Here is a 72,089-nt window from a genome sequence, read left to right on the forward strand (position 1 = left end):
AGAGAGAAACGAGTTTGAATAGTTAATGCTAGGAGTCTTAGGAAAGTGTATTGTACAAAAAGTACATTTTTTGATTACTAAACAGCGAATAATGCCAATACGCTGTTTAGAAATCGCAGCATGCTATGTACTATGAGCCAGGTGTACTAATTCGCAAATGGTCCGATTTTAAAAAGCGGACAATATGCTACTGAAAAACGGCCTTTTGTATGCACCAAACCCACTTTGCGATTCAGTAACACGTTACCAAATTGAAATTTGGGTTTGCGACTACATACCGAATTTGTATTTGGAAGGGGCGTGTTTACGGTGTCCCTTCCGGATAGCGATTGGGAACGGGATGTATCACTGTTTTGCAATCGAAATCCAGTTGCAGAACGTTAATATTTTACAGACTACTAAAGGGTAGAGGTAAACTATTTGCAAACCAGAAAGGGTCCTAAAGGGACCTTTGTGAATGTTGACAAAACATTTTTTAAGAGTATGCAGTGGGCCCACAGACTACCGTGTACTCTTAAAAACATTTTTGTTAAACTTAACCTCATCCATGCTGGTGACGATCTCAGCTCGTCATTGAGTACAGTTGAGCTCCACTCATGACGAGCTGAGCTCGTCACGGCCGTTGGAACGTTCGCACGCGGGGCTAATTTCCCCACTGTGCTGAAATTTCTAAAAACAGGTGCGGCCGTGACGAGCTCAGCTCGTCATGAGGGCAGCTCCGCTGTGCCTCATGACGAGCTCAGCTCGTCACCTGCATGGGGGCGCTGCGCGCGGCCCCCCCTGCACAGCGGGAAGAAAACATCCCGCAGCGAAGGGGTTAAAGGAAAATGGGGTGTATTAAAAAAATTATGACTTTAGTTAAAAAAAATAACAGACTTGGTAGTCTGATGACACCATCCGTTTGATGACAGCGTATCGTAGTTGTTCACAATTTGCGGCCTACCTCATTAATATTCATGAAGCAGGCTGACTTCTTATTACAGAAGTCGGTTCACAAAATGCCACATTTGTAGCACATATACTGGCCACAAACTGCAACCAGTGGTTTAGTACATCTGGCCAAATGATTCCATTGTTCTTAGGGTTTGCAATTTAAGAGTACCATGCCTCAAGTGACAAAAATGCATTTGGTAAAAGGGGTCGCAATTTGCGTTCCATTTTTAAACAAATGCATTCAGGGATGGCTCAGCCTGCTCTGTAATAGCAGCCAGATACTGGAATGCCCTCCCGGTAGATCTGAGAAGCATTCCGGATATCAAAATCTTCCGTAACCACCCGAAAACCCACTTGTTCAAAGACTAAGGGGTAGATTACGATGGCGGACGGACTGAAGTCCATCCGCCATCGTGGTGGTGACCGAGACTGTCTGCAATACATGCAGCGGTTCCGCACACCAAATTAGGATGCGACCACCACCATGGCCGTCGCATCTTGCATTTTAACATTGCGGCTGGTGCTGCTGACAGAGCACCCGCCGCGCTGTTAAAAGTGAATGTTGTGCATTTCACTGCACTACGTGGCCGGCAACACACTGTGCCTGCCACTTGCTGCGGTGAAATGTAGGAGGGTACCATGGGTACACCCCCAGTGCACCCATACCTCCCCCCAACACAAGGGGGGTCGCAACGGGCCCCCAAAACCAATCTCAGCCAACTTTCAATGGCAGTTAACGCACCACGGAAAGGCTGGCTGAAGCCCGGATTGTAATTTGGCGGACGGTGCCTGTTAGGCACCGCCACCATTTTACACAATGTGGACCGTCCGCCAGGCAATCGGATCGATTGCCTGTGGCGGTTCTGGGGCGGACGGTCTTTGCGTCCGCCGTGGTCTGAAAGCGATTCCCACCACCATCGTAATGTGGCGGGGGAAAATCACGGTCGGATGGCGGAAGGACCACCACCGCATGGCAGGCGGTGGCGGTCCTTCCGCAATCGCCCCCTAAGTTGGTCCACTTGCCTTGGTTCTAGCCCCGGGACCGCCTAGTAATAGCCATGCACTCTACATGTCTACCTATTAATTAATTAATTCATTCAGTCAGTCAGTCAGGTGGCATTTGGTGCAACAATATTTTGTAGTGCTACCCCCACGACCTCTTACTCCACAGGTTCCCTCACTATCAATCTACAGCAGTGCCCCTCATCTTTCCATATCCCCTCTCTCACAAGTATTCCATTTGTTTTAAAGCGCCTCTCATACCAGTGTAGGGTGTCGGCGAACTTTACATTACACTCACATAAAAAGAGAATGAATCATACGCATGTAAATCAGTGTATAGAAAATGTTACATAAGACAGGTCACTACAATCAATAGATTTCAAATGTCATCCACACTGGTAGGTATTTTTAAGAGTGCTTGTTATGAAGAAGCACACACTCAGTATTCAAAACAAAGCAGAGTGGTTAGGGTTGACTTTACCACTAATAATTAATTTCTACCCAAACAAACCCTTTTTAGCAGCATCAGGATAATGAAAGACTGGGAAAAAAATATACATTTCTAACCTGTATCATGCAGTTTGCAAGCAGCTCTTTGATGACATTTCATAGCTCAGTGTGCTATATTACGATTGTAACTTATCAACTGCAAGTAACAAAAGGATCTCTATGACAAAAGCAGTAAGCCACTGAGCTATCCGCGTAAAATACAGTTCTGTGATATGCATGGTGAACGTTCTTTGCAGCAGCCATGTTAACCCTCTGAGCTACCTTATGTGAGTCAAAACTGTCACTAGACAAAACTCCAATCCTTCTCTGGCAGGAACATTAATCACCAGAGCTATCTTGACATTTTTATTGGTGCCAGAAAACTGCACAGCTCAGTGAATGGGGTGGCCCTTAGTAACTAAACCGGTCCCTACCCTTCCATCCTAAACACCCAATGTCCGCTACAGCCACTCCGGCCTAAAATGCATTTGTATTTTGCGAACCATGCTGTGTACTAATGGGAAATAACCTTTACAATGCAACTTTTACAACGCACTACCATTACAACAAAACTTTTACAACACAAGATCCATTACAACGCATACCATCACAACGAATGTCATTTCAATGCATACCATTGCAATGCATACCATCCCAACGCATGTCATTACAATGCAGTCATTACAACGCATACCATTACAACGCATACCATCACAACGCATAGTACCCTTACACTATCCAAAACTTACCCTACTGTTGCACCCCCTGGAGTTAGAATAGTAATTTTTACCCCTACACTATCCAACACTTACCCTAATGTTGTACCCCCTGGAGTTAGAATAGTAGTTTTTACCCCTACACTATCCAACACTTACCCTACTATTGCACCACCTGGAGTTAGAATAGTAATTTTTACCCCTATACTATCCAATACTTACCATACATGCAATGTAATGGTATGCGTTGTAATGGTATGCGTTGTAAAGGTAGTATGCGTTGTAATGGAATGCATTGTAATGGTAGTTTTTAGAAAATTGGTTGTAATGGTATGCGTTGTAATGGAATGCGTTGTAAAGGATTTTGCGTTGTAAAAAATGCGTTGTAATGGTATGCGTTCTAAAAGTATGCGTTGTAACATCATACATCCATAGTAATAGGTCGGTTCACAAAATACAGAATCATAGTGGGTCACAATTCAACCTGCCTCATTAACCCCTTCGGCGCTGAGGACAAAGCCAGCTCGTCATCAGCGTTACCTACGCTGCGCGGATGACAAGCTGGCTTTGTCACAAACAAGCCATTTTTTTTTCAGCGCACAGCGGGAAAACGCGGTAGCGCGGTAGTGGTTAATATGCATGACGTAGGTTGCAGCAAATTGCAACCCAATGAGATTGGCTATAATCGAAGGGATGGTGGCCTGCTGTGGTCAGCATGAATGCTTTTCAATAAAGCAATCTTTTTTAAATGCAGCACGTTTTTCTTAGCCAGTTAAAAAAAAAATCCAAACATCTTTTAGTTGTTAGTAGTAAGGACCACCGCCTACTCTTCAGAACAATTTTGCAAACTCACACAAAGGGGAAAGTGTCCCTCAGGGATTGTCTTGCTCCCTCCTTTGAGTTGGTGGTAAAATATTCATGCTTTGCAACCGATTCGTAATGGTTTCCAAAACCCATTTAACGATTCAGAAAACCGTTTCCAAATCGTTAAATGGGTTTAGTATATTTAAGAAGGAGTTTTAGTGTTCACAAACCCTCTGATTTACAGAATTAGAGGATTTGCAACCCTTAAAACACTTTGAACTCGAGGCCCAGTATTTTCTCCCTGGCCTCGCACTGGGTGCCCCAAATCGATCGCCAGAATTTTTATGTTCTTGCAGCAGTGAACCAAACCCAGGGAGGTTAACCCCTTTAGTGCTGCTGTCGGCCGTTGGACGTTGCGAGCACTACCTCCGTAGTGCTGCGCATGTCCAACGGCAGACGCGGCCCCACCCGTTTCTTAGAACGTTCAGCACTGGCGTTGAACGTTCGACGCACGAAAAGGGTTAAACCCCAGATCCAGGGGTTGAAAGTATCCAAAAACAAAGACTTTCCAATGATGAAAAGAATTTCAAAATAGAAGTGCAAAACATATAGGGCCTTATTTATGAAGCCCCTATCCGCCGTTGCTTCACTTTTTGTGACACTGCAGCAGTGTAAAAAATGCGCCACACTGCTCTATATTTAGAAAGTGATGCATCCAGGCAGATGCGCCACTTTGTAAACCCCTGCGCTACATTATATCTACGACAGGTATAATATATGCAGGGGGCGTTCCGGCGTAGAAAAGACTCGTAGAAGTGTCGCAGTGAAATCTCTGAGATTTCACTGCGACATTTCTACGGACTCACTACGGCAAATCCTTACATCCAGACGTAAGGGTTGACACTGGCCTTTTAACATGGGGCTTGCCCCATGTGAAATGACACAGTTCTGGAGTTGCGTCTATTTCCAGATACACTACAGCAATGTGCCATTTTTGCACCAACAGATACGTCAGGATTCCTGGCGGCATCTGTCAATCCTTGCGACATGGAGCACCGTATAGTAGATATGGTGCATCCATGGTGTCGCAAGGAGGTCGCACTGAAGAGTGTTGCATTGCTGTTTTATTGCAGCCATGCAACACATTTCATAAATGAGGCCCATTGTGAATAATATTTTCTGCACAACGCTAGTTTCAGCTGGTAGGTACTACCGCTCAATACACAGAGGGAACAGTGTTTCCTCGGATGACTAAAAGGTATTACTTTTAGATATAATAGGTGTTAACACCTTCGAACCTCGTGACGAGCTCAGCTCGTCATGAGCCACGGTGCTCGTGTGCTCATGACGAGCTGAGCTCGTCATGAGCATTAGGAGGCTCGCACGCTGAGCTAATTCCCCTGCTGTGCGAACGTTCTAAGGAAATGGGTGTGGTCATGAGCACATGACCACCGTGGCTCATGACGAGCTGACCTCGTCATGAGCACAGGGGCGCTGTGCGCGCCCCCTCTTCTCCCCCCAGCACAGCAGGGGAATTTGCCCTGCTGCGAAGGGGTTTTAAAGAATGTAGACAAACATTTTAATCAGGTATGTATGAACGGATGCGAAACACTGAGGACACACATTGCCTGGTACTGAAAATTATGGAGAGAATTTAGTATATATAAAATAATAGCGAAGCGGCAAGTGAATAAGGAAACAACATGCTCAGCGGTCTAAAACCATGGTTCGCACATATATTTCAGAAATTCAACTGTGAAATCAAAACAAAAGAATTCTCATGACGAAACAAAACAGTTTTGTTTTGTGTCAATAATTCAGTAGACAGCAAAACAGGTCAAAATTAACATTTCAGATCATGAGGTCAAAGTCAATGGCGTTTCGACCCAGGGTGATTAAAGGGTCTTATTCAGGACAAAACGATTGAGTACGGTAAGAGCAAGATAGAGCTGCAAAGAAAAGTAAACATCATTTTAGAGTTTAAGCTAAAGTTACAAGAAAATTGTGCAATGACCACGCCCACTTTGTCAGAGGACAGGCCAATAGGTTGCAGTTCCTGAAAGAGCGCAAAAAAGCAATCTTAAGAAGAACGAGAGGTGAGCACTCAAGAATTAGTCAGGCAACTAAAGAGAGTACACAAAGTTGTAGTACCAATCTGAGAAAAATAAGATGTCCTGCAAAAGGGTTGAAAAGCTGACCCAAAGGTGCCTGTTCCGGTCACTTCAAGAGTACAGTTGTGTGGGGGTACTATAGCTTGAGAGGTTAGCTTAAAGTGACCCTCTTCACTGGAGGGTAAAAGCTATCTAAATAAACTTGACTAAATTCTCACAAGGAAAGGCAATAGACCACGGGAGGCTATTCCCAATCAGGTATGTACTTAAACATACACTTTTATCTCAGCAGTCTTTCGTATAGTAACTGTCTGTTCTTCGACGAGAGTTCTACTGTTTATTTCTTCAGTCTGTTCTTGTTCTAAAGTCAGGTATCAATGTCTCTGTGTGTAAAAGACTTCTATAGTGGGTAAAAGTTTGAGTTGAATAGACAGAGAGCACGAAAGGAATGAAAATGTGAGTCAGTGTGATTAAAACTGTTTCTTTGAGTCCCAGTATGAAGTAAAGGCGTTCTCAGGTCAGAGCAATGAAACAGGATACTTTATCAGGACGGATGTATCTCACTACAACGCATGCCATTACGACGCAGGTTTTACAACGCAAGTCGTTACAACGACTTGCGTTGGGGGGCGCTGGTTTTGAATAGTTTAATTTACTATTCCAACTCCAGTCCCCGTGGATAGTAGGGAAGGTGTTGGATAGTAATTAAACTATTCCCTATCCTAGAGCGCCCCCCAGCGCAATTCGTTGTAATAACTGGCGTTGTAAAAGTTGCGTTGTAATGGTAGTGCGTTGTAAAAGTTGCGTTGTAAAGGATGTTTCCCATCAGGGCAGCAACTTGGTGGTACCCCCTGGAGGCCAGCCAGGGTCTCTAAGTACGAGTGTAAAGTTCTGCCACAGAGGAAAAAGAGAACTTGGACTCCAATGAGATTCCAGCAGCCTTAATGTTACAACTAGGGATGGGGAAAACAAGTGAATAAAAATAAAAATTTCAACGAACAAATGAACACATTTTGAAATTTAACATCTAATTTTCACAGTCTACAGAGATGGAAAGATGGATGCTTGCTTGTACAAGTAAAATGACAGATAAGATGCATGTGTTCAAACAAGCAAGTGCCCCCCCTCCACAATTCTGTTGTGTAGTTTCTACCAATCCGTAGGACCTGCACATTGTTCGGAGAACATAAACAAATGGCTTGGTATCAAGACTGATTCCAGACACTCCGCGGGATATGTTGGCCTATAAACACGCTAGCTCACAGTGCCACCGCAAGCCCCCATAACCGATCAGGGAGCAAAGAGTTTCTGGTAACTACTGAACATGTACCGGAATTTATATAGCGCAAATCACCGAGCGGTTTCTAAGCGCTTGCTTAGGGAACCCGTCCTGGTATTCCCCTGTGAGATAACCCCGGCAGGGTATCCGCAAGGTGAAAGCCAGGCATCCCGCTGCGAGGGGCCGTTGTGGAGATTAAGCAAGCTATTGCCCAGAGTCGCAGAATGTGAACCCGTGAATCGAGTAGGCACCGGAGCGAGAATTGTCGAGTCCATGGACATTTTAGGACTCAAGACCCTGCCGAGCCGGGAATTGAACCCTGGTCCCGGGCTGACCTCTGCTTCCAGGTCTGCCTCCTCTAACCAGTGAGCCACACTTCCCCACCACTGTCAACACTGATTCCTCAGGAATCGTGGAAACAGTACAGAACCTTTCACTCGGTCACTCGTGCTCACTTAGTCTCAGAGAAATATACAGAGAATACACTGTGGGATGTTTTCAATAATATTTATTGAGCCAACGTTATTCTTGCATAAAATACATGTGCTGCAACGATTAGTAGACAGAATCAGATAAACGTGATTACAAGCACCAACAACGTAAATAGTAGATATAGTTCTACCATGGGACTAAACAGTTGTATATATGCAGACATATAAACAAGGCATTAACTAGCGTATAACTACTATGCAAATCCTACTCTAAGTGTACCTGCAGTGTGTGTAGGTGTAGAGCCACAAATCCTCCCAAGGGATGATCCAACCCCATCCCCTGTTGGGTTAGATTTGAAGACCCCGTCCTGGTCACAAACTGGACACCCCTCATGAGATGTCAGGTTGCTGCATGGTTATTTCTCAGCATGCAAAGACCCTCGGTGTCAGCGGAAGTACCTCCTCTACTAATCTATTGGGATGCCTATTATTTATAATAAAAAGGCGGCTTCATGATGTGCGTGTTTGATTAGGGATGTTATGGGTACGTAGATTGCATTGTCGCCTTGTGGAGGAAGAGGGGATGACTTTTGTACTCGGTGCATAGAGAGGCCTAGTACATGATGTTCAAAACGTCATGATAATGTTGTGCAAAGCACACAGTGTAAACAAAGTAGTTTCAAAGAAACTAATCCAACATTGTCGTGCATGAAAATGTGTGCAAAAGTTCACAGCAGAAATATTATTTTCTAGGCCAATGTATGAAATAAGCTGCTTTGCAACATGGGCCTAACTCGGGAATATAACACTTCGATGAACAAATTCTCGCATTTCCTCTACTAATCTCATGATCTATCCACCACCCACTTAAGAGATAACCTATTAAAGGAGCACCAGCCTCACAACACAAAAGGAGCCGCCCCATTAGTGGAGTGGGAAATGTTGTGATAACTCCAGATTCTTTTAGCAATTGTTTATTTCACATTCAAACCAGGAGAAAGGGCTTACTGCGTAGACTCCTTACACGTGCAGTTGACTCCCTCCAACATGCTATTCCCTGGGGACTATATAGTGCTGTAGTTTTTTCCACACAAAAAATTAATTTGTGAGGATTTGAACTGAACCCCATTGCCAGTGACCAAAACAGATGGTATCTCTTTGTGATGGGAAAGATCCTTTAGAAAAGGTTTGAAATTACCAGTGTGTAGTTCACTCATGAATTTATAATGTGTCCATCCCCGACAAGTTCCTCAGGATCTGTTCATTGCTCAGTAGGGAAAGAATTGCACCCACATTCAATAAGAAAGTGCTACTTGAGAGTCAAGAACCTTGTTGGTGCGAGAGCATCCTTACCGCACCATCCGCAGGTACACATTGTCCCACAGAAATGTGCTGAATCTCTGTGAATAATCTGCGAGGCTCTTTGGGTGGAAGTGCCTTATATAACTCCACCTGCATTTTTGGAGGAAGAGGTGGAGTATCTAAGATACTGCAACGTTGCAGCAAGGATGAGGCCAAAATCAGATCTGTGAGTACCATCCCCACTGCGGCAATTTCAACTGACAAAGACCAACTCAAATCCTTTGTGGGTTTGATAGAATACTACGCAAAGTTTGTGAAAGTCTGTGTGACAATTTGGAAAACGTGTGTGTCCTACTGAGGAAGGGAATATCATTTTTCTGGGAGAAGAAAGAACAAAGGGCCCGATGTAGGACACCAAATACCGGTCGGTAACGGCCGATTTCGGCCGGTACCGACCGGTATTTGGTTTTTGATATGTAGGGGCCTTAAATTTTACAGAATCTGTAAATTTAGCGATTCGGTAAAGTTACCGATTCTGTAAAGTACCGAATCTGTAAATTTACCGATTCGGTAAATCTAGATGTAGGTGGCACTGAAAACAGTGTCACATGGCACACAAGCCAGAATCAGGGGTGCAACAGGGTGTCAAAGTGACACCCTGTCCCCCTTGACAATTCGGTAATTTTACCGAATCGGTATTTACCGATTCGTTAATTGACATTGATTCCTATGGGCCTCAAGGCCCATAGGAATCAATGGCAATTACCGAATTGGTAAATACCGATTCGGTAATTACCGAATCATACCGATTTGTTAAAAATTACCGAATTATTTCCTACATCTCATTTACCGAATCTAGAATACCGAATCGGTAGAATTCGGTATTCTAGAGTCGGTAAATGAGATTTACCTACATCGGGCCCAAAGATATTTTGATACTTTAAAAAAGGGCATAGCAGAGGCTGGTATCCTAACTTCATTTGACGTCAGCAAGAAAACAAGTTGATGCCGTGCCATAGGGGTAGATGAGGTATTCTCACAAGTATCCCACGCCTTAGTGGAAACTAAAAGGAATTATTTAGTAATCGAGAGAGAAGCACTGGTGGTAGCATGTGGCACACAAAATGTCCAAACATATACCTGGGGAGTTAACATCACCTTGAGGACAGACTATGAACCCTTGCTCAAAGTTTTGAAACTGGTGGGTGTCAGTAATGGCTCTACAAGACTTGCCAGGTTGGGATCTAGGTTAGAGGGTTTCAAATATCAGTTAGAGTAGAACCCTGGGTGGCAGAACCTAGCAGCTGATTGGCTGTCTTGATTAGCAGGTACCAGGAGGTGCAAGAGGAGTTTGAGACTCTTGAGGTGGCAGCTAGCATGAGTGATGCCATGGAAGAACTTGATAGTGATGTTTTGAAAGAAGTGACAAGGTGGCAGCCATGGCCAAGGATAAGGCCATGGACGAAGTAATGGGTAGGATAAGGAAGATATCCAGGAGAGAAAGGTATGTCCCTGCTTGTGCCAGAGCTTATGTTAATATTTTGCATGAATTCATTCTGTTTTGTGCTTATATAGTGGTGTGGGAGATAGGTTTGTATTTACTTAATATAAGAAGGACAAACTCATAAGTTGGGCCCATGAGGGCTATCTAGGACAAACCATGATGAAGAACCATGTCGAAGAGAGGTTTTAGAAGTACTAGGACAGTGCATAGAATGAAAAGTTCCACTATTGTGCTGAAACAATGTATATTTGCAAGCATATAAAACAATTTAGAAATCTGGCGTACTCCTACTATGCGTCCCCTAACCTAAGGTGTTTGTGTTCTGCCAAGAATCCCCATACCAGATGATTCAATCCCCTTTACCTGAAGGAAAAGAATGTAGACCCCCAGTGTAGTCACGATCTGGACACTCCTCGTAGAGATATAAGCAAACTGCTGGGCCGAAGCATCGCCATGTAGAGACCTCACAAATGACAGCATTGTGCTCCTCAGCCAACACACGGAAACTGATGTTTACTTATAACAAAGGTATACTTTCCTTAGGCCGAGATCTGGATCAGGCCGCCATTGTTAGTGTGTTATAGATAGCTATGTCACCATATGTACAACAACAACAGGCATATTTGTGCACAACCCTCTTGGTTGATTTCATCTCTAAGCGCACAGTATTGTAATGATAAAGTGAATTGTCCCTTTTGTGACACCATACTTCATTCCTGTTAGTCCTGGTATTGTGATATAAAGGACTGGCAGATGATTGAAAGATGTTATGAGGCGAGCATCTTGTTCAATATTCTCCCCAATAGGCAGGGGCCTGTGGTTGCATGACAGAACCCCGCATGCATTTACCCTGAATGCCCGTACAACACAGTCACAACCCCGACTGAGATGTTACCACGTGTTGCTCTACCATGCAAGTTGTTATGATGAGTTGCTTTACGGGGTGCTGGAGTTTGGAATAGTATAAATTACTATTCCAACTCCAGTCTAAGCAACAGTAGGGAAAGTGTTCGCATAAAAATCCAACACTAGTCCAACAACGCACTCCCTACAGCAAGTCGTTGTAACGACGTCTCTGGTAAAGTAACGTGTGGTAACATTGCAGGTTGTTGTTCTGACTGCGGGTAAAGGATGTTTCCCGGAGCCTGTATTGACATTAACCCCTTTGCTGCGGGGCGTATTTAGCTGCTGTGCGGGGGGAGAGGGGTCACATGCGGCTGCGCCATGCTTGTGACGAGCTCGGCTTGTCACGGTGCACGGTGGCGCTGTGCTCATGACGAGCGGAGCTCATCACGGCCGCACCCGTTTTGGAACGTTCAGCACAGCGGGGAAATTATCCCCGCGTGCGAACGTTCCAACGTCCGCGACGAGCTGAGCTCGTCATGAGCACGGAAAGTGATAAAGTACTTACATTACTTTTACTTGAGGATTCCTTTACTACACACAGGTTGGCCGCAGTGTTTGCAAAAGGAATCCAGGAAATAATTGAATCCGGCTGCATTCAGTTCACACAGAAAATAGCAGAAAAAATGGAAATATTACTCGCCCACACCACCCTGGGAGGTCTAGAGGCGACACCATTAATGTTCAGCATTAGGAGATTGAGAGAAACACCAAGGTTGTTGTGTGATCTGTGGAAGGGACGTTTGAGGGCATGCCTGAGGGGCTATCAAGTCAGGTCCTGAAGACATAACAGGATTCATTGAGTCTAGAGCCTGTTCCGGGACCAGAAACAAAGCGGATGCGGGGGGCATTAAAACTTTCAGAGCCCGTGGACCCGAGGGGGAGGATCAGTGTTTCACAATGGTGGCACATCAGAGGACCGGCCTGGATCAGAGTTCTGGGTGCACTTCCAGCACTTGATGCAGTTGCTTACAGTTGTGATGTAGACACTGGTGCCTTAACTGTTGGAGCCGGGGAACGTCCTTTACAATGGAACGTTTACAACGAAGTACCGTTACGACGCAGGTTTAACAACGAAAGTCATTACAACGACTTTCACTGGAGGGCGCTCTAGGATAGGTAATAGTTTAATTTACTATCCAACACCTTCCCTACTATCCACGGACTGAAAACAGCAAAGCTCTCGCAGCCACAAAGACAGTGTAAATTGGAAGAAAAATACAGTTGCAATACATAGGAAAGAAAGCAGCAGATCTCTGTGTTCAAGTTCTTTCAACGAAATTTAATGGGATCCAAGCTCAGCCGACACGTGTTTCATCGTGTTAAAGTGGAGTCAACACGACTCTTCAGGGCTGATAAAATAAATAAAACAGGTGTATAGTACATTCCAATATGTCACATTTAGTACATGGATTCATGACACGAACGTGCATGAGAGTGAAGGTGACGGAATGTTACGTGCTAGTGGTCGAATATGTGATAAACGGACCATGCGCAACCATAAACACATCCTGGTGACGATGGTGCTGGAATACAAGTAACGGCTACAGTGTCCTTATCTAATTGACTATTGGTGTGCTTATAGATCAGATGAATAAACTTTATAAAAATATTTTGTCTCATCTTTCGGTATTTCATGCTCACGAGGGACCTGCGTTAGTGGGGTGTCAGGGTGTGGAAGTGTTCGAAAATCAATGCAATAAGCATGCCAGTGAAAATCTCATGCTATAAAGTGGTCACACGTGTCTGAGAAAAGGTGCATGCTAATCTCAGGTCCTACAAGTAACAATTACAGGCATACCTATTAGATAGCTTCAGGCATCCACGGTTGGATGCGTGATATGACCAAAGTTGATATGGTATCTACGTTGAAAATGAAAAGAAAATATATACATAAATATGTATATATGACAATAGGGAGAAAAATAGGAGCGGGCAATAGGTGCATTACGTGGAGTGAACTCGATGTTTATATATAACAAAGGCTCACCCAGAGAAATTGGCGAGTATGCCAAAATGTTTAAGCGATCACGACCCTGGTTCCGGGTTTTACAAATGTATCTTGCACCAGTAGGGTGAAAATAAATAAACAAAATGTTGCTCGTCTGAATTCGAGGAGACTGCATGAAAAGGAAATGAAAAACGGGCTAAGTAAAAACATCCCAAAAGGGCCTTCTTATTAGTTGTCACATAGTGAGAAAAAGACACAGTCCGTCCCACAGACGAACCGCATAGTACATACCTATGCACGTGTGTGTGACAAAGCCGTACCGGGAGGGGACTCGACAGTGGACAAGTGGATTCTGAGTGTGAGAATCTTCGTAGGTCGTTTAAAGGCTAAGTCTGAGAAAATAAAATGAAAACATACACTAAATATTGTCTCCATCACATAACCGGAGACTGTATTTGGAGCGAAGGTATGTAAAAACGTTCTGTCCTCACCTGATAGCCAGAGTCCCTCCTCCGTAGGTTCCCGGTCGCCGTGTTCCATGGACGGACACGTGACCGGAACCGGAAAGGCCTGAAATAGTGTAGGCAAGTGATTGCCTAGACCGTAGCAGTAGTTTTACCACGTCGCGTAGGGACCGCCATCTTAGGAGTACCAGTGTCGGTATTCTGGTGCCTGAATAAGCGATCAAATCCGGCACTAAATTGCATAAAAACCGAAGGAGATTTAGACGTGCGGGCATAATAACGTAAGCGGGGTTTTGTCTTTTGAGACAACAGAGCCAGTGTATTATGATGTAAACGAAAAAAGAAAAAATATAAAAGAAAAAATATATATATACAGCTCACATGTGACTAATAGTCTAAGTCGGTATTTCGATGTCCGAATAAGCGAAAAAAACCCGGAACTAATAAATTACGTCGGAAGAAGTTGTAGAAGTCCGGGCATAATACCGTAAGCGGTGTAGTGTCTTTTAAAGCAACAGAGCAAGTATATTCAGCACTCTAGGCAGATGACTGATATGCATCTCCTGGAAAGTGTAGTATGTGTAATAGAGTAATGACGTAAAGAAAAAATATACAAGGGTCACATGTGACTACTTGTCTGAGTATTGAGTTATGGCAAAAAGGAAATATTACTGAGTAAGCAACTAATTCGCCGGATGATAGACTAAACTCAAAAGGAGAGGAATGAGTAGTTCCCTAAAGTGAAAAATTAATAAATAACTAAAAAACCTTATATAAATAACTGTGAACGTGGTGGTGATCAAGTGGTGATCTATGACTATAGCAACAACGAATGGATTAAAAGATTCATGCTGTGAATCGTGACATTACAATATTCATAGGTACATTCACGTCATTATGCCTATAAAATAGTCAGATTACAAATAGTTACTGATAATGAAGCAACAGATTATCATTGCTTAATGAGATACTGTAGTATTTTACCCTTCACATCATGGTAATTAAGTATAAGACAGAAAACAAAACTGCAAACATACGCTGGTCATGTGGCCATATTTACAATAGAATCAATCATGCAGGACCCATTGAGTCAGACGATTCTATATCGTAATTCTAGTCGTGACTTCATATAGCAACTATGTCAGTCCAAATGCAACATTTTGTGGGAACAGAGGGAAGATTAATTCCCTAAAAAGAACTGAAGCTCCGGGTCATAGTTAAGCCCGTGTTCCACGCATTGCAAACGCATGATCCACGTGGCCTCTCTACGCCTCAAAGTCAGTTCTCTGTTACCACCCCTAATATTGGGGGGGGATGACGTCAATCCCAAAGAAGCGTACCTTAAATTCGTCCTCCAGTGGTTGACATGCTGCAACATGCAGTGCAACCGGGTACTTCGGATCCCTTTTCTGGATGGCCCGCATGTGTTCAGCTAACCTCTCCTTAAGGGGTCTGATAGTGCTGCCCACGTATATCAAGCCACAATGGCATTCTATGATATACACTACGTATCTGGTTATGCAGGTGATGTTATGCCTGATGGAGTATATGACAGGGAAAACATTTTGTTTATTTATTTTCACCCTACTGGTGCAAGATACATTTGTAAAACCCGGAACCAGGGTCGTGATCGCTTAAACATTTTGGCATACTCGCCAATTTCTCTGGGTGAGCCTTTGTTATATATAAACATCGAGTTCACTCCACGTAATGCACCTATTGCCCGCTCCTATTTTTCTCCCTATTGTCATATATACATATTTATGTATATATTTTCTTTTCATTTTCAACGTAGATACCATATCAACTTTGGTCATATCACGCATCCAACCGTGGATGCCTGAAGCTATCTAATAGGTATGCCTGTAATTGTTACTTGTAGGACCTGAGATTAGCATGCACCTTTTCTCAGACACGTGTGACCACTTTATAGCATGAGATTTTCACTGGCATGCTTATTGCATTGATTTTCGAACACTTCCACACCCTGACACCCCACTAACGCAGGTCCCTCGTGAGCATGAAATACCGAAAGATGAGACAAAATATTTTTATAAAGTTTATTCATCTGATCTATAAGCACACCAATAGTCAATTAGATAAGGACACTGTAGCCGTTACTTGTATTCCAGCACCATCGTCACCAGGATGTGTTTATGGTTGCGCATGGTCCGTTTATCACATATTCGACCACTAGCACGTAACATTCCGTCACCTTCACTCTCATGCACGTTCGTGTCATGAATCCATGTACTAAATGTGACATATTGGAATGTACTATACACCTGTTTTATTTATTTTATCAGCCCTGAAGAGTCGTGTTGACTCCACTTTAACACGATGAAACACGTGTCGGCTGAGCTTGGATCCCATTAAATTTCGTTGAAAGAACTTGAACACAGAGATCTGCTGCTTTCTTTCCTATGTATTGCAACTGTATTTTTCTTCCAATTTACACTGTCTTTGTGGCTGCGAGAGCTTTGCTGTTTTCAGTTTGTGGTAATCTTGTGATTGTCTTGGAACGGTTTTTGGGTTAATCCGTTCGCTCTTTACGCGCCACCCATCAGAACCCATCTCCTCACGGAACTTAACGTATACCCTAGGCAGAGCGCCACTATCTGATTTTCCTCAAAACCCTTTTAGCTGTTTCACTACTATCCACGGAGACTGGAGTTGGAATCGTAAATTAAACTATTCACTATCCAGCGCCCCCCAACGCAAGTCGTTGTAACGACTTGCGTTGTTAAACCTGTGTCGTAAAGGTATGCGTTGTAACGGTACGCGTTGTACCGTTATACATCCGTTGGAGCCAGAAGGAGGTGATAATCCACTGGTGGGGTGAACTATAAACAGGCTAGAGACCAAAGAGAGACAACGCCATCTCCGGGGTAACTACCAGGGGCATTTTGAATTCTGTGGACTTCTGTCAGAGGGTACTGCAGACGACGCTGCGACAAACACATGCAGCGCTGGAGGGTAGCCACTTTCTTCTTTTTCCTCACATGTGCCCTGATACTCTTACCAAAAAAGGTTACGCCTCTAAAAACCTTTCTTTTCCAATCCTCAGTCCTCCCTCAGTCACCACACTAGCCATCTCTTGTTTCTGTCTTTGATTCACACTTGAGTACCAACCATAGACAAGAGTCCCTCCCTGGTAACACACTCCCACTCCCTGTTCACCCAGGGGACCAGTAAAACAGGAGGCGGAGGACCAGCAGCCAGACTCCTCTTCAGCAATGAAGCCATCACCTGGCCCAAATCTACATCTTAGTCCAACTTGCTGAGTCCCTGTGGCGGCCCTCCGACAGGAACCACCGCTGTTTGATCACAATGGTGACCAATGCTGGAATAAGAAGGCTCCCGGAAGCCTATGACAAAGAGGACATTTCTAAGCAACCCATATATAAGACACATTTCATATTATGGATGCTTTGTAATAATGTTCCTATAAGTTTTTGCCACAACTTATGGGAAATAAGGTGGGCCCAAAAAAACACCAGTACTCACCGAAAACACCCATCATCTGCATCAGCGATACAGGACTCAGAAAAAAACCTTATATCTCCAAGAATATGTTACAGAAAATCAAAAGGCCAAACCTTTTAATATCATCTCAGCCCATCAGCTACATACAGAAGACAGTCCCAATATATCTATGTCCATTTGAGAGCAATGTAAGTCTAACAGAACTATACTACAGAACCAAGAAACACTAATACATTCCCTAAGATCTCACCATCATACTACTTACCAATGAACCCCCAAATCTCTATTGTTATTATTATTGTAAGGTGGTTTATTAGTAGGGGTAGATGGGTGCCTGCCACTAGTAATAAGACCACAATCACAATATAAGGTCCAGTCAAGGTCTCAATAAATTATTCCCTTGCTCAACCCTTGGTAGCTGGCTGCCAGCAGGCAGGATCAACTTAGGAGACAGCTGTGTAAAGGATTTGAAAACACCAATACATTAAATAAGTAAGAGACAACACACAAAAATTAATCACCAATTTATGAAAATAGCAAATATTTTTATGATTGAAATGACAACAAAACGACAAAAATCTAATGTAGGGAACCAGTGATATGAATTTTTAAAGAATATTTTCTAGTGCTTAGAAATTAAAAGCGTCAATTTCGGACATCTGGTCGCGCTTGACTAGGACAAAGTCAAAGTTTGAGGCCAACTGTGATGGAACGGGGGTCAGATACACTGAGCGGTAGGCCCCGGACAAGTTTTTACCTTTGGATTTAGATGTTTTTCGGGCTCTTTTTCTAACGTCGTCAAGCGTGGAACCTCTTCAGGCAGGGTATAGAATTGACTATGGTGGCCTGGTTCAGTGCAAGGCCTCGGTGAAATCCTGGAAGTCTTGAGCTCAGGAGCTTTCAGCGGGACTAATCTAAAATCCAAGCTGGGTCGTAGTTCAACGTCGGCAGCTTGACTCTCACCGACTAGTCGGTCAACTTATGGACCTTTTTGGTCAAAATTCTCCAAATAGTCTCAAACTTCTGGTGATGATTCCAGAAGGTCCTTTTGGAGTTCCAGAGTGTCCGCAACACTAATACAAGGTACCAGAAGCTCTGAGTTGCACCTTTGGATGTCAGGACTACGTTTCCCACAGTGCACCTGGACCAATCCTTAAAAGTCCACTGGATGCTGTCCAACTGGGTTCTTCTTAGCGGAAATGATGGAGGTGCTCTTTTACCCTGTGGCTTCCAGGGAGTTCACTCCTCAAACTTTTAGAGTCAGGTAAAGTCCTTCTTTTGCTGAAGCCCAAAGTGTGTAGCAGGTGCAGTCCTTCAGAGTGCAGTCCGCTTGGTATGAGAAATCTTGAGATTGTGTTAATTTGTGATATGCTGTTTGGTTGCGTATAAGGCAGCCATGCGAGTGATAAGTCATGACGGGCAGAAGTGGTGATGCAGTAAATTTCTTAATGGCCCCGGTGGAAAAACGGTTCTCACCAGCTGGCATAGCATTTTATCGGAAATGCTTCAGTGGGTGTGAGAAGAATGGAGGGGAGCTTGAAAAAAGGGTGTTGGAAGGGTGGGCCAGGGTGTAGGGGAGGGGAAACAACCTTTACAAGAAAACTTTTACAACGCACTACCATTACAATGAAACTTTTACAACGCAACATCCATTACAACGCATGCCATTACAACGCAACCATTACAACGCATACCATTACAACGCATAACATTACCATCCAACACTTACCCTGCTGTTGCACCCCCTGGAGTTAGAATAGTAATTTTTACCCCTACACTATCTAACACTTACCCTACTGTTGCACCCCCTGGAGTTAGAATAGTAAATTTTACCCCTACACTATCCAACACTTACCCTACTGTTGCAACCCCTGGAGTTCGAATAGTAATTTTTACCCCTACACTATCTAACACTTACCCTACTGTTGCACCCCCTGGAGTTAGAATAGTAATTTTTACCCCTACACTATCTAACACTTACCCTACTGTTGCACCCCCTGGAGTTAGAATAGTAAATTTTACCCCTACACTATCCAATACTTACCTATACATTCAATGTAATGTTATGCGTTGTAATGGTATGCGTTGTAAAGGTATTATGCGTTGTAATGGAATGCGTTGTAAATGTAGTTTTTGAATTTTTGTTGTAATGGTATGGTTGTAGTGGAATGCGTTGTAATGGATGTTGCGTTGTAAAAAATGCGTTGTAAAGGTATGCGTTGTAAAAGTGTGCGTTGTAGTGACATACATCCGTAGGGGAGAGTGGAAGACAGTAGGAAGCCAGTCACAGTGACAGTACCGCGAGAGATTATGGTTCAGACTAGAGTTGTGGACCTGTCTGCCTGGAAGACTGTCCTATACAGAGCCATATTTATGATATGATTTTTGAGCACCCAGAGTGTCAGAGGTGGTGTGATCAATGGTATACAACCTTTACAACGCAACTTTTACAACGACCTACCATTACCACGCATTTTTTACAACGCAGGATCCATTACAACGCATACCATTACCACGCATGTATTTACAACACAGGTACTTTTACAACGCATACCATTACAACGTAAGTATTGGTAAGTATATTATTTTATTAAAAATATTATTTGGGTTTTTGGGTAAAGGGGTATTTTTAGGGTTCAGGGTCAGTTTTGGTTTTTTTGGTAAAGGAGTATTTTTAGGGTTCAGGCTCAGTTTGGGGTTTTTGGGTAAAGGGGTATTTTTAGGGTTCAGGGTCAGTTTTCAGTTTTTGGGCAAAAGGGTATTTTTAGGGTTCAGGGTCAGTTTTCAGTTTTTTGGGTAAAGGGGTATTTTTAGGGTTCAGGGTCAGTTTTCAGTTTTTGGGTAAAGGGGTATTTTTAGGGTTCAGGGTCAGTTTTCAGTTTTTGGGTAAAGGGGTATTTTAGGGTTTAGGGTCAGTTTTCAGTTTTTGGGTAAAGGGGTATTTTTAGGGTTTAGGGTCAGTTTTCAGTTTTTGGGTAAAGGGGTATTTTTAGGGTTTAGGGTCAGTTTTCAGTTTTTGGGTAAAGGGGTATTTTTAGGGTTTAGGGTCAGTTTTCAGTTTTTGGGTAAAAGGGTATTTTTAGGGTTCAGGGTCAGTTTTCAGTTTTTTGGGTAAAGGGGTATTTTTAGGGTTCAGGGTCAGTTTTCAGTTTTTGGGTAAAGGGGTATTTTTAGGGTTCAGGGTCAGTTTTCAGTTTTTGGGTAAAGGGGTATTTTTAGGGTTCAGGGTCAGTTTTCAATTTTTGGGTAAAGGGGTATTTTTAGGGTTCAGGGTCAGCTTTCAGTTTTTGGGTAAAGGGGTATTTTTAGGGTTCAGGGTCAGTTTTGGGTTTTTGGGTAAAGGGGTATTTTTAGGGTTCAGGGTCAGTTTTGAGTTTTTGGGTAAAGGGGTATTTTTAGGGTTCAGGGTCAGTTTTGGGTTTTTGGGTAAAAGGGTACAGGGTAAAAATTAAATATAATTAAATTTAAATTACATTAAATTAAATTAATTAAATTAAATTAAATTAAATTACATTAAATTAAATTAAATTAAATTAAATTAAATTAAATTAAATTACATTATATTAATTTTAATTAAATTACATTTAAAAAAATATTATATACTTACCAATACTTACGTTGTAATTGTATGCGTTGTAAAGGTATATGCGTTGTAAATACATGCGTGGTAATGGTACTTCGTTGTAATGGATTCTGCGTTGTAAAAATTGCGTGGTAATGGTAGGCGTGGTAAAAGTATGCGTTGTAACGTCATACATCCGTGATCAATTAGCTCTGAGGGGATGCGGGCTGAAGATCTCACGGAGGAAGAAGAGCAGAAGACAGACCAGAAAAAGAGAGGATGCTGGGTGACTTTGAGGGATGTATGTCATTACCACGCATGCTTTTACAACGCATGCCTTTACTACGCAACTTTCACAACGCAAGTCATTACAACGACTAGCGTTGGGGGGCGCTAGATAGTGTATAGTTTAATTTACTATTCCAACTCCAGTCCCCGTGGATAGTAGGGAAGGTTTTGGATAGTAAATTAACTATTCCCTATCCTAGAGCGCCCCCCAGCGCAAGTCGTTGTAACGCCTTGCGTTGCAAAAGTTGCATGGTAAAGGTACTGCGTTGTAAAAGTTGCGTTGCAAACGCTGTTCCCCGACTTTGAGGAGGTCTAGTAACAAGAGGATTTTTCTAGTATGCGCAGATGAAAAGTACAGAGAGGTGAGGGAAGGAGAGCAAGGTAAGCTATTTGTGCACGGGGGCAGTGTGACAGACAGGCATATGCTGGTTGTACTAAGGAAGTGTTTGCAATTAGGAAGTTAGCAGAAGAAGGAGTACGGAAAAGGGTCAGCCTCTGAGGTGTAGCATTTGGGGAGGACTGAGGAAATTAGAGAAAGGGAGGTCCATGAGGATGTGCGAGTATTTGAGGGAGGACGATGCGAGGATTTGGGAAAGGTAATTGACGGGTTTTATCACCTACTCAGGGAGATGGCAGGTTCCTGGCAGAAGGTGTGCATTTGCAGCTATTCCGTTGCGAGATGGGCCACGGATCACGCTAAAATATGGCTACGGGCAGCTGATGGGGATGGACGATGATAAGGTGTATTGAATAGTAATTTTTACCCCTACGTTATCCAACACTTTCCCTACAGTTGCACTCACTGGAGTGGGAATATTAATTTTTACCCCTACACTATCCAACGCTTTCCCTACTGTTGCGCTCTCTGGAGTGGGAATAGTAATTTTTACCCCTACGCTATCCAACGCTTTCCCTACTGTTGCACTCACTGGAGTGGGAATAGTAATTTTTACCCCTACGCTATCCAACACTTTCCCTACAGTTGCACTCACTGGAGTGGGAATATTAATTTTTACCCCTACACTATCCAACGCTTTCCCTACTGTTGCGCTCTCTGGAGTGGGAATAGTAATTTTTACTCCTACGCTATCCAACGCTTTCCCTACTGTTGCACTCTCTGGAGTTGGAATAGTAATTTTTACCCCTACGCTATCCAACCCTTTCCCTACTGTTGCACTCTCTGGAGTGGGAATAGTAATTTTTACTCATACACTATCCAACACTTACCCTACTGATGCACCCCTTGGAGTTAGAATGGTAATTTTTACCCCTACGCTATCCAACGCTTTCCCTACTGTTGCACTCTCTGGAGTGGGAATAGTAATTTTTACCCCTACGCTATCCAACACTTTCCCTACTGTTGCACTCACTGGAGCGGGAATGGTAATTTTTACCCCTACACTATCCAACGCTTTCCCTACTGTTGGGCTCTCTGGAGTGGGAATAGTAATTTTTACTCCTACGCTATCCAACGCTTTCCCTACTGTTGCACTCTCTGGAGTTGGAATAGTAATTTTTACCCCTACGCTATCCAACGCTTTCCCTACTGTTGCACTCTCTGGAGTTGGAATAGTAATTTTTACCCCTACGCTATCCAACGCTTTCCCTACTGTTGGGCTCTCTGGAGTGGGAATAGTAATTTTTACTCCTACGCTATCCAACGCTTTCCCTACTGTTGGGCTCTCTGGAGTGGGAATAGTAATTTTTACCCCTACACTATCCAACGCTTTCCCTACTGTTGGGCTCTCTGGAGTGGGAATAGTAATTTTTACTCCTACGCTATCCAACGCTTTCCCTACTGTTGCACTCTCTGGAGTTGGAATAGTAATTTTTACCCCTACGCTATCCAACGCTTTCCCTACTGTTGCACTCACTGGAGTGTGAATAGTAATTTTTACCCCTAGGCTATCCAATGCTTTCCCTACTGTTGCACTCTCTGGAGTTAGAATAGTAATTTTTACCCCTACACTATCCAACACTTACCCTACTGATGCACCCCTTGGAGTTAGAATGGTAATTTTTACCCCTACGCTATCCAACGCTTTCCCTACTGTTGCACTCTCTGGAGTGGGAATAGTAATTTTTACCCCTACGCTATCCAACACTTTCCCTACTGTTGCACTCACTGGAGTGGGAATAGTAATTTTTACCCCTACACTATCCAACGCTTTCCCTACTGTTGGGCTCTCTGGAGTGGGAATAGTAATTATTACTCCTACGCTATCCAACGCTTTCCCTACTGTTGCACTCTCTGGAGTTGGAATAGTAATTTTTACCCCTACGCTATCCAACGCTTTCCCTACTGTTGCACTCTCTGGAGTTGGAATAGTAATTTTTACCCATACGCTATCCAACGCTTTCCCTACTGTTGGGCTCTCTGGAGTGGGAATAGTAATTTTTACTCCTACGCTATCCAACGCTTTCCCTACTGTTGGGCTCTCTGGAGTGGGAATAGTAATTTTTACCCCTACACTATCCAACGCTTTCCCTACTGTTGGGCTCTCTGGAGTGGGAATAGTAATTTTTACTCCTACGCTATCCAACGCTTTCCCTACTGTTGCACTCTCTGGAGTTGGAATAGTAATTTTTACCCCTACGCTATCCAACGCTTTCCCTACTGTTGCACTCACTGGAGTGTGAATAGTAATTTTTACCCCTAGGCTATCCAATGCTTTCCCTACTGTTGCACTCTCTGGAGTTAGAATAGTAATTTTTACCCCTACGCTATCCAACGCTTTCCCTACTGTTGCACTCACTGGAGTGGGAATCGTTATTTTTACCTCTACGCTATCCAACGCTTTCCCTACTGTTGCACTCTCTGGAGTGGGAATAGTAATTTTTACCCCTACGCTATCCAACTCTTTCCCTACTGTTGCACTCACTGGAGTGGGAATAGTAAATGTTATATTTATTTTTTCATTAAATTACTTTTAAGACATTTAAAAAAAACGACATTTTGAATAAGTATATTTTTTAAAACTTATATTTTTGATTCGATATTTTTGTACTTACCTGTTAGTAGATAGGAATTCGATAGTTTTGCATTCTATATTTTTTCTTCGATATTTTGGTAATTCTATATTTGTGAATTCGATATTATGTCAGTGATCCCGTGACCAGATATAATCCTTATACACCAAGAGAAACAGCATCAAAGTGTCAACTACAAGGGCAAACTGGCCAGAACCATGAGGGATCTTGGGTTCAAATTTTGACAGACATCCTGTCCACATATGAAAATAATTTTTTCATGATGGAAGGTGGAATCAAGGAATTGATATATGACCAATTCATATGCAATTTCAATGCCCTGAAGAAGTTCACATGTTGTGAATGAAACATGTTGGTAAAGTGTGGAGTTTCTTTTGTATACAAGGAAAATAAGGAAGATAAGGAATATGTAAAGTCATGATCTGGGTTTTGAACATTGGTTGTTTGGTGCACCACTATTTGTGTTATTTGTTACCGAAGGAACCATGATTTGGTGCAGGCCTCTGGCCTGGAGTTGGTAAAAATCAACAAAGAAGATAGTATAAGAAAGGTGGGACACGGCAGAGGTTACTAGAATTTATGTGATGAGGGCGATGGAGCTGTTAGAAGAATAGTGGGGGGAGAAAGGACAATGGGGGCAGAACTAGCAGTGCTTAGGGAATATTTTTCTGGTGGTGCAAAGAGAGAGCTCAGGATAAGTGAGAGGGAGAGGTGGGAAGATCAGGGGAAAAAGGGTATAAAGAAAGACATGATTGAAGATGGCGATGAGTCAGCCTGGGCCTTGTGTGGGCAGGGGAAACATCCTTTACGACGCAACTTTTACCACGCAGTACCTTTACAACGCAGGATTTACAACGCAAGTCATTACAACGACTTACGCTGGAGGGCGCTGGAGGATAGGTAATAGTTTAATTTACTATCCAACACCTTCCCTACTATCCACGGGGACTGGAGTTGGAATAGTAAATTAAATTATTCACTATCCAGCGCCCCCCAACGCAAGTCGTTGTAACGACTTGCGTTGTAAAACCTGTGTTGTAAAGGCATGCGTGGTAAAAGCATGCGTTGTAACGACATGCATCCGTGGGCAGAAATTAAAAGGGGCCGGACAGCCAAAAGTTGAATTGTTGAAATAGGAGTTACTAGGAAAATATGTTGTAACATTAAAAAGGGTGTGGGAGCTGCAGATCCAATAGGTTGGGATCTGGTTAGGGGAGTGGGAACGGGGGTTTTAGACATTGATGTTATAAAAACTGTTAGGTTATTAGAATGTGTGGCTTTTGCTAAGCTGAAGGTTTGTTAAAATTGTGAGCTCTGCTTGCCTTCAACAAAGCAGCGTTTACAAACATGAGACTGCGTCAGGCGTGGTCCTGCTCGCAAATTCTTCGGCACAGACACCAACATGGCCGCAGAAGGCACATATTAGTGCTTAATTTGAGCATAAAAAAAGTAAATAAAATATAAAATAAGTGCAGGAGCAGAGGTTTTCCTTCAGAGCCTACCATCACTGCTGATGAATGCAGCATCTGCCAACAAGCATTTGCAATGCAATAGGTCTTGCATTTGCAAGAGTTTCAGCTATTGGCATTGTAAATGACAATGCCTTTTATTTATCTGTTTTGCTAATTAATACATAAATCAAATGCATTGTCATTTACAATGCCAATAGCTGAAACTCTTGTAAGTGCGAGATCTATTTCATTTCAAAGAAGCAGCCGCCATTGTCCCGGGCTGCTTGGAAAGTGAAAGCGAGCATGGCGCGCTGAATGTTGCATGAAAGCATGTCATGCCTGCAGTAGGAGAAACTCATTAAAGAAAATAGTGCTTACAGACCAAATATTAGTCACAAGAGTTGACAGCTCTTGCACGTTGCAGCACCCCATTTTTAATTTACGACTAAAGAAGAGCACAACAGGTGTGCACCCCTGCACATAAACATATTACAGACCAAATAAGACATTCTGTGTAACAACAAAAGTAAAAGGGCCACTCTTCGTGTGAGGTTACATATGAAGACAAGGAGTTACTAGGGAGGGACTAACAAGCCTATTAACGAATCAGAAGCCAGCATTTACGAAGGACAATGACATAAGCCAATGACAAATATGGGTGGAGAGTGGGCGGGGCTTCTATTCCATACTCCAATACAGCATGCCTGTTTTATTTCTATCTAGGACCCTAATTCGATATTCCCAATGTATGCCCTTGTATGGTTATAATAAATAATATCCTTATAAAGGCATAAGAATCATATCCATATTTAGTCGTAGCCCATGCAGTCCAAATTAAGCAAGGCTACTTCCCCAGTCTCCTAGAGAGTACAACGCGTTCGTTAAACAAACCAAACCTCCAGCATCCTGGGAATTCCCCATGCTTCTGTTTTGATTTGTCCTAGAACTCCTGCGAGCACTGAAAGAACGGCCAGTTCTTAGTGACATCTTTATTGACGTCTTATGTCCAACCTTACGTCAAACCCGGCACCTTTCAGGTATAAATATACCAACGTTGCCTTAAGCAAACACACAGTGGTTTGGAGCAGAGCGGCTATCTACTTGCCCGAGAGCCCAGCTGATGCGAGAGCCCACGGACGCCGCCCCTCCCTTTTGACGCAGTGAGAAAGACGCTGTCTTTTTCTCTAGCCGAGAAAATCCAGCTCCGGTGTTTCCAGCCGCCCTTGCGGGTTGCTGGGATATCGAGTCCTGAGAGAGAGATACCAGACCTCCTGCTTTCTATTACCCAGGTACGGAGCTGACTAAACCCTTAAAGAGAATTCTTGAATCAGATTCCTTGGCAAAAACCGACTTAACTTAAACTGCTAATTACTTACTCCTTCCCACGTATTAGGCTTAGGTCAGGTACACCGGGGTAGGCGTATTTAGAAGCACCAGTTGAGTACGTTAGTCAATGTATTTATGTATGTATATATTTTATCCATTTTAAAGTATCATATGGCTAAGAAACCATATCAATGCTTTTACAGTATTATTTCATAATACTCCTTTTACTGTACGCACTTTACTTTACTATAAGTATTGCAATTGTGGCAATTAATTTCTCTTGCATGAGGAAGAAGACTGCTCAATAAAGAAGACCTTTTATTGAAAACGCCTGTCTCTCTATTCTCTGCACTCTGGTGAAACTAAGTATGCACACTTGACTGAGTGAAATAGCTGTCTATTGTTTTCACACGACTCTAGAGATACACTCTTATTCTGAGGGAGCAAAGTTGTCATGTTTTATGGTTGTCAGAAGCTAATCCCTTCTTGTCTATCGAGGGAAGTTAAACTCATCCTTGTTTATTCGAGAAAGTTTCTAGTGACCTCTGAGCTAGGTGGCAAAACTAATTAAGTCTAATATAGTCAGTAGAGACCTAGTCGACCTCAGTCCTACGTCTACACTGCTGTTTATTTTATTCCAATGCGCAGAGCCTATTGTGAATATAGGAACTACACTACATGGCGCCCAACATTTGGTAAGGCGATAAATCTAACGCAAGACGTTAGAGTAACTCAGTCGTGCTTTTTCACACAGACCCTTTTCCCGTAAAAACTCCAATAGACGTCTGGAGTGGGTAAAAGGTTAACATCCGCCGGAACTTAGTAGGAAGAGATTCCTATGTATAGTTTTTGGTTTAGTCAACGTTGAAGTATACAGTGTTCCGAAATATTGTGCACCTAATCTTTGTTTCCCTTGAATCTTGATCTGCAACAAAAAGCTTTCTGTCAGTAAAATGGTGGAAAGTAAAGACGAAAGGGAGACAGCTAGAATAGCAGTTCAACTCCTAGCGAATGACACAAGTCTCCAAGAAAATGACCCGGATGCAATAATCATCCCGGCAAATGTAAGAAGAACTATAACTATTAAACTTATAGAAAATGGACTGACATCACGAGGTGGTACAGTCATATTCGTGGTAGAGGCCCATGAATATCGGCAGACAGAGGTATTCTATTCATGGATACACTTTCCAGCAGCAAACGCTGTAACAAAAGAATTCCACTATTACAAAATAGAGGAACATCCGGATGAATACACTCCTTTCGAGGATGTGGAAATCCCACTAAATTACCAAGAGCACCTGCTCTGGTTTAAAGGTGCCCTAAAACATCAAAATCACATCACCAGGCTAGGTCCACTAGGTAGACCAGGAGCAACGTGGCCAGCTACACACCACATCCAGACATTGATAAAATGTCAGACCGGGAACTTTTAGCTTAGCTAACAATACTAATTAAAATACATAGACAATTGGTCGAATATGTAATGCGGACTTCAACAGTCCAACCAGCGATTAACATTACACAGCTGACCCCTCATCAGGGGAACACAAACAAAATAACACCACAGAACATACAATCATTTCTTGGTAAAATACCCTCAAAACGGGAACAAATTCCATTCTGGTTAGCACAAAAAATTACTCAAATAGAGGCAGTATTTACTGATACTACACCTACTGAGTTCAAGTTCAAGTTCAGAGATTTGTATAGCGCACTACCCACCCATAGGGTCTCAAGGCGCTTGTGGGAGGGGGAGCATTATTTATCGAATAGCCAGGTTTTAAGTTCCTTTCTGAAGGAAATGTGGTTCTGTGTGAGGCGGAGGTGAGTGGGGAGAGAGTTCCAGGTCTTGGCCGCCAGGTAGGAGAAGGATCTTCCTCCCATGGTGGATCTGTGGATGCGCGGAACTGCGGCAAGCGCTTGGTTGGAGGATCTTAGTTGGCGGGTGGGTGTGTAGATGGACAGTCGTGTGTTGAGGCATTCGGGTTCTAGTTTGTAGAGGGCCTTGTGAGCGTGGGTGAGGAGACGGAACGTTATTCTCTTGTTGACGGGAAGCCAGTGGAGGTCTTTCAGGTGGCTGGTAATGTGAGCTTGGCGAGGGATGTCCAATATGAGTCTGGCCGATGCATTCTGGATCCGTTGGAGTTTTCTCTGTAATTTGGCTGTTGTTCCGGCGTAGAGGGTGTTTCCATAGTCCAGTCGGCTAGTGACCAGTGCGTGGGTGACCGTCTTTCTTGTTTCGGTGGGGATCCAACGGAAGATTTTTTTGAGCATACGGAGTACGTTGAAGCAAGAGGATGAGACGGCGTTAACTTGTCTGGTCATCGAGAGGGAGGAGTCTAGGATGAAGCCCAGGTTGCGTGCGTGGTCTGTGGGTATGGGTGCTGAGTTAAGTTTTAGGCGGCTGTTTTTCATCCATTCGGCTACTTCTTTCATGCCTTCATGAAGATTGGTTTTGGCGGTGTTAGGGTCTTTGGTGAGGGAAAGGATCAGCTGGGTGTCGTCAGCGTAGGAGATGATGTTGAGGTTGTGTTGTCGCGCGATGGATGCGAGGGGACTCATGTACACGTTGAAGAGGGTGGGACTAAGTGATGATCCTTGTGGGACTCCGCAGATGACTTCGGTGGCTTCTGATTTGAAAAGGGGGAGTCGGACTCTCTGGGTTCACCCGGCGAGGAACGAGATGATCCAATCCATTGCTTTTCCTTTTAATCCGACGTCGCTGAGGCGTTGTATGAGGGTGCTATGACAGACTGTGTCGAAGGCGGCGGAGAGGTCGAGTAGGATGAGGGCAGCTGTTTCTCCGTTGTCCAGTAGCATTCGGATGTCATCTGTCGCTGCAATGAGGGCGGTTTCGGTGTTGTGTTTGGCTCGAAAGCCGGACTCTGAGGGGTCGAGGGAGTTGTTGGATTCAAGGAAGGCGGCGAGCTGGCTATTGACGGCTTTCTCAATGACTTTGGCTGGGAAAGGGAGAAGGGAGATGGGACGGTAGTTCTTAAGTTCAGAGGGGTCAGCTGTGGGCTTCTTCAGGAGGGCAGTGAGTTCGGCGTGTTTCCAGCTTTCTGGGAAGGTAGCGGAGTTGAAGGAGCAGTTGATGACATCACGGAGATGAGGTGCGATGATGGAGTCTGCTTTGTTGAAGATGTGGTGGGGACAGGGGTCGGTTGGCGATCCTGAGTGGATGGAGTTCATCAGGCGGATGGGGTCTTCAGTGGTGATTGGGTTCCAGGCGTTAAGGTTGTTAGATATCGGTTTGGTTTTGGGGGTGGGTGGGGTGGGCTGTTCTTTCGAAGTGTTCTTAAAGCTGTTATGTATGTCGGCGATTTTGTTGTAGAAGAAAGAGGATAATGAGTCGCAGAGGTCTTGGGAGGGAGTGATGTCGTTTGAGGCTGCGGTGGGGTTGGTAAATTCTTTGACGATGTTGAATAGTTCCTTGCTGTTTTGGGCGTTGTTGTTTAGTCGATTCTTGAGTGCTGATTTCTTGGTGGCGCGGATCAATTGGTGGTGTTTGCGGGTGGCTGCCTTGAAGGTGGTCAGGTTGTCAGTGGGACAGAACTGTACTGAGAAACACAGAATTCTGACTATCTGTCTTCCAATGGGGATCGCACCACATGTGGAGGACTGTGACACTTGGGGCACAGTCTTTGCTTCCATCTACACAAAAACACATGGTATTCCGTCCATGGCGGTAATACCAGATGTGCTAAGACAGATTCAAAATGAATACGGTCCAGAACCTGCTTTAACTCTGGTATGAAATTACTGAAATACTTCAAGCAGGTCTCGGCTATATTATTAGCCAACATAAAAGGAGAAGCAGCATCTGTGGCGATCCGCCAGAAATTGAAAGAAACAGATATAGCAGAACAACCATTTGAACTTGCCAGAATCATAGAAAAATCCTATGAAGAACTAGGAAGAGATAGTTTGGGTGGGAAACCAGTAAAACCCCAACTAACTGAAAATCCTGAAAAAAAAAAAAAAAAAAAAAATCTAAATACTCCAAAAAAGAGTTGGGATGGTAATAAACAATCCACTCCCAAAGAAAAAAGATTCCAGTCCAGAGGAAGGTCTCCTCAACGGAGAGAAAGATCTCCGGACCAAGGAAACAAGTCTCCCCAGAGGGAGCCCTCTTTGAAAAGATATAATCTTAGAAATAGGGATAATTTGAAAAAACCTGATAGATATCAAGATATTAATACACGTCCCTCTCGATCTTTTCAGACTTCCTCGCAGAAATCGGAAAGAAGAGGACGGTCAGAACACAGGGAAGAGCACGTCAAGTCCAAAGACAAGGAACCTGCTCATCAAAGTAAAAAATTAAAATTTCCAAGAAAGAAGGTAGCCAGTATTAAAATAATTAAACATGCCGAGGATACTGAGGACACAACTGAAAAACGGAGAGTGGGCCCAGACAATGCTAGACAGCGCAGCAGAAGTGACCATAGCTCACAAGATCTTGATGAATCTTCTGGAGACAGTGGACATGAATGAAACTGCAGATACCAGAGTTAGAAAACCTCATAAAATATATGAAATAACAATGCGTATAGAGGGGGACACGACTAGGAAAGTAAGGGGTCTCTTTTGGGATAACCTTTCGAAAGGCTATGACATCCTTCTAGCTGAGAAAGACTGGCCACCAGAGTTTGTCAGGGAGTGCCCCCATGGCGAAGAAATGATTATGCCTGCCTTCTCAAATCATATTCCAATTCATAAAAAATATACACTTGTAAGAAAATGAGCAGTGGCCCAAGCTCCTGCATTATATAAAAATCATGTAGGATGGCATGAGGATTCTCCTCCTCACAAAATCCAGTTAAATAATAAACCAACTGCACAAAGGCAGTATCCTGTTAAGCAAGAAGCTAAAGAACAAGTCAGGGAGATCTTAGATCAACTTGAATATCAGGGGGTGATTGAAACATGCACCGTACAAATTAACAATCCTTTGTTTTCTGTCTCCAAGCCAGACGATTCATATCGTCTAGTTTTGGACTACAGACACCTAAACTCCTGTTGCAAAACATTTGCAGTACAAAACTCACACAGTGCAGCACTAATGAATAACATCGTGCGCAAAAAATATAAAACGACATTAGACATCTCTAATGGATTCTTTTGTCAAAACATTGCACCTGAAAGCAGGTATTTGACTGCTTTCTCAATAATGGGGTCGCAAAAACACTTCTGTCGACTCCCACAGGGGTTCAAGAATAGCCCAGGATTATTCTCAGCAAGGGTAACAGAGTTATTACAAATATATGATGATGAGGCATTATCTTATGTCGATGACATCTATCTCACAGACGATGACCTGGAGACACACTTGAAAAGAGTGAACACCATAATACTTGGTTTCGCAGCTGAGGGTTACAAATTCAACTTTAAAAAGTCACGAATTGCCCATCGAACTATCCTATTTTTAGGATATGAATTATCAAGTGAAGGAAAAAACCTAGCAGACAACTTCTTAGAGAAGTGTGCTGTACTCCAAGCACCGAAAACGCTGAAGAATTTACAATCAATATTAGGTTTCCTGAATTTCGGAAGAACATACATTCTAAATTATGCAGAGAGGGTTAAACCTCTCTATGAATTAATAAAACCTGAATTCAAACCAATAAATTGGACTCAGAAACACACAGAAATTTTAAGATCATTGCAAACAGACGTTAGATAAAACAAAATTGCAAACAAGCGAAAACGTACGCAACCTTGTAATCCGAGTCATCCCAGGAAGATGCGGATTCACGTACCTAACCTCTAATGAGTGAGAAACGGTACCAATAGCTTACAAATCACATTTGTACACACACGCTGAAATGAAACTCAGTTCTACTGTAAAAATTCTAACTGCGGTTCAAACTGCTGTAGCAAAAGAAAGAGCCCAAGCACAAGGCAGAAGAATAACTGTTTTAACAGCAGAATCAGCCCTTGAGGCATTAACAAGTCCACGCAATTTGACTGCTGTGGCATTAGATCCAAAATGGATACAATGGGAAAATTCTCTTGCTGCAGAAGACGTGAAATACTATTTTGACCCGAAAATGAAAAAACTAGAAAATCTAGAATATGAAGAAGAATATCCTCTGCCAATCGAAATTCTGTCTCTCGAACAGTACACATGTGTAATCTAGATGGACAGATTTGCACAACACTACGATAGAGGAAAAATCCTACAATGCAGTGTGCGCGATTGTTAAAGGTCGCTGGCGCTTAGGTAAATTCAGACCATTAATTACCAAAACTGAATCACTCAGAAACTGCTCAACTCAGCGAGCTGAAATAAGATCTTTAAAGATGGCGCTTGAAAATGTCGATCGTGAATTTCCGACACTAATAGTGTGCGATTCGCATTTCTGATTCAAAACGGTTACAAAGATGACACAGGTGCCACAATAAAGCATAAAAAGCTTTGGGAACAAGTAGTTCTTTTGCAGAAAGAACTACGAAAGACTCACGTGATACATACACTGAGTCATCAACGTGATGGCGTTCACGTTGCAGGGAATTCATTGCCTCCCAGAGCCACAGCGGAAGCGGTTAAACCGGCTTCCGTAGCCACAAAAAAGCGTTCTAAAAACTACATAGACGGAGAAACTATGCTGGCGGTAAAAGCGTCTTTAAAAGGCGACTATGCAGCATTACCTCTGAACTATCCACTCAGAAATACATACATAATTGATGCAAACTCCGTTCCTTTTGCTCAAATCCCTGGAGTGGGGGACAGAGTAATTCCAAACACGAACAGGAGAGTCTTCTTGATTGAAGCGGCACACATGGGATTGGGTTTAAGGCACGAAGAGATCGTAGAATCTCTAAAAGAATTACAATCAGAATACTGGTGGCCGGGGATGAGCCTGCAACATTACAAATTTGCAAAGGATTGTCCAGATTGCAACCGAGATCGCAGTCGTGAACCGACCGGAGTATTGCCAGGACCCTTCTATTAGAAAGCATAAGGCTATCTATACGCAAAAATCCAGCAGGAGAAATGCGTCCCATTAATATTTAAGACTAGGGCCCAGATGTAGGTAAAATAGATTTACCGATTTTAAATTACCGAATCATACCGATTCGGTAATTAAAAATCGGTAAATCTAAGGGGTTGAGATGTAGGAACATCCAGATGTTTCTGCTACCGAATCGGTAAAAATCTGTATTTACCGATTCGGTAAATACCGACCGGTAATGGCCCATTCATTCCTATGGGCTTTGAAGCCCATAGGAATGAATGGGGCATTACCGGTCGGTATTTACCGAATCGGTAAATACAGATTTTGACAAGGGTGCAGGGGGTGTCACTTTGACACCCTCTAGCACCCCCAAAAAAGATTCGGGGGCCATGTGGCAGGCATACCTGCCCTAAGGGCAGGTCTGCCTGTCATATGGCACAGGTGTGCATGCACACATGTGCATGCACACCGGAATCGGTTTTTTACCATGAAGTTGGATTTCATGGTAAAATACCGATTCTGTAAGGCTTGTGGGACTCAGAAGAGTCCCACCTACATATCAAAAATACCGAATAGGTATAAATACCGATTCGGTATTTTACAGATTCGGTAAATTTACCGATCGGTAAATTTACCGAATCTGTAAAATAATGTGTCCCTACATACCGATTACTGAATACCGGTCGGAAACGGCCGAAAATACCGATTTTCGGCCGTTACCGACCGACCTACATCAGGCCCTAGATTCACTTAAAATGTAGACACCAGCACTCGGCTGACGCCAGAACTGTTATACAAAGATTTGCGAGTCTTTATCGGAATATACGCAATTGGCATGCTACATTCTGACCAGGGTCCTGCGTTTTGCTCTCTAGCTTACAAAGAGGCTATGACCAGCATGGGCATTGCATTGCAGTACTCTTCTCCATTCCATCCTGAGGGAAATGCGGTAGTGGAAAGAAAAAACCGTGACATCAAGCAATCTATAACGGCGAGGGTATTAGGTTCGGGTGATGGGTGGGTCAAACATTTAACAAATGTCCAACGTAGTCTTAATAATCTGCCAAGAAATTCTCTAAAAGGTCTCAACCCGTACAAACTATTGTTCGGTACTAGAATGTATATTCAGGACCTTGATAGTCATACTTCAGTGGTAGAAGAAAAATGCTTTGATATCAAAGACCGTTTGGCTGTTTTACAGGACTTAAATGAAACAAGACGAAACCTGAGTAACATAAAAATAAAGCAACAGCCACTGAAGAAAAACCACCTGCCCCAGCAAGACCTGTCTGGATTCCAAAGATTGGGGATCTGGTCAGAGAGAAGATCACGGTGAATAAGGAATTTGGGCCTTCTTACAGAAAAGCAGTACCTGTCTTAGCTGTCAGCGGAACAAGATCAGTTGCACTACCGCCCCTTGCTGGTAAAAAGGAGAACCGAGTTGTATCCATCGACCTGGTAAAACCACAATCATGTGGCCAATAATAAGTAGTAGGCCCAGTGGACTCCCAAGAAATAGCAGAATACCAAAATTTGCTACAATCCAAGAGGTTCAAACTGAAAGACTAATCACATTTGACAAACTTGCAGTGAATAAAAAAGGACTATGCAACAAAGCCATGGAACTTGTGCCTCTTGAAACCCAAATTGCAACAGTTCGTCAAGAAACACCGATCTACAACGATGTAGCCTCGGACTATGCTAATGAAACAAAGAAAGATCCAAAAGCAAATGAAAATCCGGAAGCAATTCCGACAATTGACAGAACTGCATCTGGCTACTTCATCAATTTCGATGACTTTTCTGAAGATCCAAGCGAGCCTGAAGAAAGGCCAGCAACAAAAACTTTCAAAGACAAAGTAACTGAACTCTTTCATCAACTCAAAGAAACCTATCTGATTTCTCCATGGATTGAATTTTGGATTGTGTTAGGTGTACTTTTCCTCCTGCTTTGGCTCATCATAGTTCTTTGTTTGGGAAAATTCATTGAAGGAAAATACAGTACAATGGACACAGCAAGTCAGAACATCAACTTGGTCCTAAAGCCTCACAAGTCATCTCACATCGAAAAAAGAGAACTGTCATCAGTGAACATCACAGCCAATCCAATACCCAATGGGGTAGCATGGGACAAAACGGATTATGAAATTTATGGCCCGATTGAGCTCTTGAAATATCCACACCAGTTTAAAGTTTCCTTAAGTGACTTTGTAAAACCAAGTACTTTTTCTGATGATTGGGACTTTGAAAAAATTAACAATATGATGTCAGATTTAGTAATGTCAGCCAAATTCACAGAACATGATTATTTCCAGGGTTCATCAAATTATGAAGAAATGTACTGCTATAATCACTTTGGTCATCACTATTTGAATAAATCTGCACAGCCTAGAAATGTTTTTAATTATAACCAATGGGAACATTGTGCAACACCGCCTAAAAGCAGCTCAAAAACATTTTATGAGAAATTCCCATACTTCTCAGGGTTTAACACAAGTGATGCAGAAACGTTTTATTTTAAAATGTTAAATAAGACAGGAATGAAAACAATGTTGACAAATACTAAATTGATTTATTCTGAAACATTTTATGAAAAAATGACTACATTTGGTTTTGAATTTTGGAAAAACAACATTGAAACAAAAACCATCTGGGGTTCAAAAGACTGGCAGGTACAAGGTCTAGAAGCATTATTTAGAGCCTGCATGATCCCAGAACAAATAATATTCCTGAATGACACCATTCAGCAAACAACCTGTCTTGGCCTAGCCAAGATTAAAGACTTAAATAAACCGTCTATTCCGAAGCCCATACCTGATAGTAACAGCACTACAGACGTGGAGATAGACGTATCCCATATTTTATACCAAAACAGAACACATACTGACCGGAAAAAATGGTTGATCTGGCCCACAGACACAAATAACTGTCAAGATAGATTCCTGAACAAAATACAGGGGTTAAAACTGAACAGGCCAGACCCTAGATACTCCCAGAGACAACATCCATGGATAGTTACAACATACAGTGTAGGGAAACTATGCCTCGAATGGCTTCAGAAATCCACACTGGCTGAAATTAAGCAACACTTGACTTTACCTAAAGACGGTGCTGACTTGCGTGATTTCATATTGGGACCCCGCAAACAGCGTCAAAAACGGTTCATAGCGGCTGGTATATACGCTGCATACAACGAGGCTTGGAAAGAAATACAAATTGAAACAGCAGAAAAAATACGAGAAATGGATCGTATTAATTTGGAAAAATCACTTTCTGTTGTGGACAATGGGTTAACGACTCTGTCCTCCAGAATATATTCACTGGACAGTATTGTATCATCTGCTATTGATATAATAGAGCAGGACTTGCTAATGTTACAACATGGTCAGTCCCAATTACGTTCTATTGTACAGCTTGGCTGGACGTTGCAAAATCTGCGTTCAGGCCACGTGCCATGGCGTTTAATCAACGTAACGTCATTATTCTCTATCTCTAACCTTACTGATAAACAAATCAGTTTGGCACAAAAAGGAGCAGACTATACGATTCTGAGCATTGAAAATTTTGAGAGATTACCATTGAAAATGTCAGAAAGACAGGTCAATGAATGGATAATACACGGAATAATTACAATTCCGATAACAACTTTCCAGTTTAAATATTGCCAAGAGTATATACCAGCGGGCCAGTATGAAAGGTTGGGTAAAGGATACATCAAGTCAACATGGAAATTACCTTATACCTACAAATTTTATAGTGAAAAGAAAAAGGAGGTATTTCTTAGTGGTAACAATTGTAAAAAATCACTAAGCGCTACACTTCTGTGTCAAGGTATTAACTTGCATGGAGCCTGCGAAGGGTCTTCGAACAACCTTTCATGTCACCTGCACGGCACTCCTACAACTCAGATAGAGCCATTTTTCAGACAGCTTTCCAACGGCAGTTATGTTCTAATAAGTGACCACAGCTGTTGTGGCATGGTGCCAGGAAAAGCCTATCTCGTGAGCGTTAGTTCCATGGTCACTTGCTGTATGCAAGTATTGTATCCAAACAGCAATCCAGACATGGAGGCGGCAATATGGCCTTATTTGAATATCTCTTCTATACGAATTGATACTTTAAGCAGAATGAAGTCTATTCTTTTACAGACAACTGTGCCTTTGACCTCGTCCAAAGAAACGTATGATCTGCAAGTTGCAAGGACAACGGCAGAGATACATTCCTTATTATAAACACATTGCCCCGTGCATTTCGTAGAAATGTTAAGCCAAATCTTAAACATGTCAGATACCAGTGGCATCGCACATGTATTTAAGACAATTTTTTCGGGACTGTTAGCACCCTTTGAAACAGTTCTGGGCTTTGTCCCGAATTTTGTGCATTCCTTTTTTGGCAGTCTGCCTCTTCTTTTGGGACTCGTAGCAGGAATTTAATTTTTAATTCTTCTGCTCCGATATGGCAAGCCTAGCCACAGACAAGACTCCAGCAACGATGGAAGAAACGATCCTAGCAATACGCTACCGGGACCGCATAACTAAAGTCCTCGGATTAGCCCGGCTAAGAGATCTGAATATGACCTGGTTTCTTTCATTCAGACCAATCTGGCAAGATTGCATCTTACCTGTGCTTCAATGTATGCTATGCGGAGAAGAATGCGTGTTGGACACCTGTCTTACACTACCATCAGCAGTACCAATGGATATCGATACTTTGCTAGGTCCTGTAACGGCTCATGCATCGTGTTGTCCCCAGCGGCTACCTATTCTGATGATGGCATTCGTTGCGACTTCACCACTACGAGTATGTGGCGGTGGGGTACGAGATGAAAGCAGCACCACACAGGTACAACCTTCTGTGAGCATTGCTGATCCTGACATCGATGATAGCAATCATTCTCACACATGCACTGTTACAGCATTTTCAAACTTGGTCGAACTTTCACCTGATGTCGTAGACCAATTTTTTGCAAGTCTGTCTGATATGATGTTCTCCCCTGAACAGAAAGAATAACTCTTTTTAAACAACGAGCACACAGCGTACCCTGAACTCTGAATTCGGCCTTCAGTTTTTGATAAACACAGCTACTGAAAACAATTGGAACTATTTTTTCCCCTGAAAGCGAAATTATTTTTTTTTCACTTCCAAAATATTTACCCTTTCTCTGGCACAAAATACTCTACTTAAAGTAGAACTATTCTTAGAGAACAGAGCTTCTATTTTTGGAACTCTAGAGACAATATTTTACCTCAGCCTCTAGCACATGTACAGCATTTGTATAAATATGTGATGGAATGGTCTCAACCTTCTTTTCTGTATTCAGAGCCATTTCATGTGTAATTTTCGCAATTCATTCAGCTGATATATATATATATATATGCATTTAACTGAATGATGACACTGCTTAATAAGCGTACAGTACCAATACTCATTTTCGTGTATTTACCATATACCATTTCAAATGCGATTTATGTATTTTGGGGTGGATTGGAAAACACACATGCATCGTTATATGTTTACTATTGCTTAGTTTTAGTAATGATGGACATTAGATCTTGGAGTGGGTGTTGTATTTCTATCTAGGACCCTAATTCGATATTCCCAATTTATGCCCTTGTATGGCTATAATAAATAATATCCTTATAAAGGCATAAGAATCATATCCATATTTAGTCGTAGCCCATGCAGGCCAAATTAAGCAAGGTTACTTCCCCAGACTCCTAGAGAGTACAACGCGTTCTTTAAACAAACCAAACCTCCAGCAACCTGGGAATTCCCCCTGCTTCTGTTTTGATTTGTCCTAGAACTCCTGCGAGCACTGAAAGAACGGCCAGTTCTTAGTGACATCTTTATTGACGTCTTATGTCCAACCTTACGTCAAACCCGGCACCTTTCAGGTATAAATATACCAACGTTGCCTTAAGCAAACACACGGTGGTTTGGAGCAGAGCGGCTATCTACTTGCCCGAGAGCCCAGCTGATGCGAGAGCCCACGGACGACGCCCCTCCCTTTTGACGCACTGAGAAAGACACTGTCTTTTTCTCCAGCTGAGAAAATCCAGCTCCGGTGTTTCCAGCCGCCCTTGCGGGTTGCTGGGATATCGAGTCCTGAGAGAGAGATACCAGACCTCCTGCTTTCTATTACCCAGGTACGGAGCTGACTAAACCCTTAAAGAGAATTCTTGATTCAGATTCCTTGGCAAAAACCGACTTAACTTAAACTGCTACTTACTTACTCCTACCCACGTATTAGGCTTAGGTCAGGTACACTGGGGTAGGCGTATTTAGAAGCACCAGTTGAGTACGTTAGTCAATGTATTTATGTATGTATATATTTTATCCATTTTAAAGTATCATATGGCTAAGAAACCATATGAATGCTTTTACAGTATTATTTCATAATACTCCTTTTACTGTACGCACTTTACTTAACTATAAGTATTGCAATTGTAGCAATTCATTTCTCTTGCATGAGAAAGAAGACTGCTCAATAAATAACACCTTTTATTGAAAACGCCCGTCTCTCTATTTCTCTGCACTCTGATGAAACTAAGTATGCACACTTGACTGAGTGAAATAGCTGTCTATTGTTTTCACACGACTCTAGAGATACACTCTTATTCTGAGGGAGCAAAGTTGTCATGTTTTATGGTTGTCAGAAGCTAATCCCTTCTTGTCTATCGAGGGAAGTTAAACTCATCCTTGCTTATTCGAGAAAGTTTCTAGTGACCTCTGAGCTAGGTGGCAAAACTAATTAAGTCTAATATAGTCAGAAGAGACCTAATCGTCCTCAGTCCTACGTCTACACTGCTGTTTATTTTATTCCAATGCGCAGAGCCTATTGGGAATATAGGAACTACACTACATGCCGCCGAGCAAACCATGCGCTGCCCAGGCTCAACTTGAAAACCGAGGCTGCCCGCTTCTGAATCTACCTCTCGCCTCTCCCTCCACCTCTCTACACTTCCCATCTCTTTTCTCAATCTTGCATGTTCGTTTCAATCTTTTTCTTCCTCCTTCTTTCTCACTTTTCTGCCTTTCTAGCTCTTGTACAGGGTCAAAACCTAAAGGTGGAAATTGAGCCCTTGTCTCCAAAACATTTTGCCAGAACCACCTGCGCAAATAAAGAACAGACACACAGCCTGAGCAGTTACTTGCCGGAAGCAGCCTCACCTGCGACAGCACAGTCTCAGCACTGGACCAGTAAGTCAGAGCCTTACACCAGAAGTGCGGCCATCTTATTTCAGCATTCTCTTCTTTGGGTTAACACCCCACATCAGCACCTCTCCACACAGCCAAGATAGAACCCTGGAAGGCACCAACCTGGGCTTCTATGGGAATTCACCAGGTCATATTATCAAGCCCATTATCGCCGCTTTAGAGGCAGTTTCCTGCCGATAAAAGCAGAGAATATGTATCGCCCTTGCTTGATAATATGCCCCCAAGTAACCCTCAGGCAGGAAATATCATAGATTTTACAACCCTGGGGTTTTATTTGGAAGCCTGACCAAACGTACTGGACATTCTACAGTTTCTAGAACTTTCTCTGCCCAGCTAGCTCTTTTGTGATGATAGCAAATCATTGAATGGACTGAAGCTTATTTGTACAAGTATATTTCCTCCTAAATGGATACATAAGCTGCAGGGCGTGCTTTAGCTCTCTGTTAGCAGAGGTCATTGTGGTGACAGCGCCAAATGAGAAGGGCTCTGAACTGGGTGCCAGAGGCAGGCTGAGCTCATGCTGACTGCGGCGGTAATTCATTGAACCGCGTGGACGATATCCGCTCCCGCTGCTGCCTGTATGATCACTTGTTTAAATTTAGATTGCATGTGGTCAGGCCAAATTTACGCGCTTCTCTCTTCCTGGCTGGGCCCAGAAATAGCTTCAGAACCACTCCATTGCACAGTATCAGACGGAATATTTAGAATTTACAGCGCAGCTGGAGGCTAGAAAGGACCTAAACTTCTAAATATGTACTGGTATAATTATATATATATATATATATATATATATATATATATATATATATATATATATATATATATATATATATATATATATATATATATATATATATATATATAGAGAGAGAGAGAGAGAGAGAGAGAGAATGAGAGAGAGAGATAGATAGATAGATAGATAGATAGATAGATAGATAGATAGATAGATAGATAGATAGATAGATAGATAGATAGATAGATAGATAGATAGATAGATAGATAGATAGATAGATAGATAGATAGATCTCCACGTGCAGTTCACTGACACTAACATACAGCTTTAAAGCACTTTGAAACATGATTTGATTTTTATAGAGCGCGAACAAATACCCGGTGGTCTCTCAGTGCTAAAAGGTGGAAGGACTTAGGGCCATATGTATCATCAACCTGATTTGCGATTCTCAAATAGCGATTTTTTAGAAATCGCTATTTGAGAATCGCAGATAGGGATGTATGTACAAAATCGCAATTTTTTAGCGATTTCTCAGTATTCCTTAATTGCGATTAGCAAATTGCGAATCGCAATTAAGGAATACTTTCCCATTCATTTCTATGGGCCAGGAGGCCCGTAGGAATGAATGGGAAGTTATTCTCAATTTGCTATTCGCAATTTGAGAATCGCAAATTGAGAATAATTTCAAGGGTGCAGGGGTGTCCAAAGGACACCCTGTTGCACCCCTGAAAATGACATGTGTGCGCATATGGCGCACATTGCACTTTGAAAAATGCAAAAATGCATTTTTCGAGGAATTCGCAAATTACCACCAACTTGAAGTTCGTGGTAATTTGCGATTGCTTAAGGCCAATTTGTATTTTTTTTATGCTTCATACATTGCATTTAAGGAATCGCAAAATTTGTGATTCCTTAAATGCAATCGCAAAATAAGGGATCGCAATTTTTGCAATTCCTTATTTTACACGCAGATTTCTTTGATACATTTGCACTAATGCGTTCGCAAACGCCGAAATTCTGCGAATTTCGGCGTTTGCGAACGCATTAGTGCTTGACACATATGGCCGATAGAGAATAAAGTTAGATTTTTGTGGAAAGCCAGGAAAGCTTGCAGAAACTCCAGAGAGAGGGGGCTGATTTAATTGCCAAAGGAAGCTTGTTCTAGTTTTGAGTTGTGCAGAACAGAAAGCTTGTCGGGAGGCACCCCAAATTCATCCCTGAACTGGACCTAAGGGTCCTGCTAGGCACATACTTTCTAAGTTTTCCTCTGAAGAAGATTGGGCCTTGTCCCTGAAGCGCTTCATTGGTTATACAAAGCGCTTCGAAGAGAATCCTTTGCTGAACAGGCAGCCAATGCAGTCTTACCAAAGCATGTGAGGCCGACTGGAACCTCTGGATTTTCATCAGCAATCTTGCTGCTGGGTTTTGCAGAATCTGCAACATATTTAAGAACTCTGAAAAGCACGTCATTTAAAATTTGATGAAGCAATAACAAGGGTGTGAGAAAAGGCAGCACCTTAGCTCGGGAATTTCTTCACTCTTCATTTTTTATATCGGCGTCACTCTTAACATTTTAGTCAACTTCAACTCCCTTTTAATGGAGTTTTTTGTAAGAATTTTTTTTTAAAACTTACATTTTTTTGTAAATTATGAAATGTGCTTTAGATGTTATATTGTACTCAGATTTGGATAATATATATTTATAGGCATTTAAAAATATATTTAAATAAAGTTACAGAGGCACAACTGCAGTTCTGTACTATATTCATTTGATGGTAACCAGCGTTTACAACGCAACTTTTACCACGCACTACCTTTGCCACGCAACTTTTACAACGCAATTCGTTACAACGAATTGCGCTGGGGGGCGCTGTAGGATAGGTAATAGTTTATTTACTATCCAACACCTTCCCTACTATCCACGGGGACTGGAGTTGGAATAGTAAATTAAACTATTCACTATCCAACGCCCCCAACGCAAGTCGTTGTAACGACTTGCGTTGTAAAACCTGCGTTGTAAAAGCATGCGTGGTAAAAGCATGCGTTGTAAAGACATACATCCTCATTTGACTAGAGACGTGCAGTGCCTGTTAAGGTTCATTTACTACCTTAACAGGACTATTTCCTGACCTTTGGTGTTGTAAATACTATGCAGCTCCCGGCAAAGAAGACTTTCTCCAGTGAGTGTTTGTTTTTAAGCAGTTTGAAACCCAATCCATAGGAGGTTTGTTTGTGCCCCACCTTGCCCAAGAGTGGGAGGGGGATATATGCCATGCCCAGGGCTGGAGAGGATAGGTTGGTGCACTCCCCAGGCCCTGCTCAAGGGTGGGGTGGGGTATTTATTCCCAGGCCATGCTCAAGGGTGGGGGGTTTGTTCCCAGGCCTTGTTCAGCCTGGCTCATGGATAGGAGCTGTTTCCTCTCCCAGGACTGCCTTGCATGGAGTGAGTGTGTTGTAGGGCAAGGTGTAGGGGAGGAAGGCAGATTAGGTGAAATTCTCTGGCCCCTAGGAAAGGCTGGGGTGGAGCATGGGATCTTAATATCCACCACAAAAAAATATGTTTGTAGAGCAGACAATAAATGAAAGATTATCTTCAAAGTAGGAGGACCTGCAACGGTGACAAGAGAAGGCTAAGAACTTTTAGGGCCAGATGTAGGTAATTCCCATTTACTAATTCTAAAATACCGAATTTTACCGATTTGGTATTTTCGAATCGGTAAATGGGATGTAGATAAAGATTCGGTAAATTTTACTGAATCGGTAATAATCGGTATTACCGAATCGGTATTAAACGGTTTGGTATTTACCGAATCAGAAATTCTCATTCATTCCTATGGGCCCGAAGGCCCATAGGAATGAATGGGAATTACCGATTCGGTATTTACCAAATCAGTAAATACCGATTCGGTAAACACCGAATCGGTAATAGGGGAACCATTTTCAAGGGTGGCAGGGTGTCACATTGAAACCCTGTTGCACCCCTGAATAGTGCATGGGTGCACATGTAGCAGACATACATGCCCTAAGGGCATGTATGTCTGCCACATGACACAGTTAAAAAAGCACAAAATTGCTTTTTTTTAAAAAGGTTTTTGATATTTACCACCAACCTTTATTTGGTGGTAAATACCGAATCCTTAACTGTGCAATGCACTCATTTGAGTGCTCCCTACATTTCAGATTTGGTAATTTACCGATTCGGTATTTTAAGGAATCGGTAATTTACCGATTCCTTAAATTACCGATTCAGTAAATTACTGAATCTGAAATGTAGCCACCTGCATCTCAATAGCCTAATTCGATAATTTCAGCCGTTACCGATCGGTATTGGGCTACCTACATCTGGCCCTTTGAGAATAACCAACTTGTCTGCTACTGGCAGAAGGCAGCCATTGGCTGACTGGGGGTCTGTAAACCAACCTGAGAAAGACAAACAGGCACATGCATCAATATTGCATTTTGCGATTCCTTAATTGCGAAGAATAAGGAATCGCAATTAAGGAATTGCAAAATGCAATGCATCAAGAAATCGCTAAATAAATTGTGATTTCTTAATATTCCCTAATTGCGACTCGCAATTTGAGAGTCGAAATTAAGGAATACCTCCCCATTCATTCCTATGGGCCTAGTGGCCCATAGGAATGAATGGGAAGACATTCTCAATTTGTGATTAGCAATTAGTGAATCGCAAATTGAGAATGTGATTTCAAGGGAGCAGGGGTGTCCAAAGAACACCCTGTTGCACCCCTGAAATTGATCTGTCCTTAGGGCATGTGTGTGCGCAACATGAAACTTTGAAAAATGCACAAAAGTGCATTTTTCAAAGTTTTCAAAGTTTTCATGGTAATTTGCTCCCCCTAATTGCGAAATCACAATTTTTTTAAGTTTCACGCGTTGCATTTAAGGAATCGCAAAATGCGATTCCTTAAATGCAATTGCAATTTGAGAATTCGCAAATATTTGCGAATTCTCAAATTGCGAGGGCCTTCACCCTTCATGTATTCCAAAAGAAGATTTTGCGATCGCAAACGGACAATTTTTTCGATTCGCACCGTTTGCGATCGCAAAATCCTTTGATGCATGTGCCTGAAAGAGTGGAGGAATTGTCATTAGCATCCTTACGAAGAAGACCCAGATGGTAGACATCTTGTTGAGCTGGGGTAAAGTCAGTAACCAATAAAGTACAAACTCCTAGCTATGGCCGGCTGTCACAGGAATAGAAGGAACACTCGGATTCAGGGGGCATACATTACCTGACTAGTAGAAGCATTGTTTCTCATGCATCATACAGATCACCTATAAGTATATGACCTATATGAGGCCGGAACAATAATGCTCATATGCATCCTTAGACTGTTTTTAATTACCTTTTTGCCACCCACCCTGACCCCATAAAGTACCTGAGGTATGTATCCCTCACACTGCACCCCGTGCCACCACTACTATCCGGAAAAGCACTCTCTGCAAACCAGGGAGCCCATTGGTCACTATAATAATTTCTGACTATGGTGGCAACCCCCATGAGGAAGCATGACACCCAGGCTGGTGTGTGAAGGTCGCTATACAATTTGTTGGGTAGCTCTCCAGGGTGAATGACGGAACAGTACCAGCGGCCCAGTGATGCGCACGGCGGGAACCCTTGTGCTCGCAGTTTGCTCTTTGTCGTCAGGGTTTGATGTGGCTCCCACGTCACATCGATGGTATTTTAATAAAGTGCTCGTTCGTCGCTGTGACTCGTTAGTTTGGATAAGAACTGGTGTCAAAATGCGCTCCCAGCCAGGCACCCGCAGGCAGTGCTAAAGGGATGTGCAGGTTGATCGGTTGATTCCACCATAGAAGGCGAAACTCGCACCGTTGCAGGGATGATTGTTATTGTGCAGGAAGAGGCAAATTCCTGCAAAAAAACATTCAATAGCATTTTGCTTCTTCTAAGTGAGCTGCAGAATTCAGCGCACATAAAAGAGCAAAAAAGAATTTCTTCCTGTTCTGCCACTCTTACGCCTCCCAGAGAGGCAATAGTTTTGCCACTACAGATCCTTGTAAGTCTCTACCTACACGACAAGTCTCCACCTCCTCAACACTTCTCTGCTTCCTCAACAACTCTCCACCTCCTCAACAACTCTCCACCTCCTCAACACTTCTCTGCTTCCTCAACAACTCTCCACCTCCTCAACAACTCTCCACCTCCTCAACACTTCTCTGCTTCCTCAACAACTCTCCACCTCCTCAACAACTCTCCACCTCCTCAACAACTCTCCACCTCCTCAACACTTCTCTGCCTCCTCAACAAGTCTCCACCTCCTCCACAACTCTCCACCTCCCAATTACTCTCTGCCTCCTCGACAACTCTACACCTCCTCTACAACTCTCCACCTCCTCAACAAGTCTCCACCTACACAACAACTCTCCACCTACTCAACAACTCTCCACCTCCTCAACAACTCTCCATCTCCTCAACAACTGTCTGCCTCCTCAACAAGTCTCCACCTACATGACAAATCTCCACCTCCTCAACAACTTTCTACCTCCTCAACAACTCTCCACCTGCTCAACAACTCTCCACCTCCTCAACAACTCTCCACCTCTTCAACAACTCTCCACCTCCATGACAACTCTCCACCTCCTCAACACTTCTCTGCCTCCTCAACAACTCTCCACCTCCTCAACAACTCTCCCCCTCCTCAACAACTCTCCACCTCCTCACCAAGTCTCTGCCTATACGGCACCCCTCCACCTCCTCAACACTTCTCTGCCTCATCAACAAGTCTCCATCTACATAACAACTCTCCACCTCCTCAACAAGTCTCCACCTCCTCAACAACTCTCCACCTCCTCAACACTTCTCTGCCTCCTCAACAACTCTCCACCTCCTCACCAACTCTCCACCTCCTCAACAACTCTCTGACTCCTCAACAAGTGTCTGCCCACTCGACAAAGCTCCACCCCCTCAACAAGTCTCTGCCGATACAGTACCCCTCCACCTCCTCAACACTTCTCTGCCTCCTCAACAAGTCTCCACCTACATGACAACTCTCCACCTCACGAATGGGTCTAGAGGGAGCAAAAATACTCTGAGTTAAACACTTGATAATTCACTATGCCGAGGTATGTGTAGGGTGAGTGCATTATCAATACGTAGAATGCGCGAGTAAAAGTAATTGGAGATAACGGACATTTTTAGAGGCTCGAGTGATAAAAATAACACCGTGCGGTTACCATGACCACAGCACGGGGATTGGCCTAAAGGCAACCAATTAGAACGGCAGGTAACGAAATAGACGCGCTAGTTATGCAGCGGGTCTAGAGTGAGGAAAAGTGCGTTCGGTTGTCAAAGTAACGGCATGTCGATTGGGCGGAACTGATCCAATGAGAATAGCTATTGGACACGCCTAAAAAAATCGCGAGCGGGTCTAGAGGGAGCAAAAGTGCGTCCGGTTGCTACGGCAACTGCATGGTGATTGGGCGAAAATGATCCAATCAGGCCATCACCCAATGAAAGCGCGAGGAATATAAAGTACCGCGCGAGCAGTAAATCCTCATTGCTCTTTGCGGCTCGGACCATACCGGCTGAAGTACGCAGGAAGAGACTACCAGGAAACAGGAGCAGGGAGGCCGAATCCGAAACCAAAGGTAAATTCAACTTGCACGTGGAATGAAGGAAAGTCTATAAGGAGACTTAATAGCCCTCGAATAATTGAATTATAAATTGCCAGAGGAGCATTAAAAATCCCAATATACTGGTGGGTTAATTATTATAAAATCTTGGCATATTATAATTTAAAGTTCTCTGCCTCCATTAATACATGGCAATTGAGGACGGATGAATATTGCAAAATAAAATAACTTGTAAGCATGAATAAAATACTGAGCACAACATAAATAACAGAAATCCTCCATATTCTGTATTGTCCAATTTAGAACGGACTTCACATCCATAACAGAGTGGCTTGGAAGCAAAATATCATTGGAATTGCACCAGACATCCGATCATTAATGGTGAGTTATCCCCTTATGCTTACTATTCGCTACTATAGAGGGGATTCTTTAACAAAGTGAGGCCTAGATACACTAACCCCGAACAATTAAAAATTCCTCAGGGTCATTGATGAAACCCAGTGCTGAGAATACGGTGGCTCCTCCTGGTAGTTCAAGACCAAGACAATTCTCCTTGTTATCAGGTATTTAACTATAAATATGATCACCATCTGCTAGTATTGAAGTTGTTTCCAAAAAAGTGAAGCCCAGATGTACTAAATGTTTAATAATTAAAAATTCACTAGGGTCATTGATAAAACCCTGTGCGGAGAACACGTTGACAGTCCCTGGGAGCTCAAGATAAAGCCAAGTTTCCTTGAAAACCAGGTATTAAAAGTGTATAAATCCACAAGGGAGAAAAGGGGCGGGTGTGACCCTAAGGTATGATATATAAATCTACCTCAAACCATTCCTTAAAATTTAATTTAAAAGAAAACTTAAAATTTATAATAAATACTTTGTTAACAAACTCATAATGGTGTGATATATTTAAAACATCATACTTATATATTTGTCTCAAATAGTGACAGTAGAACTGAGAAAAAGAACCCAGAAATAAATCCAAGGTTCAAAACGGAAGTTAACTGTGTCCAGTGGGGAGACTTGTCCCACCTGATTAAAGGTATGCGTATAAGGGAAATCCTACCGATGTGAATTATAGATCTAAATCTTATCCTTCTGAGCATTGGACTGTGTTTAGTCCAGGGGAAAGGTAAACATCGTTAGTTTTGTTTAAGCGTAGGAAAATATATTTATAAAGAGTGATGTTTTCCAAGAAAATATTTGTATTATTGTAATAAAATGGGGGCAAAGAATTCGAAATAAAGGAAACAAAAAGGTCGTATGTGATGGGTGGCTGCTGTAATAAAAGCTGATGGGTTTTGTTGGTTTTATTAAGTACACAATAGTGACTATGGACTGAGACATTTGCACCAATGTAAGAAAAGTAACTCTATGTTTTTTTCAAATTTTTTAAATCTATCTAGAATCAGTCCTGAAGAAGGTAGACATAAAGAATACCGAAACGCCGCGTCGACTTGTGATTCTAAGTTTTAAAATTGTTTTTATGAAATGTATAATGATGTTTAAAGAATTGTTTGAATTGTATTATGATTAATCATGTTTTAAATGTAATAAATGTACCACAGAAACTCAATGTGTGAGTAACATCCTTTTTTAAAAAAACTCATTTGTCATATCAAACTATGTTTGAATTAATTTGAAAGATCCTTTTGAATTGCTTTGAATTGATTCTTTCTTGGTGTTATTTAGTCTCGTATAGTCCTATGGTTTTTGTTGAAGCAAACACTCAGTCGAAATACTGTTTTTAATATTGTGCCATTAAAGGCTTGGGAATTATAGCTACATAGGAATGTTAGTAAATAAACTCTGCCCTTTGAGTTGAAGTTCGCCACAAGGAATTGGATTTTTAAACCCTGTAACTTTACCTTTCCCGCCGAATTTACGGCATGCTGACTTTAGAGTAAAATACTCAATCTGTGTGTTTTTGTATGTGGGGACGCCCTTGTCTTGTTTAGATTAACTCTCCACCTCCTCAACAAGTCTCCACCTCCTCAACAACTCTCCACCACCTCAAAAAGTCTCCACCTCCTCAACAACTCTCCACCTCCTCAACAACTCTCCACCTCTTCAACAAGTCTCAACCTCCTCAACAACTCTCCACCTACTCAACAACTCTCCACCTCATCAACAACTCTCCACCTCCTCAACAACTCTCCACCTCCTCAACAACTCTCCACCTCCTCAACAACTCTCTGCCTCCCCAACAACTCTCTGCATCCTCAACAAGTCTCTGCCTCCTCAACAAGTCTCTGCCTACACAGCAACTCTCCACCTCCTCAACAACTCTCTGCAACCTTAACAAGTCTCTGCATCATCAACAAGTATCTGCCTGCACAGCAACTCTCCACCTCCTCAACAACTCTCCACCTCCTCAACAACTCTCCACCTCCTCAACAGCTCTCCACCTCCTCAACAACTCTCCGCCTCCTCAACAACTCTCCACCTCCTCAACAACGTTCTGCCTCCTCAACAAATCTCCACCTCCTCAACAACTGTCTGCCTCCTCAACAAGTCTCCACCTACACGACAACTCTCAACCTCCTCAACAACTCTCCACCTCCTCAACAACTCTCCACCTCCTCAACAACTCTCTGCCACCTCAAAAACTCTCCACCTCCTCAACAACTCTCTGCCTCCTCAACAAGTCTCTGCCTCCTCAACAACTCTCTGCCTCCTCAACAAGTCTCTGCCTCCTCAACAAGTCTCTGCCTCCTCAACAACTCTCTGCCTCCTCAACAAGTCTCTGCCTCCTCAACAACTCTCTGCCTCCTCAACAACTCTCTGCCTCCTCAATAACTCTCTACATCCTTAACAACTCTCTGCCTCCTTAACAAGTCTCTGCCTCCTCAACAACTCTCTGCCACCTCAATAACTCTCCACCTCCTCAACAACTCTCTGCCTCCTCAATAACTCTCCACCTCCTCAACAAATCTCTGCCTCCTCAACAAGTCTCTGCCTCCTCAACAACTATCTGCCACCTCAATAACTCTCCACCTCCTCAACAAATCTCTGCCTCCTCAACAACTCTCTGCCACCTCAATAACTCTCCACCTCCTCAACAAATCTCTGCCTCCTCAACAAGTCTCTGCCTCCTCAACAACTCTCTGCCACCTCAATAACTCTCCACCTCCTCAACAAATCTCTGCCTCCTCAACAAGTCTCCGCCTCCTCAACAACTATCTGCCACCTCAATAACTCTCCACCTCCTCAACAACTCTCTGCCTCCTCAACAAGTCTCTGCCTCCTCAACAACTATCTGCCTCCTCAACAAGTCTCTGCCTCCTCAACAAGTCTCTGCCTCCTCAACAACTCTCTGCCTCCTCAACAAGTCTCTGCCTCCTCAACAACTCTCTGCCTCCTCAACAACTCTCTGCCTCCTCAATAACTCTCTACCTCCTTAACAACTCTCTGCCTCCTTAACAAGTCTCTGCCTCCTCAACAACTCTCTGCCACCTCAATAACTCTCCACCTCCTCAACAACTCTCTGCCTCCTCAATAACTCTCCACCTCCTCAACAAATCTCTGCCTCCTCAACAAGTCTCTGCCTCCTCAACAACTATCCTTCACCTCAATAACTCTCCACCTCCTCAACAAATCTCTGCCTCCTCAACAACTCTCTGCCACCTCAATAACTCTCCACATCCTCAACAAATCTCTGCCTCCTCAACAAGTCTCTGCCTCCTCAACAACTCTCTGCCACCTCAATAACTCTCCACCTCCTCAACAAATCTCTGCCTCCTCAACAAGTCTCTGCCTCCTCAACAACTATCTGCCACCTCAATAACTCTCCACCTCCTCAACAACTCTCTGCCTCCTCAACAAGTCTCTGCCTCCTCAACAACTATCTGTCTCCTCAATAACTCTCCACCTCCTCAGCAAGTCTCCACCTACACAAAAACTCTCCACCTCCTCAACAACTCTCCACCTCCTCAACAACTCTCTGCCTCCTCTACAAGTCTTTGCCTACACGGCAACTCTCCACCTCCTCAACAACTCTCCACCTCCTTAACAACTCTCTGCCTCCTCAACAAGTCTTTGCCTACACGGCAACTCTCCACCTCCTCAACACTTCTCTGTCTCCTCAACAACTCAGTCAGTCTGCCAAATACTCTTTATTCAGTCATCAAAGACCATAAAGCACATAAAAACCAATTATTACTAAAATCAGATTCAATAGATGATGGTTAAAAACAGCCCAGTTATTGATATTCAATTTCCAATTAGGTATGGATAAAACCATCTAAAATCTTGGATAGAAAAAAGATAAAACAAGGCCTTAGTAATAAAGTACAAATAACACAAAATCAAAGCTATAACAGGGAGCATGTAAAGTGTAGTTGACATTGTGCAGAGACATAAAAAAATATCAACAGTAAAATGTCTATAAACAACCCACAGTTAATGCATGCATAATTCATCTCAGCATGAAGACAACAAGCATTTGCAATGCAATAGGTCTCGCATTTGCAAAAGTTTGAGCTATTGGCATTGTAAATGACTATGCCTTTTATTCATGTTTCAAAAATGAAAACAAAAAAAAGCATTACAATTTGTAATGTCAATAGCTCAAACTGTGCAAACCCACATATATTAGCTGGCTAAAACCGGTTCATTCACTGGTGCAATCTCACCTTGATGATGCCAACAACATGCTAGCTGGTCTCCCCAAATACTCGGCAGCACCTCTCAGCCATCTTACACTGCTTCACACTTGGTGAAGGGAGCAAAAAAAAAAAATAGACATCACATCCATTTAAAGAGACCTACACAGGCAGCTACATGAGGCTAGAAATTAATTCAAAATAGTCTGTTCACTCACAAGGCGATTCACCTTAGCTGGCCCTCCTACTCATACCTAAAAAACAAGCTCCACATCACAAGAGGCCAGAGAAACATCAGACAAGAAACCCTATTTCACGAAACTGAAGTAAAAAAAATATCAAAAGGTCTTTAAACGTTCTCCTATCAAGTCCTATCAAGTCCCAAGACTTATAATAACCTCCTCGAAGAACTGCGATGCAATGGAAACTCCCTAGACTTCTGCAAGGCTGTAAAACTTCACTATTCATAATCCATTTGCAACAGGATAATTATTGGCCCCATCCCTTGCTACGGTAGCTTCTAGTCTTGTTCTATTTAACTCGCAATTTTGCATCTGCGATGTGAATCTCTGTGCTGTTCTCGAGTTCTATGAAACCTGTCTTTGTATGTGAAGTGAAGTGATGTGCTACCCATGCGGTGAAGTCCTTGCTATATAAGCAGCATGATAAATAAAAAATCTCTGCCACCTGTAATGATCATTACAAGACCTTACCCTCCAAAAACGTACCAAAACAAAACACTCACATAACAGTCTATATTCATGACACGCAAGGACACCACAGCTGAACACTATTCTGCAGAGTCCTAGATTATTTGTATTTATGCATGTATTAGAGATTTCCATTCTGTAATATTCAGTATTACTTCTTAGAGATCAGGCAAAATAGATCTTTCACTACATATAAAGCTTTGGAAAAAGTCTAGATGGACGAAACACATATAGGTGGTCATATTCTCTCACAATATAAAGGATTCATTCATTCAGAAAAAAAAGTGTAAAAAGAGAAAAATACGCTGTGTTTTGTTAAATAACTAAACACGGTCATACATGTTGTCTTTACACTAGTGTGCGGTTGTCAATTAAAACATATTTAAGAATGGGGACCAGTTCCTGGATTGAGGTCACAATCCAAGAACCAGTGCTGCAGGGATGTCTACGTCAGTACCCATTAAGCACAGTGCATTTCATTGCTCCTCTTTTGTACTCACCAAAAACACATCAATGTCAACTACATGAGGATCTGAAGAGAAATAAATGAATGCCCCTTGGCTTCTCAAAAAATAAAAGTTACTTGTATTTGAATAAACCTCAAGCGTGTATCCTCGTACTGGGACATGCAAATTGTCAGAACCCCAAAGTATAAATAATAAAAAATAAATAAACAACCTCAATGTCATGTTTGATTCGAACCTTGGCAGCACCTTTCAGGTATATAACATTGCTAAGAATACAGATGGCCAGGTCATGATGCTCAGGAAAGCCCTGTCGCAGTTACCTATCCACTGAAACTCTCAAAACTCTCTGGTCCTGCAGAGCTGCGCTCATCTCCTCCCCAATCCGTGCCTACACGTGCCTTGGCCTCTTGAGGGCAAATGGGCTCTGCATCACCACCTTGCGCAGCAGCATAACGTCGTGTTGCGCTAAAAAGCGCACCTTCTTTTTCCGGGTGGAGCTGGGCTCGGGGGTGCAGTATCCCTCCACTACTGCAGCGCTTTGTCAATTAGTACATCATCATTAATTACGGTACACAATACAAACTAAAAACAGGTCTTCTCGCTCTAAATAACACCAGCTTGGTAACGTGGTTTAGAATATGTGTACAAAACAATATGTTTAACGTTTTAGACACGAGTACATCATATGCATTTAGCAAGTATGTCTAATACTGCAAGACATATTGCGGTGTGTTTCGAGGTCACCCTTGAGACGTAGCTCGATAAATATATTTATGGTACCATTAATCCATGTACCTACTAGTAACATATTCTCAAATTGCAATTATTAAACATTCCTATGTACTACAGCCAACCAATGAAGCCGGTAAGGCTTAAAAGGGGTCTGTAACATGTGTTTAAGAAGTCGATGGGTTTGGGAAGGAAACCAATACAAACTAGTTTACTAATAATTCAAAGAGATTCGTTTCCAAAAAAGAGGGCGTCATAGAGTTCTCTTTGTTTTATGAGCATTCGGAATTTGAAATCCGATCGTCTGCACGTCCCCTGGGTTAAAGGTCACAAAGACAGGAGCACCGGCGCACGGAAGAGACATGAGGAGCAGCAGGAGGTGTATTATCACGGGTGCCGTCTGAAAGTGACACCTCCTACTCTAAGGAGGCAAAGAGGGTGTCTGGCGCTCCTGCTGTGCCCCTGTGCGTGTGTGTGTCTCTCTGTGTGTGTCTGTGCGCGCGTGCATGTCAGCGAAGCTTTTTTCAGCGGCGCGCGCCTCTCTGCAGACTCCCCTGCATTCCAAAGAGGCGCGCAACGCGATCCTGCCTGCTGTGCCATGCCGTGGAGACAAGACCTGGCCGCGCGCACAACGTTATCCTATGGGGAAACGCTGCGCGCGGCCAGGTCTTGTATCCCTTCGTCGGTCTCAGACTGCTGAGACGACGACTATAGTTCTCGCTTACGAGAACACGCTTTCAGCGCGTTCGTCGTAGGCGAGACCTAAAAAGGAGCTCTATGTTCCTTAAACAGCTCCTTCCTGTGTCTTAGTGCTCCTGTAAGAAAAGTAGCAACTCCAAAACAGATCATGAGAGAAGACAGCATTTGTGAGTATATCAGGGCAGGTCTCACTTGGGCAAAATTGCAATTCTTTAACAACAGAAAAATATCTTTTTTCCTTAAATTACTATAAACATCACAAATGAAAGTAAAATGTAAGGTGTCTTGCTTTTAAAAGTGATCACAGGAGCAGGGCTTTAGGGCACCTGGTTTTGAAAAATGCCGGGAACAGCTGAGCACCAATAAATGAAATGAAATCTAAACCTGGTCAGGAGAAAACTGTGAAGGATATTATTAATAAAAGACCAGTAGGATTGCCCTAAAGGCCTTGCACTCAATATTATGTACGGGAACATTCTTTATAACAAAACTTTCACAACGCGGTACAATTACCACGCAGGTTTTACAACGCAAGTCGTTACAATGACTTGCGCTGGAGGGCGCTGTAGGATAGGGAATAGTTTAATTTACTATCCAACACCTTCCCTACTATCCACGGGGACTGGCGTTGGAATAGTAAATTAAACTATTCACTATCCAGCACCCCAACGCAAGTCGTTGTAACGACTTGCGTTGTAAAACCTGCGTGGTAACGGTACGCGTTGTGAAAGCACGCGTTGTACCCTCATACATCCATTATGTACCACCTTATTGTGGGTTCCGTGAGTTTCTTGCCTCCTTTTCTCCCACCCTCCTGGCCAAGAACATATGTTTAATATATCTGGGCTCTCTTCGGTGCGTGAACAGCTTAGGGCGCCCTAACCTCTTCAGCTGCTCCAGCTAGACATAACCCAGCCAGGGGATATTCAAAGCCCCCTCAAGCCCAATACAATCCTCTAGAACAAGCTGATTTAGGGTAGGAATGGCGCTTGATCAAATTTTAAGCTGCCGCATTAATGGTGCCATTGCGATGAGGTCGGAAATATAACCATGTACCATAAGGGAAGGGGTGGAGGTGGGGGCAGCGAGAAGTCTGCGGAATAATGTATTCTCAGCCGCTTGCAGTTCACTTATATTATTGTATCCCCACACATCGCAACACTAGGTGGCCATAGGTATACATTTTTCGTTATAAATCACGAGTAGGGCAGGTATAGGTTTGGCCCCTATTCTCTTAGCGTAGCCCATAGCGGCTCTTGTCGCTCTAGCCAAGATGTTTTTGTTTTTTTTGAGTTTTATATAGCGCCAACTAGACACGAGACATCAGGTATCAGAGCGCTTTACATGAGCACCAGTTTTGTTACAGAAGATCACATTAATTTTTGTTAGGCACGGGGAGATTAAGGGCCATATGTATCAAGCCAAATGGCATTCTTCGGCGTTTGCGAATGCAATTTTGACGAATGGTATGTATTAAGGCAAAATAAGGAATCGCTAAATTTGCAATTCCTTACTTTGTGATTGCATTTAAGGAAGCTCACATTTTGCGATTCCTTAAATGCAATGTAAGAAGCACCAAAAAAGTGCAATTTGGCCTTAAGGAATCGCAAATTACCACCAACTTCAAGTTGGTGGTAATTTGCGATTTCCTTGAAAAATGCACTTTTTTGCATTTTTCAAAGTGCCATGTGACGCACATACGTGCCCTCAGGGCATGTGTGTGTGCCACATGTGCACCCATGCTTATTTCAGGGGTGCAACAGGGTGTCCTTTTGACACCCCTGCACCCTTGAAATTGCATTCTCAATTTGCGATTAGCTAATTGCTAATCGCAAATTGAGTATGTCTTCCCAGTCATTCCTATGGGCCTCCAGGCCCATAGGAATGAATGGGGAGGTATTCCTTAATTGCGATTCGCAATTAAGGAATATGTAGGATTCGCAAAATGTATTGCAAATCCTACATACATAGCATTTTGCGATTCTCAAATAACGATTCGCAAAAAATCGCTATTTGAGAATCGCAAAATGACTTCTTGATACATATGGCCCTAAGTGATTTGCCCAGAATCACAGGATGTTGAGCCTGGTTGCCGAGACTCGAACCCGGTTGCTACATCCTCTCCTTTTTAAGTGCTCTTTGTACCACCCAAGACCCCCTTTCATCAAACAGCACCCCCAAATAGGGGAAAGTAGAAACTTTAGTCAGTTCTGGCCCCCTGCAAAAGTACTTGTGTCTAGGTAGCTTTGCGCTGCCTGTTGCCATAATGTGTGATTTTGAGAAATTGATAGAAAGGTCGAGAGAGACCATAAAATCAGTAAAAGTATTTAAAAGCCTTTGCAATCCCACAGCCGTCCTCAACAACTCTCTGTCTCCTCAACAAGTCTCCACCTCCTCATCAACTCTCTGCTTCCTCAATGACTCCCCACTTCCTCCCAGCTCCTTGTCCCCCCCAACTCCCCGTGTCCTCAACAACGATCTGCCTCTGCAACAACTGTTTGCCACCTGTGTGAGAAGTTAGCCTGGCATATGATGTCCACTATTCTAGTGGGCACCTTGCACCAGTCTAATCGACGCTTATTGATGGTGGTTGTAAAGTCCACCTTATAGACAAGCTATCCTAGTGGTAGCATGGACCAGCAGTCTCAAGCTAAGACTTCAGAGAGCATGTGAAGCCAGCTGTTTTACCAATTACAATCCCTTGAATAACAAATGAAAGGACACCACACAAGGTATATATCAAATATATATGTATTTATTCTAAACACAACCCCTCTGCACTCTTTATGAGGTCAGAGGTAAAAGTACAACACAAGTTACTCAATTAGCATACGATAAGTTGCACAAATACAGTTATGCCCTAGGGGCCTCACAAACCATATACTAAAGAAGTGGTATAAGAACCACGTGAGAGTTAGACAGCAGGCCTAGGGCCCTGTAGAATCGCTGGGGCTACACTAAACAACCAAAGGTTAGGAAGTAGGAGGCCCAAGGGAGACGCGTGTAGTGTCTAAACACAGTCGCGAGTTACCATTGACTTATTATGAGAAATGAAGAAGTTACAAACTTATTGTTTAAGGACACTTCCGGATGGACTAGGATGGAACCCTTTTAAACTAGGACACTGCGAGAGTCAAGACCCACAGGAGCGCCGGAGTACTTGTGTTACCTCACCCAGGGAAGCCGGGTGCATAGGTGTCTTTTCGTGTTGGGTTTCGTCGTCGTTTTCTATGGAGATCTGCAAAGAAGTGCTGCAGGCAACCAGAGGAAAAGTGTCCGGATGGATCAGCGATGTGAAGAACCTGAAAGCAGAGGAGACAGAGTCTAGGGGCCAGATGTAGGTGCTCAAATACCGGTCGGAAACGGCCAAAAATACCGATTTTCGGCCGTTTCCGACCGGTATTTGGACATTGGTATGTAGGGGCATGTAAAATTACAGAATCGGTAATTTTACCGAATCTGTAATTTTACCGATTCGGTAAAATACCGAATTGGTAAAATTACCGATTCTGTAATTTCAGATGTAGGTAGCACTGTTTTCAGTGCTACAAGTGTTTAAGAATTCTTAATTTACCACCAACTAGTAGTTGGTGGTAAATTAAGAAAACCATTTAAAAAGCATTTTTTTTGCTTTTTAAACAGTGCCATGTTGCAGACATACATGCCCTAAGGGCATGTATGTCAGCAACATGTGCACCCATGCACAATTGAGGGGTGCAACAGGGTGTCAAAGTGACACCCTGCCACCCTTCAATATTTCCCCCAATTACCGAATCGATATTTACCGACTCGGTAATTGACATTGATTCCTATGGGCCTCAAGGCCCATAGGAAACAATGGCAGTTACAGACTCGGTAACAGACTCGGTAAATACCGATTAATTAATTACCGAATCATACCGATTCAGTAATTAATTCGGTAAATATACCTACATCCCGATTTCCAGTTCTTAAATACCGAATCGGTATGATTCGGTATTTAAGAATCGGTAATCGGGGATTACCTACATCTGGCCCTAGGTCACTAGCCAGTGACCAGGAAGGAACCAGGCGATGTTGCGTGCTTGAAGGTGAAGAAGATGAACTTGTCTCTTCAGCCACGAGGTCCAGGAGGCATAGATGATGACCAGGAGCTGGATATGAGCTGTCCCATGATGGATCTAGTTGACTGCAGAGTCGGTAACCAGATTGGACCCAACAAGCCTTGGCAACCGCAAACCACGCAGGATGTTGAGATTGGCTCTGTTGCAGACCAGTAAGGTCTGTGGTGCTTCTCCTTTGAAGGAAAGCTGGAGCAAGCCTGGAGCAATCAGGAAAGCAGTTTAGTTTAAAAAGAAAGTCTTTAGGGGGCTCACTAGCCAACGAGCAAGGAACCGTGAAGGCGCGTTGAGCTGAAATGCAAGAGCAGGCCCCACGCGGCACTCGTGGAGTGTGGAGGGCTGAGCTTCGGTGCAAATGGCACTCGGGTCTGGGGCTTCGCGTACCCCAATGCACAACTGTGAGGGTACCTTGGTCGCCGAGCAGTTAGCAAAATGCAGGATGTCCAGAGTGTCCGGTCCCACGTCTTTCGTGCCAGCCACGGGTCTCAGCTTTGCTGTGGATGTGGGTCGGATATGGAGACGTCTGAGAGTCTAGCTGCTGTGTCGCTGAGTCTTCGGGTTCCGGCAGGAGCGTCGACAAAGCAGATCGACAAGTTACTGGTGGTGCCTGTTTGCACAGGGTGGTCACTCCTTGACCACAAGGGAGATGTCTTCCGTCTTTTAGTCAGAATAGAATGTCGAAGGTCCAAGAGTTCTGTATCAAAGTTTCTTTCCAGGATAATCTAAAGTCCTGGGGACACAGCTCCTATACTTATACTAAACTAAGGGGCTGGATTACCTGCCTAGATCCCTCCTATGGGTGGACCTGAGAAGGGGGTGGTTACACCCCTTTCCCTTTGTCCAATTTTGCACCAGAGCTGGGGCTGGAGTGCCCAGCAACTGGTTTGAACCGGGCTATGCATGGCACACCTTGTGTGCCCCAGGCAATGTCTAGATGCATTCAGTGAATGCAGCCCTCCCTGCCCCAATACACATAACCCCTGTCTGGGGAGGTGCTGGCACCTCCCTGGAAAGGAAACCTATTTTCCAAGCCACCCTTGCCGGAGTTTCCCCCAGCAGCAGGTGGTCAGACTCGTGTCTGTGGCAGCAGCATCAATTTTGTGATGCTGAGGCTCTGTTTAACTTTAACTGGGTAAAGCAGTAACATACATGTCTTTTCCCTCTAGAAGGGTGGAATGCTACCCCCGCCGCCAGAATTGGCGGGGGGGGGTAGTATTCCAAAGGGTCGGACACCTTACACAACATGTTTTGATAAAGCCAAACCAAAGTTAGCATTAACCGCGAGGATTATAATGTACTTAAGAGTATATGGTATGGCTACATCATAGAACAGCTATAAGGAGATGGTTCCGAAAGCTGCATAGGGGCTCAGCCCATGCTAGGGCACCCTCTCACATAAAACCAAACACTCTGCCTCCAGGATTGTCGAGGTCTACCATAGGAGTGACTTATAGGTGTATATGTGTCTATATGTAAAGATAGATATAGGTATACTATATCTAAGTAAGGGGTGATTACACCACCTTACCCAAGCTGAGTGATCAGCCTGTGGTGTCAGTTTGGAGGGCCAGCCAGGGGTGGCATAATACATGCTGCAGCCCCTGGTAGGCCTTGGATGCACCTATGCCCTGGGTACCTATAGTACACTATACAGGGGCTCACAGAGGTGACCCAGTACCCAATCTGGTATGTACCTAAAGTACATGGTATCAATTTAGAGAGACAACAGCTGGGCTGTGGGTCTGATTAGCAGGGCCACAGTCACACAAAAGTCAAGAAAACAGAGAATCATAGCAAAAAGTGGGGGTGACCATAGGAAGCGACCCAACTCTCCTACAACCTGCCCCTCTTACACTGCGATAAACCAAAACACATGAGTCCTCTGGAAAGCCTGCCTCTCCAAGGAACTTCCACTCAGACCCTAGTATGGGCCACAGATTCGGTGTCTGGCAGAGAGCTCCTTGCCTTGCTGCCACCACAGCTGGCCAGCTGTGAGACATTAGCCTGCATCCCACAAGACCTGCTCATGGTCATCTCTGCCAAACGTCCACTCGGCAAACCACCAGCCAGAAAAGGTGATACTAGGAGAGAAGAAAATAAATGACCCTAAAGGGAAACTCCCTGGAATCCGGGCATCCAGACGCGGTGGAACTGTTTATGGAGATGTGTTTTAAGTTGCTAAGTGACATCATGGAAGTATGATCAGACTGCAGCCTAAGGGAGCATCAGAAATAGATTTGATCGAAAAAATGGAAGACAAAACTGACTTTAAGGCAGAGGTCTTCAAAAAATGTTGCTCTGAGGCCCCTAAAGCGACATTTTGAAGTTGAGACCCCGCCAAAACTTTATAGTGAGAACTGAGTAAGTGGAAGAGGCACTTGTGCAAAAGTGCAAATGCATCAAAGACAGAAACCGACCAAAAACACTGCTCCACATAATTAAGGCATCGTGGGTCCTTCACTCTCCTGGATCCTGGTGCAACTGCACCTGTTGCACAACCGTCTGCACTGACTAGCAAACTGTCTCCTCTGCCTCTTTCACCCCTTCCCTCTCTTTCAGAAACAAATGAGTAGATGATGCCAGAAAGGGACTTTGATTCAGATAATTACTTTTCAATATATGATTCTATGTTAAAATAATCACAAAATCTTATCTGACTAATCAGACACTGCACAGTTTACCTTCAATTTAAATGAAAAAAAAAACAGAGTATTCAGCAAACCTAAATGTGTAAACAATCGGAAATAGAGATGAAAAAGACATAGATCTTTTGATAAAAAATGCTTTAGTTTATATATTGCTCACTGAATCAAAAGAGTACAGATCAACAATTTATAGTTGAAAACACAGTAATAAACAAATGAAATAAGGACTTGTAAAATCAACCTATACTTCATTTATAAAACAGTCCAATCCTATATGAATCCGAAGGATGACATCTATTCCATCACAATAAGATAATCATCAGTGCAAATGAATCATAAACAAGGAGAAGGACTGTATGGTCGACGTTTCGGTCTCCGGTTGAATTAATAATTTAGACCTTCTTCAGGACAATAAAGTATGTAAACAGTGGTGACCCTTCACAATAAAGTCCAAGTGTGACCTTGCAGGTCTCCACCTAAACTGAGGTGATTTTCTAAGGTGGTCCTAGATGCTTCTGCTTATCGATTGCCAAGCTACGTCAGAGCTGTTCGTATTGTACAATCGTCACGCTGTAATTGAGCTTTAGTTGTATGGTTCTTCGAATTTCTACACAGTGACCTCCAGCATAAACTGTCAGGATACACGGTATACGGCTTTCAGAATAACCCTCTCTTTACAGCAAGGGCACCATCAGCACTTGTGGTTTACTCTTGCATCGTATTGAAAACGTGTGTCGATAGAAGCAGCCCTAAAATTGATCATATTGTTATATGGGCATATTACTTGGATTTTTACCAAATCCGCTGCAATTTTTGGATAAAACAGTGCACTTCCTTGAAGGTGCTTCAATCTTAGTATGATACTCATGAACAGGCACTAATTGTGTGGAAAAAGCCTGTTGTTTGTTTAATTTCAGATTGTTGAAAAATCAGGTGCTTCATGTAATATATCAATTGATACCCTACCAGGCAACTGATCCTCAGTCCTGATGACGATCCCATATTTTTACAGGATCGAAACGTCGTCGACATACACTCTGACCTGGTACACTATGCTTTGTAGTATTTCTTTTTGGGTGCAGTAGTGTTTTGCTTTTAATAAGAAGTGACCTAAAGGTGTTATATTAATGTTGGTCACCGTTTACTTGCCTGTATATGTCTTTATGTCTTTTATTGTCAGTTTTTAACACCTGGTTTTCTGTGCATGAAATTTTTTTGCACGTTGTTTGTTTCAGTTCATGGTTTGTTTGCTCTCTTGATCTTTGGTTTTTGAAATTATTCCAGCTGGGGTAATTCAAATTTTTGATCGAATTGTGGTAATAAAATTGAAAACACTGATCGTTAAATATGTTTACGGAATATATTTTTGTAGCCAGAACAACTGTATTTCATTTTTTGTTAACCACTTAACTGCCCCGAACATTCCACGCTAGTGCGGAACGTTCTATTGCGCAGGCGGGGCCGCGACGGCCAACGGACGTGCGCAGCATTCCAAAGGTGGTGCGCGCGGCAGCCGTTGGCAGTCGGCAGCATCGATGAGGTTAAGGTTCCGTTGTCTCTAGAATTGCCCAAATCAACACTGGCACACCAAGAGAGCACAGGGCCATAATGCACACATGGATGAGTAGTAAAACAGCCATTATTGGGGTTTGGTTGGCCCTTCACAGCTCTGGGCCTGCACTCAGGACAGTATTACTAAAATAGATATTTTGAAAGCACTTGTTTTATCTTAAATACTAAGGGCCCGATTACAAGTTTGGCAGTCACACAGCAGTGGTGGCAACGCACTGTCCGCTGTGGGACTGCCAAACCCGTGGTGTGAACGCCCACCAGATTAGGAGTTATTTCCTGGTCTGGCGGGTGGTCCTGTGGTGGTCTGACAAAGGCGGTCTGTCAAGCCCTTAGAAGAGCCTAACAGGTAGACCGCCGCTGCCAGAGTGCCGACTGCTCCTTCCTGCAGCGCCCATACATTTGTGTTGCACTTTGGAGCAGCGTAATTTTAGCTCCACCCTTACAAGTCGCAGAAGAGTAATATTTACATGCACGTAGCAACATATATCTTGTATGCCTTAATCCTATTCATGTAAGCATTAAACATATTGCTGGAGTATAATCATTGTAGAATAATCATTCACATAAGTGTGTGCTCTAATATCTTCGTTATAATGTCGTAAATTGTAGTTCTCGTTGTTATTTACAATTGTGCATTTCGAGTTATACTGCCTTTACTAAAACTTAATTTTATGTACTGATGTATTCATTTTTTTAAAAACCTTTATCAGTTTTACATAACCTAAAAATGCAGTAGTGGGAGACACAATAACAGTGTATGGTAAGAGGAGCCAAAGATAGTACTTCAAATTATATGTGGCAGTTATATACAATCTCCGTCAGGCAAAATGCAAAAAAAAAAACCGTCACAGTGACACAGCACGCACTCCCCCATTCTCCACCAAGGGGGGGAACCCCAGTTTATTCATATATTAATGTCTGCATTTATTATGTAATCATACATGCCTATATAATCATGTATTTACAGTGTACACTGATTTATTAATTTTACTTAACCAAAGGCCTTAGACATTTGGGGCAGATGTATCAAGTGTTTTTTTGTCGCAAACGCTGCGAATCGCAAAATAGCAGCGTTTGCGACAAAAATAACGGGAAATGCGATGTATGAAAAAATCGCATCGCAAAATTTGCGATTCCTTACTTTTGCGCTACCATTTAAGGAATCGCAAAAAGCGATTCCTTAAATGGTATGTAAGAAACAAGAAAGTTTTGCGAATTCACACTAAGAAATCGCAAAATTACCACCAACTTGTAGTTGGTGGTAATTTGCGAATTCTTTTACAAATGCACTTTTTGCAATTTGTAAAGGTGGCATGTGACGCTCATACATGCCCTCAGGGCATGTATGTACGCCATCTACGCACACATGTGAATTTCAGGGGTGCAGCAGGGTGTCCTTAAGACACCCCTGCACCCTTGAAATTATTCTCAATTTGCGATTAGCAAATTGCGAATCGCAAATTGAGAATAATTTCCCATTCCTTCCTATGGGCCTCCTGGCCCATAGAAATGAATGGGAAATTATTCCTTAATTGCGATTAGCAATTTTCTAATCGCAATTAAGGAATTTTAAGAAATCGCTAAAAAATAGCGAATTTCTACATACATACCATTTTGCAATTCTCAAATAGCGATTCCTTAAAAATCGCTATTTGAGATTCGCAAAAGGGTATCTTGATACATCTGGCCCTTGGTCTTCAATGTTTAACCTTCACCGTGAACGTTTTGCTTAAGGTTTTTCTTCCTTTTGCAGGTGCATTCGTATGATCTCATAGTCAGTGAAAGGCATACTGGGCCCGATTCACAGAACTAACTTAAGACAAAATCCTAAACTTACTACTTTTGGTATTCACAGAAGTTAGGATTTTGTCTTAAAACAGACTTAAGTTAGGATTTTGTCTTAAGTTTGTCTTAAGTTTGTCTTAAGGCAAACTTAAAACAAAATCCTAACTTCTGTGATTACCAAAAGTAGTAAGTTTAGGATTTTGTCTTAAGTTAGTTCTGTGAATCGGCCCCATTGTGTATTAGATTGTGAGGTCCAGGAGTAGAATTATTGGTAAGAATGAGAGGTGCTAACGAACTAAGAAAGGACTCCTATCCATGTCGTATCAGGAGCGGGGAGACATCCAAGGTCGTCCTGATGGCCAAACCAAAGGATAGGAAAACTGAGTACAGTTGTCAATTTTTACTGTGAGGTGGGAATCTACTGGAGTTGATGACGTGGAATTCTCGAATGTTCTGTGGGTTTAATTGGTGTTCACACACAGGTACTTAGAGAAGATACCCTTTGGACCGGAGAGGTTTAGACCTCTTTGCTCACATTTCCATTATGTGGCTGTATAGTATATATTGCCTCGTTTGGAGAACTTTTACTTAAACCCTTCGCTGCGGGGTGTTTTCCCCCCGCTGTGCAGGGGGGGGGGGACGTGCGCGGCACCGCCGTGCTGGTGACGAGCTCAGCTTGTCACGGCCACACCTGTTTTTAGAACGTTCAGCACAGCGGGGAAATTAGCCACACGTGCGAACATTCCAACGGACGTGACGAGCTCAGCTTGTCATGAGGGCAGCTCCGCTGCGCCTCGTGACGAGCTGAGCTCGTCAGCAGCACCCATGTGGTTAAGTCTCCTCTATGCTGACACCTTCCTGCTTTCCTTGAATTAACTAGGTTTCCCTACCTTTCAACTTTAGCTTAGAATTAGTTTAAGTTACTTTAGATTTATTCATGTATAAACACGTGAACCTGTACACTGATTATCAAATTCTATTTCTTATCTTCTGTATTGCCGTAACTGATTTTTTGGTAAGCTTTTTGTTACTAAGGCTTCGACGTGTTCTCATACCTGTGGTAATTTTGCATCTTTACACCATGTTTTTGAGATTTATATATGTTAGTTTGGCTCATAAGGTACCATTACGATGATGGGCGGACTTTTAACGGTATGTGGGACCGTCTGCCATGGGTGCGGCGGTCCCGCAGCTGCAATTAGGATGCCACTGCCAACATGGCATCCCCCATTCCCAGCCTTGTGGTGGGCGGTGCTCACAGCACTTCCCGCCACAAGGCTGGGCATGCACGTTGTGCATTGCCATGCACAAGGTGACAGGCAACGCCGCCATGTAAAAGCTGCTCTCCGCCAGCGTCCTGATATGGTTGGCGGTGTCTTACAAACACACCACCATATTGTGGCAGTTTTCCCCCCGGTTGTCGTGTCGACCGGTCTTATGGTCCGCGGCAGACCCCCAGGCATCCTAATGTAGCGGGGGTCAATCATGGAAGGATGGCGGGCGGATCTACTACCTGCCCGGGCGATCCGCCCACCATCCTCATAGACCCGTTAATTTGTAATAAATTCCTGTAGATTTAATGATCAAATCTGAGTCCTTAATGTGTGGCCAGGTAGATTACTCTTCAAAAATTGAATTGTTTGATTGATGATAACTCCCCTCTACCTCCCAGGCAGCTATCAAAGGTACATCGCAATGCACATGGTACGAAGGGCCGAGTGCTCCGTCAACGTCAATCACAGGATGTAAATGAAGACAACCTTGAAACATGCCAAATAAACATGGAGATGCTTCCAGGCCACCTTAATTTACAAGTACTTGCTGGGGCATTTGCACACCCTGGGAATACAGCCATGGCCCCCACGGGGCTACGCCCTATGGTGTCAAGTCCATTGCATTAAGGAGTATTTGTAGTTGGGAAGGTTTTACCTGAAATGTTAAGTCGGTGCCTTTTTGCTCACACCAGCAGTGTCATACGTCAGTCCACAAGGGCAAGGGCCATGTGTGATTTTCAGAATAATGATCAAAACAAACTCTCTTGGACCAAAAAGATTATATTCTTCACTCTTACTCAAAGCTGTTTAAACTCTCACCATAAGGTCATACCAATACCACACATGTGGTTTGAACCCTTATATCAATTGTCAGACAACTGTTAAAAGTGTTTGTTTTTTCTGATTCAAAACCATGCAATGTACAAGGAGTTTGTCTAGGTCTATTGTTGTTGTTTTTTGATCAAAATATGAATATGATTAATGTAACAGTTTGTGGTTATGATTTTTTATTTTGTGTTTTTAAGTTATGTGTTAAGAGAGACTACTTATTAATCGTGTCCTGATGAAGGTGGTTGTATAATCAGTTTTTCTCCACCGAAACGCGTCAACGCCTTTTCTATTGAGGTTATTTCCAAGGAACTTCTATGGTCCTACCTAACTATTGAATAGTGGACCTTTAGAAATCTGAATGCTTCCGGTTCGAATAACCATTTGATGATGTTTTTAATGTCTCACGTGCCAGTTGTCTCTCGTATATTTTAATCTTGTGTATTCATTTGCTGTGAAAAATTTGACATATGTGATTTGATTTTGATCAAGGAGAACTTCATACATACTATGATGAACTTCAATAAAAATATGTTTTTTAATCGTTGTTTTTGTAATTTCGGTTATAGATACATGTGTCTATGCAATTGTTTTCTGGGTTCAAGTTTATGATTTATGTGTGGTATTGGTATGACCTTACAGTAAGAGGGAAGAATATAATCTTTTTGGTCCAAGAGAGTTTGTTTCGATTATTACTTGAGATACCCTGTCTCTTGGCTAGTGGGGTCACTGCCTTTCTTCTATAAATGTTTTTCAGAATAACCCAAATGATGCTGAACTTCGAAAACAGAGGTCACATATATGGCAGCCACGAGCAGTGGTGACTGCTGAAGTCTGGCTCTGCTGGAGTGTAAACACCCAGTATGGGATGTATGACGTTACAACGCATACTATTACAACGCATGCTTTTACAACGCATTTTTACAACGCAAGTACCATTACAACGCCAAACTTTACAACGCATTCTTTTACAACGCAAAATAGTGAATGTAATGTAAAAGTACTTTTACAACGAAATCACTTATAACGCATATCGTTACAAAAAAACGTTTTTTTTTTTTTTTTTTGTAAAATAAACCCTGGCACGGGATGCAGGGAAAATAGGGGTTTTGGGTGGGGAAGTGTATTAAAATGTGGGTGGAAACTGAATGTAAATATAACGAAATGCAACACTGTAAAAAAAAAAAAATCCTCGAGTATTAAAATGAATACCCGAGTATTAAAAAAGGTACTCGCGGATTTACAAAAAAATTTCTTTTTAAACAAAATTATATTAATTCAAAAAAAAAATTACCAGTACAAGTAGCAGATTAATAAAATAACTATTGGTAATTACAAACAGATTTCATTTGAAAAGCCGCCATTTTAAAGTCTACAAGAAGAAATTGTCCTACTGCTCTTTTCATGAAAATAACACTGCAACATGATTTACAAAATGGATGCCAAAATGGGATGTGAAAGTTAAAACAACACTTTTTTATAACAACATTTTAAAAACATTTTAAAAACATTTTAAATTTACCAAATTTACCAAAATTTACCAATACAATTTAAATAATAATAAATATAAATAATAAATAAATAATATAATACAAAATAATAATAAATATAATTTAATAATTAATAATAAAATATTATTTTTTAGTAAATTAATAATAATAATTAATTCTATAATTACAATTTTCATTCAACTATTTTTAATAAATATAATTTAATAATTAGTATTAAAATATTATTCTTTATTAAATTAATAATAATAATTAATTCTATAATTACAATTTTCATTTTTAAATTTAATACTTGAGTATTAATTTTTCTAAAAATATTATTATTTATATTTATATTTTAATTTGGAATTGTTTATTAATTTTTTATAATTTTTTATTAAAAATCTAAATATAAATTAAAATTAAAATCAGTATTAATAATAAATAAATATTACTAATTATAATTTAATTATAATTACAATTTTCATCATTAAATTTAATACTTGAGTATTAATTTTTCAAAAATTATTATTTATTTATATTTATATACTCTTTTTCTATGTAATAATTGAGTATTTTTTAATTGAAAAATTATTATTTTAAATATTTAAAAATATACTCATTACACATTTTAATTAAATACTAGAGTATTAATTAAAATAAAAAATTATAAAATTCACTCATTTTAAAGAATTTTTTTAAACTTACCTTAAAACATATTTACGATGTATTGACATGCATTGTAATAACATCTGCGTTGTAATGGCATGCGTTGTAAATACATGCGTTGTAAAAGCATTTGCGTTGTAAAAGTTGCGTTGTAATGGTAGTGCGTTGTAAAAGTTGCGTTGTAAAGGATGTTTCCCCCCAGTATGTGTTTGCACTCAGGCACAGGGTGTTACAGCAGGTGTGCTCAGTGAGTGATAAGGGTGCAGGATTTTCCCCGTGCTACAGCAGGAAATTCTACATCAAATGGTGCATGATTTATCACCTATGTACACCTTCACTAAGCAGATAACACATGCAAATGTCACGCATTAGGTTTGTTTCAAACATGGAATTGTCAAAGTCATCTGCAAAGCAACAACATGGCCATTCAGTGCCTGCATATCCTTCTACCTGAGTTTAGGGTTTGCATTGGATGCTTACCTTTAGCTGAGGGGCCATGTTAACCTGCCATTCAGTGAGGCGAAAGAGCTCATATCATAAGAAACTCACTTTACCAAAAGCACCCTCAAGCATATTGCAGTTTTATCTATTTTTCACAAGAACCAAACACAGAAGGTAGTGGGAATGACTCGCTCTGCATGGTATACAGGATGTACGCCTGCCCTCAGTGTACCTGGTATCCTGACTTTTATTTTTGCCCTGATGTCATGCCAATCTGGTCTGCGTGCAGAATCCTGGGCCTGTCCCTGACAGTGCGAGGCGGTACAAAAAGGGGGTGGTGATGGACGGAGCATCCGAACCAATCAAACACTCACACCCAGTCAACAGATCTGGGTTTAATCCATCACCGTTCTTTAGTCCACTCTGCCACCCCAGTTCAGACATGGCTATATGCAAATCAGTCTGACCCTGTGCCTCATGGGAACAGTCCAGCCCGAAGTGCCAAGCCATGCCTTCCCTGGACCGGAAACAAGCTTCCGAGGACCGGTTTCTGGCATTTCAGCCGTCTTCAGCCTGGCTTGCTTGAATCCAGTGGCAAAGTGAGCAAGGGACTCACGTCTGAGCATACCCTGTCAGATCTTTTGACTGGGTGTGAGTGTTTGATTGGTTCAGATGCTCCGTCCATCACCACCCCCTTTTTTACCACCTGACAGTGCGAGGCCCAGCATCACTGAGAGCGTGGCCTACTGTCCCTTACTAAGTAATGTTCTGCTGTATGTGAAAACCCAGAATCTTGCACGGACACCTTGGTTGTATGTAGAGTGCGTGTGCATGAGTAGCATCCCATTTTGGAAGCCCCTAGTTTATCGAGGCACATGATGGGGATGAGGACAGCTTCCCCCGACTGTGAACGGGTATTGCTTGCACTCCTGTGGCTGGAAAGTGGAGAGCCAGACACTGGAGTGAGGCGGATGTAGACAGGACTACCTTTAGCAATTTCATGAAGTCTTCGTTAGTAAGGGTGTTTATATCAACAAGAGAGGAAGGGAAAAGAGCAAACACTCTGCTCCCCTCAAGCGTAATCATACAAACAACAAAGGAGTGTCTCAGAAAATGGAAGGAGAAGAGCGAGCATGTCACAATAAACACGGTAAAAGTTAGCTGTGAGTAAAAACCGCTTTAGGTTATTCAGAAGGCCCTCACTCACCAACCTGGTTGGTGACATGCTTCATCATCGGGCCCCACCAGGAGAGGCCAAATGCCACCCTAGTGTGCTGCAATGCCAGTTTACTGTGGAGCTGGTTCAGTGATTCGTGAAGGGTGAGAAGAGTGAATTTAAAATGTCTAAATTGTGTCAAAAGGTAATTTATTGGTTTTGCCAATCAGACATAAATAAAAACACAAGTGTAGGATAAAGGACCAAATTAAAAGTCCAATCTTATCCCAGAGGTGTGGTCAACATGTTTCTGCCTTTAAATGAACAATTAGTCAGGCTTTCATCAGGACCAGTGTAGTGTGGTGAAGAACGCTGGCGGTATGGGTGCGCTAAGGCCCACCC

The sequence above is a fragment of the Lissotriton helveticus genome, chromosome 6 (assembly GCF_964261635.1).
Source record: "Lissotriton helveticus chromosome 6, aLisHel1.1, whole genome shotgun sequence".
In the NCBI taxonomy this organism is placed as follows: Eukaryota; Metazoa; Chordata; class Amphibia; order Caudata; family Salamandridae; genus Lissotriton; species Lissotriton helveticus.